General features: G+C 37.3%; 1 protein-coding gene across 3 annotated transcripts; it reads left to right on the top strand.

Annotated features, from left to right (window-relative positions):
• Positions 1–12,632: 12,632 nt before the first annotated feature.
• Positions 12,633–50,743, top strand: LOC105034576 (protein PHR1-LIKE 2). Of its 3 annotated transcripts, none has more exons than XM_010909788.4 (6): positions 12,633–13,089; positions 45,626–45,702; positions 46,443–46,497; positions 48,940–49,021; positions 49,096–49,159; positions 50,112–50,743. In XM_010909788.4, the coding sequence occupies exons 1-6, from the start codon at positions 12,762–12,764 to the stop codon at positions 50,550–50,552; spliced, it is 1,047 nt and encodes a 348-aa protein (XP_010908090.2). In that variant the 5' UTR covers positions 12,633–12,761; the 3' UTR covers positions 50,553–50,743. The 3 variants fall into 3 exon arrangements, with proteins under 3 accessions (XP_010908090.2, XP_010908088.2, XP_010908091.2); XM_010909786.4 differs by having other exon boundaries at positions 46,443–46,524; XM_010909789.4 differs by having other exon boundaries at positions 12,635–13,089; positions 46,443–46,494.
• Positions 50,744–72,089: the final 21,346 nt, after the last annotated feature.

Genomic DNA, 72,089 nt, shown 5'->3' with positions numbered 1-72,089 from the left:
ATTGATCAGGTGACACAATCCAACATTATGATTGGTCCAATATCTCAATTGGTGAAATCAACATGATCAAATCAAGTCATGGCTAGATCGAAATCATGGATAATCAAATCTAAAGATTCATGGTCTGATTAAGATGGGTGCCAATACGCTGTCTAACAATCATGGATCAGGGTTCTTCATTAGAATCAGATCAGGACTATTAAAAGAAATTTTTTCATTCACTAACCTTTTTAGAGAGATAATCAATCAAGAGAGAGAATATTTTAGAGAGAAAAAATTTTAGAGAGAGAAAATTCTAGAGAGAGAAAACTCATCTTGAATTCTTCAGACAATATGATTCAACAAATTCGATTGATCAGATCAAATCATGTTAATATTATCATGTGAATAATTCAATAAAATCATGAGAAATAAAATCTAAAAAAATACCTGATCTGATCAAAGTGGATGTCGGTGTACCGTCCAATGATCACAGATCAAAAATCCATCACTAGGATCATTTAAATTCATCATCATTCTTCTCAAAATTTTAAAAAATCTTAAGAGAGAGAAATAATCTAGAAAAAGAATTTTAGAGAGAGAAAGTAGAGAGAGAAAATCCAATTTTAGAGAGGAAAATACTAATTCAAGCTGAAGAGAGAGAGGAAAGAGAGAGAAACTCTCTTTCTCATATTTTATTATTTATATCATTATTTATTAATTAATTTAATATTTTTTTTCTTTTCTTTTCTTTTCTCTCTCTTTTTTTTTTTTCTTCTTTTTTCTTCATGGAAGAGAGGAGAGAAAATCTTATTATTATATTATTATTTTTTTTCTTCTTTTTCTTTTTTTTTCTTTTTCTTTTTTTTTCTTTTTTTTTTCTTTTCCTTCTTTTTCTTTTCTTTTTCTTTTCTTTTCCTTCTTCTTCTTCTTCTTTTCTTCTTTCCCGTGGGTTTCTTTTGGGCCAAAACAGGGGACCGTGAGGTCCCCTCGATGATGTTCCGACCGACGGTGCAACCAGCATGGGACGGCCATCGACAGGAGGAGAGGCGACCCGGCGGCAAGAGGAGGCCAAAATCGATGGTCGGCGGTGACCACCGACGATGGAAAAACGGCAAAAAGGAAGGTTCTTCCACATCAAAATTCGATGACTTCGATCGCCGACGAGTGTGCACATCGACACGGAAGGAAGGGGGAGAAGAGAGGAAGGGGAGGAAGCTTATCTCCGACGCCGACGAGGCTTTTTCGACGAAAAATTGGATGGCACAGGGACGGTCTTCCGCGGTGGATTTTCCGACGATTGCCGCCGTTTTGCCCCGGGATTCTTTGGTAGGAAGAAGGGAGAAGGGTCTCCCCTTTAAATAGAACTGGATGAGAGGAGTTTGACTCCTCTCCGGTGAGGTTTCCGACTCCGATTAGGAGCGGTCGGGAGAAGAAGACTCCCTGCGGGAGTCTTCTTCATTTTTTTTTTTGGGCTGGCTGGGCTATCATATTCTTCCCCTCTAAAAGAAATTTCGTCCTCAAAATTTTTCTTGCTTGAGTCTTCATATTTTCTTACTTGAATCTCATCCTCAAATATTTCAAAATTTTAATTCTTAATACAAATTCATTCTTAAATCATTTCATAAGAAAAAAGTCAATACATTAATATCGATCTGAAACGGAACCATTCATTTTCTTATTTATCAAGATCAACATCTCAAAGATTTTTAATATTTTAAGATTTTAAAATTATGATCTCATTTCCTGTAAAAATTATGTTCAATATCTCATGACTCAAATTAAAATCAAATCTATCTCTTGTGAATAGAAGAAGATCAATGTCTCTATTTTTGGATAAAAACTTTATTCATCATCATCATTCATTTTATTTCAAAATATTAACCACTCTTAATTTCAATCCATCATAAGATAGGAAATCATACTTCTATGAGTCATATGATGACATCCCAATCAATCAAAATTCAAAAATATTTTCTCTTATTCGTACTTTCAAAAGTTGAAGATTTATCATTTCAATCTCATTCTCGAATTTTTGATATTTTAATTCTCGATACAACTTCATCATTAAGTCATTTAATAAAGATCAATATCACCATTATTGATTGAATCAATATCACTATTTCTAGTCATCGAAATTTTTCTTACTCAAACCTTCAAACTCTTAAATATTCTAATTCTTGAAGCAAATTTTATCATTAAGTCATTTCATAATAAAAATTAATAACTCATAAATTGATCTAAATCAAAACTATATTTTTCTTATAATCAAAATCAATGTCTCTATTTCAAGTAAGTATATCAATTTTCTTTATCTAAATATTAACAACTCTTAATTAATCGATTCATTTTTATAAATAACTCAAATCCATCTTTTGTAGAACAATCATCAATATCAATAGATAACCTCAACCTTTTCCATTCAGTCAGAGAAATAATAATGATCAAAAGAGTCCAAACTTCAAATTTTATTATACCCTGAAACTAAATATTTGAGTATAATAATTTAAGATCAAAATCATCATTCAATAAATGATCTCAAATTCTTCCTAATAAATAGAGAATTATAAAATTCAATTTTAGGATAGAGAAAAGTTATCTATAAATATTCTAAATCTAAAATCAAAAATCAAGGGTCCACTCATTCTAGAATTAGGATGCTAAATATTTTTGTAGCATAGTAGGTGGAAGCACTACTTTTAAAAAAAATCACATTAGGGTATCTAAGATAATTCAAAATTTTAAAATATTATTCTTTCTAATATCAATAAATTTTTATTTTTTTTGTATCAAACCATATCATCTATCATAATTCTTTAACTCAAAGGGTCAACATTCCTGACTTACTCAAAGTAATCCAGATTACCATTCTTCCGCTGCGCACTCTGATCTAACAATCAAAATTTCTTAGGTTCACCAAACAATTTGATCAAATTATTTATTTATCTTATCAATAAAAAAGATCTAAAATTTTAAATTTCTATTGAAGTCAAAAATTAACTTTCGATTGTCATTCATACTTTTACTGGTGTACAATAATCTTGATTAACCCTTGAGTCAATATCATATTTAAACCATCATATAGATTTACTAAAATTAATATGAATCAAATATTAATTCTCATATCAATTCAATTCGATAATTTTCAAACCAAAAATCTTATAAGTCAAATTAATGAAAAAAAATTCTTCGATGCTCCATCAAATTTGGACATAATCAGAATAAGAATTTTAAATCATTATTTTTTTTCTAAAATTTCTATCATCAGGATCTACAATATCTATCAAATATCCTTTCATAACAATCATACAAGCTTCAAAAAAATCAAATTTCTATTTAATAGTAGATTCAATTAGGGACCTCGTTAACAAAAGCAAGGAACTCCATATCAATTTCTAAATCCAAAATTTTAAATTATAAATTTACATGGATCCCTTAATCTGAAATAAAATATAAATCAGATCTTTTATCTTAATCTAAAGATATCAATTTTTCATTAACAACCTCAACAATAATATCAGAAAATCTCTTGACAACTTAGATACGAAATCTTTGAATTGAAATTTCATACACATCATGTAGTCTCCAAGAGACATAATAAGATCCATTATTTAGATCTAAGGATGATGATTAAAGATTCCAGTATGATGAATATTCTACAACCTCATAATCGATTTCATCAAAAAGAAATAGGTTTCTTTGCAATATCCTCAAATATACATTCATCCTAATATGCCACTTTATATATAATCCACATACCAAATTCAATTTCGATAAATATTCCAATCAATCATCATAAAAGATTTTTCTTAGTCCATCCTGGAACAACATTTTATCATCAAATCTTTATCTTGCCAATAATAGTCAACTTCTCAACTAGAAGTAATATCATAGTATTATTCTCACATCGAATTTAAACTTACGATTCACTTGAATAACCAATGATCAAATTAATAACCATAATGTACAATAAAATTTTATGTCAATTCTTTTGTGATTACTTTCGATCCAAATCTAACTAATCATATCATAATCAATAGATCATCCATCATATTTCAAATTCTATATGTTATAATCTCTTGTGATCCTTTCATACATAATCATAATATTTAATCAAAATTTATAAATATTTCTCCCACTACAATCATCAAAGATCTACACTATAATATCCCTGGTGTCTATCCACTTACATCCATTCTATATCTGATTCTATGTTTCATAATTTATCTACTTATGCTCTGATACCACTATAATTGTCATGCCTCCGACCCGAGATTTTGAATTGAGGGTCATGGCAACCGCCGCATACTCATAGAAAACTCTTCCCATAAGCATGCAAGGCATCTTATCATACTATCCTAAAACAACAGCGGAATAATTAGTCAACAATTTAAATCTAAAATATAACGACCTAATTTTTTTTCTTTAATATCTCAATAAATTCAACATGATTCATAGGCCTTACATCAAATTCAATAAGACTTTCAACCGAAAATAAAAGTATAGAGATTCTGCTTCTGATCACTCTTCTATTCATATCTTGTATCATCTTAATTCCTCAACATCTGTAAAAATAGTAAAATAAGAGGTAATGAGCTAGACAGCCCAGTAAGCAATGATCACTTTTCAACAGATTTCATCAGGCATTTAAGTAAATAATTATTTATAGAAAATAAGCATATATATAGTTCATCAATTCGAAATTAATTTCAATTATGCAATATAATTCATGCCAAATTCATTTTTTTTTCGAAAATTCAAATTTCTTTTCAGATTTCAATTTCTTTCGTTCTTAAATTCTTTTTGTCAACCATGAGCTATGACCACATTTTTTCTGTGGCAGGGTCATAATACCGCGTATCTGCTTGCGATAGGCTGCGAATCATCTTGCAGCCATGTCCTTCGGAACCGCTGATCTCTCTGACGGTTTGTCGCTGGTCTCTCTGACGACATGTCGCTGGTCTCGCTGCGACATAAACCCTCAGGACAATCAATTGCCAACGTATATGCCCCCATTGGTGGGGTCCTTTACATAGTCAGGTTGTCAATTCTTAATATTTCTTATATCATAATTCTTCATAAATCATATTTTATATTCTAATTTTGATAATAAATCATATAATCATGTAGTATCAAAATCAATCAATATAATACATCATGAAATCAATATGTTCAATCATGCTTCATTATAACATTTCAAATAAGATATTTTCATAACAAAATACCATTCATTCAATTCATGCATCGTTTCACAAATCATATCAGAAAAATACATTATAATTTGCCGATAAATCTAAAAAAAGTGAAATATTACTTACCTCAAACATATTCCAATAAATCACATAATTCTATAAATTTTCTTCCAAAAATTCTGTTCGTAGATCTTATCGCGATATCTCATGATCAAACATCCACAATCTTATACAGAATCAATTTCAATAATTAGAAAGAATACGAATACCATATTTCAACGGTTTAGATTGGGTTCGATCATCTAATTTCATCTAATTAAAATTTAATTAGACCTAAACGATCCAAAGTTTGACTATCAGATCAAATTGGATAAGAAGTGATAGGATCGAGGTTTTTTCATCGATTTCATAAAATCAAGTGGAGAGAGAAAATCAAAGGAGAGAGAATTCATGAGGTACAATTTGAATTGATCAGATGATACAATCCAACATTACGATTGGTCCAATATCTCAATTGGTGAAATCAACATGATCAAATCAAGTCATGGCTAGATCGAAATCATGGATAATCAAATCTAAAGATTCATAGTCTGATTAAGGTGGATGCTAGTACGCTGTCTGACAATCATGGATCAGGGTTCTTCATTAGAATCAGATCAGGACTATTAAAAAAATTTTTTTATTTACTAACTTTTTAGAGAGAGAATCAATCAAGAGAGAGAATATTTTAGAGAGAGAAAATTCTAGAGAGAGAAAACTCATCTTGAATTCTTCAGACAATATGATTCAACAAATTGATTGATCAGATCAAATCATGTTAAGATTATCATGTGGATAATTCAATAAAATCATGAGAAATAAAATCTAAAAAAATACCTGATCTAATCAAAGTGGATGTCGGTGTACCGTCCGATGATCACAGATCAAAAATCCATCACTAGGATCATTTAAATTCATCATCATTCTTCTTAAAATTCTAAAAAATCTTAGGAGAGAGAAATAATCTAGAGAGAGAAAGTAGAGAGAGAAAGTCCAATTTTAGAGAGAGAAAATACTAATTCAAGCTGAAGAGAGAGAGGGAAGAGAGGAAACTCTCTTTCTCATATTTTATTATTTATATCATTATTTATTAATTAATTTAATAATTTTTTTCTTTTCTTTTCTTTTCTCTCTCTTTTTTTTTCTTTTTCTTCTTTTTTCTTCACGGAAGAGAGGAGAGAAAATCTTATTATTATTATTATATTATTATTATATTATTTTTCTTCTTTTTTTTTTTTTTTTTTTTTTTTTTTTTTTTTTCTTTTCTTTTCTTTTTCTTTTCTTTTCCTTCTTCTTCTTCTTCTTTTCTTCTTTCCCGTGGGTTTCTTTTGAGCCAAAATAGGGGACCGTGAGGTCCCCTCGATGATGTTTGACCGGCGGCGCAACCAGCATGGGATGGCCGTCGGCAGGAGGAGAGGCGACCCGGTGACAAGAGGAGGCCAAAATCGGTGGTCGGCGGTGACCACCGACGACGGAAAAATGGCAAAAAATAAGGTTCTTCCGCAACAAAATCCGACGACTTCGGTCACCGACGAGTGTGCACATCGACACGGAAGGAAGGGGGAGAAGAGAGGAAGGGGAGGAAGCTTACCTCCGATGCCAGCGAGGCTTTTCCGGTGAGAAATTGGACGGCACAGGGACGGTCTTTCGCGGTGGATTTTTCGACGATTGCCGTCGTTTTGCCCCGGGATTCTTTGGTAGAAAGAAGGGAGAAGGGTCTCTCCTTTAAATAGAACCGGAGGAGAGGAGTTTGACTCCTCTCCGGTGAGGTTTCCGACTCCGATTAGGAGCCGTCGGGAGAAGAAGACTCCCTGCGGGAGTCTTCTTCATTTTTTTTTTTGGACTGGCTGGGCTATTACACTTTATACTGTAAATTAGAGACTCGTCTATCTCGAAGAAAGTGATCCATGCACCGATCTAATTGGATCAGTCACCATCCTCCTATGATTCATCAATTGGAAGTAATTTAGGAATTAATTATATATCTCTAAGTCTTAACTTTTGAGAATATGTATCTTTAAATTATTAATTTTTAGGATAATTCTTAGACACATTTGATAAGAATCGATAGAAAAAAGCCCATTTTATTGATGAATCAATAGTTTAAGTACAAATATATATCCTAGAACTATTACAATGTATCTGCCATATTAGCTTTTAGGACATACATCTAACATCGAGATGCTCGATGAAAATTTTTTTGAGCTCATTGCATCCAGACATTGCCAGTCGGGATAGAGAATCCACTCGAGCATTTTCTGAGCTAGGAATGTGAAAAATCTTGAAATAATCGAAGTTTGACTTTAGAGATTGGAGCTTGTCTAAATATCTTGTCAGGACTGGGTCTCGTGCTTCATATTCTCCTCAGACCTGTCCGACCGCTAACTGTGAGTTGGTGAAGACTTTCAATCATTTTTCACTAAGCTCTTTGGTTACTTTCACACCTGCTATTAAGGCCTCATATTCACTTGATTGTTTGAAGCCTTAAAAGCAAATTGGAGAGCATATTCTATAACCACCTCTTTGACGTTGGTTAAGATGAGACCCGCCCGACAACCTTATGTGTTAGAAGCTCCATCCATATGCAGTATCCATGTCGATTCTGAAGTTTGTTCTTCGGGTTGCTTCCAAATTTTTTTGTGTTCTAGCACTATACATTTGACGATGAAGTCGGCCAATATTTGGACTTTCATTGTAGATCGAGGAAGATAAGAATGATCGAACTCACTGAGTTTAATAGCAAGATTTTTAAGGGAAGGTCGGTTAAAATTATCACTGAATGAGTTTGAAAATACGAGCGAAGTCATCGTATTGTGATGATGATTGTGTAAACGACTTTCTCGATTCGAGAGTACCTCATCTCTGCACTATGAAGAACTCTATTGACGTAGTAGATGGGTTTCTACACTCCATTATCTTTTTAGATCAAAATCGAACTCATGGCTTCAAATGTTGTTGCCAAATACATGAGCAGTTGGTCATTGATGTCTGGTTTTGTCAATAGAGGAGGAGAGCTCAAATATGCCTTCAAGTCTTCGAAAGCTCTCTAGCATTTATCTGACCAATTAAAATTCTTCATTTGTCTGAGTATTTTGAAGGATTGGAAGACATAGCTTCGTTGATCTAGAAATAAATCGATTTAGAGATGCAATGCCTTCGGTCAGCCTTTGAATATCCTACTTCAATGTTAGAGGTTTCATGTTGAGGATTGCTTTGATTTTCTTGGAATTAGCTTCTATGTCATGCCTTGTCACCATGAATTTGAAAAATTTTCTTAAGATTATTTCGAATGCACATTTAGTCGAATTTAACTTCATTTGATGTCTTCTCAAGGTGTTGAAAGCTTTCGCTAAGTTGTCAATATGTCGACAGGCTTTATTGCTTTTCATAAGCATGTTATCGATATAGACTTTCATATTGCGGTCAATTTGATCTTTGAAGACTTTATTGACTAATCGTTGGTATGTGTATTAACATTTTTGAGATCGAAGAGAATAACCTTGTTATAATACAGATCCCTTTCGATGATGAATGCTGTCTTCTCTTCATCTTTGGATGCCATTTAGATTTGATTGTAATAAAAAAAGACATTCATTAAGCTTAAAAATTGATGGTCCGATGTAGCATCAACTAGCTGGTCGATTCTTAATAGTGAAAAACTATCCTTTGAACAAGCTTTGTTTAACTTAATATAATCAATACATATTCTTCACTTGCTATTGACTTTTTTGACCATCAAATTTGCTAGCCAATCTGGATAGTTTACTTCTCGAATAAAGTCTGTGTCTAGCAGTTTGTCAACTTCTTCATTGATCACCTTCTATCTTTCAAAAGCAAAATTTCTCTTTTTCTAATGTACTGGCCTGCATTTGGAGTCAATATTTAATTCATAGACAATTACGTCAGAAGATATACCTGGCATATCCAAAGTCGATCAAGCAAAAATGTCGATATTTGTCCGTAGGAAGTCCACAAGCCTTTTCTGAAGATCTTGGCTTAGCATTGATCCAACTTGGACAGTCCTTGTCGGATCCTCTTCGCTTAGGAGGATCGAGACAAGTTGCTCAATAGGTTCTTCTCTGCTTTCTTTCTCTCAAAGGTCCAACCCATCAATAGGAAGAGCTTTCAAAGGTTTCTTTCCCTTGATCATTATCATGTAGCATTGTCAAGCTAATTGTTGATCCCCTCATATTTCATCGATTCCATTTGTAGTCAGAAAACAAATGAAGAGATGATATGTCGAGACAACAACTTAAAGCGTATTTAGCCCAGATCATCCTAGTATTATATTGTATGCTTAGGGGACTCAAACTATGAGGAAATTAAGTTGCATAGTTGGTTGTCAAAATCATCGTCCCATAGTAATTGAGAGTGCTAATTCTCCTTCTATTTTTATCGTGTCGCCTATAAATCTGATCAAGGGCATATTAACCAGTTTTAGTCAGTTAGTAGATATTTGCATTCGAAAAAAAGCATCATAGAATAATACGTTAACTGAGCTTCCATTATCAATAAGATAATATTTTACATCATAATTAGCTGTTGTTATAGAGACGACAATAGTATCATCATAAGGAGTTTGAACTCTCCGAAGATCTTCATAAAAAAAAATAATTAGGTTATCTCTTTTTCGATGCTTTGAGTTCTCTGAGCATTCTATCCTCCTAGGCATCATTCTTTCAGAGATCATGTCAATCACACTTGTCGTAGGTTGAGCATGAGTTTTTTTCTCGAGCTGTGGCTGAGGTTGTGGGTCTACTGGTAGTTGAGCCAAACGATCATGCAAATATTTTTCAAGATAATCCTGATAAATCAGGACTTCAATCTCATCTTTTAGTTGAATGCACTACTTTCTGTCATGGCCGTAATCACGATGAAATCAGCAATATCTCTTCTTGTTACGAGATATTGGAGGGTCTTCATCGGTTGAGGTTGTCAGAGGTAACTTTCTCCTTCAATTTCTATGAGAATCTGTGTATAAGGAACAGTGAGGGGGGTGTAGGAATCATACTTATAGCCAAAATTCTTCGACTTTGGGCTTTGTTGATGTGGTGGAGTCTCTTTGTCAGTTCGAGGCTTGCTGGGTCCTGCAGGGGCTTCATTCTTTCTTTATTTCTCCTGATCTTTTTCATCGGCTTGGTGCCGGTCAGTAACACCTTCTTCAGTATGAATATACTTCTACGCATGCTTGAGGAGTTCAACATCTTGTGGAAAAACATCTTATCTATATGAATCTAGAACTTTGAAGCCCCTTTTTCATGGTCGAGATGGCCGTTGACTCATTGAGGTCTCAGATTTTCAAGGTGGCGGTATTAAAATGCACCACATACTCTCTCAGTGACTCTCCCTCTTATTGCTTGATAGAGAAGAGGCCGTCAGAATTTAGTGGCATTCTTTTGCTAGTGTTGAAGTGAGCCACGAATAACTATTCAAACTGTTCAAAAGAGTGGATGCTTCCTGATTGAAGCCCACAATATCAGGCTCGAGTAGTTTGCTGAAGAGTAACCAAGAAAGCTACATAAAGGAGGGCATCAGATGCGTACTAGAGCAACATGAGAGCCTTATAGCTCTTCAGATGATCGAGTGGGTCGGTAGAGCCATTGTAGGACTCCATTTGTAGCATCTTGAACCGAGTTAGAATCGGCTCGTCCAAGATCCATCGAGAAAAGGAAGGACAAGCATTAATGTCGAGGATGTTGGCAGAACCTCGATTATCCACCTACAACTGTGAAAGTCAGTGGTTGATTTCCTATAGCTTACGGTCGTTGTTATTGAAACCATCGTTGTGATTTGTTAGGATGACAAAAATATCCAAATGTAGAATTTTTCCTAGAAGAACTGAAAGAGAATATGGTCACTTTCCCTTTTTGGATGTGCGTCGAGGAGAAAGAGACCGTTGTTCTTCAGAATTGGCACAACATGAATGTTGGATGTGTTGAGAATTGGCATGATGTGAATGCCATGGAGGTCGTGGATCGGCACGATGCGAATGTCGAGTGCATTAACGATGCAGAGAAGGGGCATATTGACTGTGCCTTGATGACATAGCTTACGGTGTCGACTCCTCCGATGTTGGTGCTGTTGTTGCCGTTCTATAGTCTGTTGAAGACTGTGAACAGCCTCTATCAAAGTTTTGATTTGCTGCACGAGAGTAGCTAACTGTTGTTGGTCTATTGTGACCATCGGTCACAAAGCACTAGGCTCTGTGTTGGGTGCTAGAGGTGCTTCACACCGCAATGAGCGCCTGATGGAGCTGGTAGATGCTTTTGTGCCTTGGTTTTCGCCATAACTCTTATTAGGGATAACTATGCTTCCGATCCTCCTATCTGGCGCGCCAAACTGTTGCCACTGAACTCCAGTAAGGTACTCGAGCCGTCATGAATTAGAATCACCTGATCGACGGGCGAAGATGGGACCTGAACAGGAGGTTCGCTTGTTAGAGATTATCAGATGCGAGACTCTTCGATGCCCAAGTCAGCCAAAAAAAAGGAATAGCAAAGGAATTATAGTGATGAAGGCACGGAATGAAGGCTAGAATTAGCTAAAAATCACTTACTTTGGTCCCCCATTTTATCTCCCCTTTATAGAAAGGAGGTACTAGTATCTAATAATAGTCGTGGATCATTATTCTAGAACATGAAAGTTATGGATGAATAATGGGCTATTAGTATACGGTTACTCTCGTTTACGGCCTGATAATTATGGACAGTTAATACCCACATTGAGTAAAACCATCTTTCGATACCTACTTTTTTGGGGTCGAGAATTACAGTTGCGGATATTCTATCATTTGCCAAGAAGATGTCCTAACTGAATACCGAGCAAGATAGTTGGTAGAGTGCCGAACTGTAGAATGGTCAAGCTGTATGAATTGTCTTTTGACTTAGTTGGCTATATTTCAAATAAAATCGTCGGTTGATATCCTTATCGGCATAGCTATCCTGATCGGTCATCTGAATATTTATCCCAACATAATCCATATTACATAACTAATTCTATATCACTTATCATGTAGGCACCTTTGGGGAGCTCTGATCTTAATTAGGAGATGAATGGGCTATATTACAACAACCCTAAAAAAATAAGATAGATAATACAGTAATTAGATATATTTATAAGTATTTATAAATTCATGCAAACTGAAAAAAAAAAAAAAATTAAAAAAGTTCTCAGCGGCGACTGCAGCAGCTAAGCGTGCAGATCGTTCTTAGCGACTTTCGTTAGAGCGAAAGGGCAACCGCGCGGCTGCAACAGCTAAGCGTGCATATCATTTTTTTGTTTTCCTTCTCGGTGATCGCGTGAGAGGGACTGTGTCTTGGTACTGTTTGTCCGTTTGCTTTTGTCTCTCACCGAGCCAGCCATTCCCAACCCTCTCCTTGCCTCCATTAAAAAAAAGGGGAGAGGGTATACCATCACTGCAGAGCCCCGGTGGTTACCGTACGCGCTAAAAACCACTCGCACCTTGTCTAAAATAGAATAAAGAAAAAAAAAAAGAAAAAATATTCACATGCCAGCCCAATTCTGCTTCCACCGTCCTCTGACCCTCACCTAATGCCAAACCCAAACCCAAACCAAACGACCTTTGTTTTCTCTATGCAAGCTCCAGACAAAGGGAAGGGAAGGAGAAGGAGAAGGAGAAGGTACAGCTCGGCTTCCCTTCTCCTCTTCTCCTCTTCTTCTAAAGTGAGTGAGAGAGAGAGGGAGAGAGGGGGGTACATGTATCCCAAGGGAGGAGAGTTCAATGGATCGCTGGACGGGGCTAGCCTCCTTCGAGATGCGTCCCATCTTCTCACGAACGACCCCAAGCCCCGGCTCCGGTGGACCGCTGAGCTTCACGACCGCTTCGTCGATGCCGTCAACCAGCTCGGTGGTCCTGACAGTGAGTTTTTCATGTTGATTCCGATCCTGTCATGGCATCATTCAATTTCTCATCTCATGTTGAAGATTATCCGCTGGTTTTACTTGGTGAATGTGTGAAGAGTGTGTGAGGATGGAGACAAATGCAGCTTATATGGTTGAAAGGTTTTTTGTTGGTTGGATACTAGTTTTCGTTCTTGAACTTGATAATTTAAATTGATCATAGTGCTTGGCCATTTGTAATTTATTTATTGCAGTGGTGAGGTCTGTTGATTCTAGTCTAAAATGAAAATTGTGGGGCTTTGGCTTTTCAATGATCATCATAGGGCGAAGTGTATTGGAAAATATTGAAACATGCCTGCCCGAGTAAATATGTACCATGTAAGTTCATCACTCGAAATGCACATGAATTGATTAAAGCAAAATCTGCTCTTGCTTGAACTTACTTAGCTTATACACATAAAACTCTCGTCTATGTTTTGTTTGAGAATAGGAAAAGGTGGATTAGGAATCGTTATGCCTACTAGATTTTCTTGATTGGCTTCTGCTTGATGATGTTTTTGTCCATAAGAAGAGGTGACAGGCATAAATGATGGCTTCATGAAAAGATTAGCATAAGATAGCTTTCTTTTGAATAGTTATGCCTGGCATAAGCATTCCTTTCTCCCTTTTTTTTTTTTTTCTAAAAGCTGTTTGATAGTTATTAAGCTTTCTAAATGTCATGCCAATTTTTAAGCACAAACCATATGCTGCCTTAATGTTTTTGACCTTATCTTTTAGAAATATAGTGTGTTCAAGCATTTTTGAGGTGGGTGGGTCGGTGGAGGTAGGGTTGGTGGTGTGAGCTTATCCTTCTTTAGATAAAGGGGAAGCTTGAATTTGAATTGGTTGATACCTTCTTGTATTTTTATTGACTCTTTACATTCTGTAGGTAATTTCAACTGGTCTTTTTTGGCACATGTTTTTTGATGGGTTCGGATGGCTCTAGGTTCTAGTTGCTCTATGGCTTTCTTTATTGGATATTGTTGAATCTTGGATTAACTTCCTTATATTCATTTATATATTTATGGTGGTGTTAAATGAGGATTGTAATGTTGTAATGCTATGTTAGAAGTTTATTGATTATGTGCTAACAATTATTTTATTTTTTGAGTACTATTTGACCTCATCTATTGAGTTCTCTTCTTCTTATTCATACTGAATCGAAACCAAGTTGGGGTCTTTCTATCCTTTACTTTTTCAAAAGAAGTTAATTATAATGGTCACCTATTTCCTCATATTTTTTAACTTTTTTTTACACTGAATTTGTTTTTAAAAGTTTGAATGTAGAAATGTTACTCATAGCTTAAATTTGGTGGGCCCTCTCTTTGTTCTTAATAGACTTGTACTTATTGTAAACCTTAGAATGATGCAAAACTATTTGTCAATCTTCATCCAATCCAGTTATATTCCCTTTTCATAAAGTGGGCAACGATCACGCACACTCCATAGACCAATAAAAGTCAGCAGAGCAATAAAAGTGAACTTGTGATGGTCTATGCTATCCAATCATCTAAGTGGTGGCTGATACTAGTTGATATATATCCAAAACTAGCTGATTAAACCTATGATAGGTGAGATTAGAACATAATTTCAAGTCTGAAACTGTGTATGGGGTTTGAATTTTTTTTTATTTCTATGCAGAAATTAGATATGGGAACAAGTCTACACTTCCAAAGAAAACCATTTCATGATTTGGAGTGATTTCTCAAAGCTAAATAGAGACAAAGAAGAGGGATAGATAGGATGAAAACAACAATAATATTGATTATTCATCACCGAAGCTGATTATGCTCTCTTCTTCTCCCAATATAGCTTAATACATAAGAATTAAGAAAATATAGGACTGCCTATTGGATTAGGATACCTCTTGACTTTCTTCCTAAAAGGTTATATGAAAATGAGCAAATAAATTTTCTAAAGACAGCAAAATTGTATATTCTAAATAAGTCATCCTAGAATGTTGTAATAATCTTTCTGAAAAACTTTCCTAACCACATAGGCTTAAAAATAAAATTAGTAGATATCTTTTGTAAATAAGGCTCCAAAATCTGCATGGAAACAACAATATACAAAGCTTACTTTAAAGCAGCAAAAATAATTGAAAATTAAATGACTTTAAATTATATCAGATGCCTCCATTGTGCACGTCTTGTTTGATAGATCTTTTGAATAATGTTGATGTGCCCAATCCATTGTTGGATCTTCATAATATGGTGGTGAAGCACTGCATATATGTTTCCTGTATATAAAGTAGCACTGGATTTGAAAAACATAGGAGGGATGGATTGTTGAAATGTGACATTAAATTAGACCAGTGAAGGAGTACTAATTTTTGCTGGTTGGATTATTATGGATCATTGACATCTTCTTCTGATGCTTCCTTCCCTAAGAATATATGGACATTTAACACTATCCTTGCATAATTATGTAGCAACGAATCATTGGGAAGTCATGATGAACATACTACTTTTTCAAGTTTTGAAATCATCATATTTCTATTGAATTTGATAGCAGACATGTAAAGGCTGTTTTCTCTATGCATCTTGCTGCCTACATTGGTGTTATCTTCTAATTTAGATGTAGTGGATAGGTGGGACATATCCTATGCTATGTTCTTCAGAAACTCCATAACATCGTCAAATGTCTTGTCCACATTATTCAAGCAGAATGTAGCTGATTTCAATGCTATTTAGCTGATTGCAAGATGAATTGGTCGAGGTCATGTTCTTTGTGGCATCAAAATCTCTCATCATGGTCCATGTTGGTCACCATTATTGTTTGATATTGAAGCTCCTTTGCATCATGATCTGGTGGTCTATTACTAACTGAACTGAAGTATATGTGATGTGACTAGGTCCATTGACTGGCCCAAACAAGCCAAAATGCCCTATGGCAGTGCCCTATTTGAGTTGGAGGAGACCTTCTCTGGCTTCTTCTCGAGCTTGCTGGAGGCTAGGAAAGCCTAGCCTCCCCCTCTAAAAATCTCCCCACCCTTGGTGAGCCACCACAATCTCTCTCTCGCTCTCCCCCCTCCCTCCCTCCAATTCCCTCTCCAACTTCTTGGATTTCATCATTACCTCCACCCTTATTCTGCCGAGATCATCACCAAATCTCACAAGAGCAAGACATCATCTCCTTCAGCCCTCCCAACTCTCCCTCATTACCTAATCTTAAGTAGGGCTGCCCCTATGTCCTGGTTTCCACTAGGAACCTATGGAATTCATTGCCTAAAAAAAAAAAAAAAAAAACTCTTCCTTATTCTGCCATTCATGGTGTTAGTCCTTTGTTTTCGGTGACAATAGTGCTTCTACCAGTCCTGGTTGAGCCATAGTAGGGGGCCTTGTGACAAGCACTAGAGCCCAGTTGCCGGAAAGCGGCTAAGGCTCGACTTGATGCCGAAATAACACCTATTTTTCTTTTTTATTTTGGTTTTTCCTTTGGCCAACCACCACCCACCACCTATTGTTGGATTTTTGGTTGTGATGCCACTGAACCACCACCTCCTCTTCCCTTCCTTTTCTTGATGCAATTGGAGAAGGAATAAGGGGCAATTTGATCGATGAGGCTATGTTTCAAAGATCAACATATAAATAGCCGAAGATGGGATTGAAGAATCCTTCATCTAGTGAAGAAATTCTCTTGAAAAGAATTTTTATTAATATATCAAAGGCTGCTTGTGATTGCCCAGCCAGCCCAAACAAACAAAAAAAAAAATGATGAAGACTCCCGCAGGGAGTCTTCTTCTCCCCACCGGCTCCTAATCGGAGTCGGAAACCTCATCGGAGAGGAGTCAAACTCCTCTCCTTCGGTTCTATTTAAAGGGGAGACCCTTCTCCCTTCTTCCTACCAAAGAATCCCGGGGCAAAACGGCGGCAATCGTCGGAAATTCCTCACGGAGACCCGTCCCTGTGCCGTCCAATTTCTCGTCGGAAAAAGCCTCGCCGGCGTCAGAGGTAAGCTTCCTCCCCTTTCTCTCCTCCCCTTCCTTCCCGTGCCGATGTGCACGCTCGTCGGCGACCGAAGTCGCTGGATTTTGTTGCGGAAGAATCTTCCTTTTTGCCGTTTTTTCCGTCGCCGGTGGTCACCGCCGACCACTGGTTTGGCCTCCTCTTATCGCCGGATCGTCTCCCTCCTGCCAACGGCCGCCCCACGCCGGCTGCGCCGCCGGCCGGCCAGCCAACGAGGGGACCTTAAGGTCCCCTGTTTCAGCCCAAAAGAAACCCACGGGAAAGAAGAAAAGAAGAAGAAGGAGAAGAAAAAGAAAAAGAAAAGAAGAAGGAAAAGAAAAGAAAAAGAAAAGAAAAAGAAGAAAAAGAAAAGGAAAAGGAAAAGGAAAAAAAAGAAAGAAGAAAAATAAAATAATAATAATATAATAATAATAATAAATAGGATTTTCTCTCCTCTCTCTTCTGTGAAAAAAAGAAAGAAAGAAAAGAAGAGAAAAGAAAAGAAAAATTATTAAATTAATTAATAAATAATGATACAAATAAAAAAATATGAGAAAGAGAGTTTCTCTCTCTTCCCTCTCTCTCTTCAGCTTGAATTAGTATTTTTTTCTCTAGAATTGAACTTTCTCTCTCTACTTTCTCTCTCTAGAATCCTCCCTTTAGATTATTTCTCTCCTAAGATTTTTAGAATTTTGAGAAGAATGATGATGAATTTAAATGATCCTCGTGATGGATTTTTGATCTGTGATCGTCGGACGGTACACCGACATCCACTTTGATCAGGTCAGGTATTTTTAGATTTTATTTCTCAGGATTTTATTGAATTGTCCATATGATAATTTCAGCATGATTTGATCCGATCGATCAGGATTTGTTGAATCATATTGTCTGAAGAATCCAAGATGGATTTTCTCTCTCTAAAATTTTTCTCTCTAGAATTTTCTTTCTCTAAAATATTCTCTCTCTTGATTGCTCTCTAAAAAGGTTAGTGAATGAAGAAATTTCTTTTAATAGTCTGATCTGATTCTAATGAAGAATCTTGATCCATGATTGTCAGACAGCGTACTGGCACCCACCTTAATCAGACCATGAATCTTTAGATTTGATCATCCATGATTTCGATCTAGCCATGATTTGATTTGATCACGTTGATTTCACCAATCGAGATATTGGACCCATCGTAATGTTGGATTGTGTCACCTGATCAATTCGAATTGTGCCTCATGAATTCTCTCTCTCTGATTTTCTCTCTCCACTGGATTTTATGAAATCGATGAAGAAACCTCGATCCTATCATTTCAAATCCGATTTGATCTGATAGTCAAATTTTGGATCGTTTAGGTCCTAATTAGATTTTGATTAGATGAAATTAGATGATCGGACCCAATCTAAACTGTTGAAATATGGTATTCGTATTCTTTCTAATTATTGGAATTAATTCTGTATAGGATTGTGGATGTTTGATCATGGGATATCGCAATATGATCTACGAACAGAATTTTTGGAAGAAAATTTATAGAATTATGTGAATTTATTGGAATGCGTTCGAGGTAAGTAATGTTTCACTTTTTCTAGATTTATCGGCAAATTATAATGTATTTTTCTGACATGATTTGTGAAACGATGCATGAATTGGATGAATGGTATTTTGTTATGAAAATATTTTATTTGAAATGTTATGATGAAGCATGATTGAACATATTGATTTCATGATGTATTATATTGATTGATTTCGATACTACATGATTATATGTTTTATTATCGAAATTAGAATATGAAATATGATTGATGAAGAATTATGATATAAGAAAATTATGAATTGATAACCTGACTATGTAAAGGACCCTGCCAATGGGGGCATATACGTTGGCAATTATTTGTCCTGAGGGTTTGTCGCCAGCGAGACCAGCGACATGTCGCCAGAGAGACCAGCGACAAACCACCAGAGAGACCAGCGGTTCCGAAGGACTTTGCTGCCAGATGATTCGCAGCCTACCGCAAGCAGATACGCGGTATTATGACCTTGCCATAGGGAAAATGTGGTCATAGCTCATGGTTGACGAAAATAATTGAAGAACAAAAGAAATTGAAATCTCGAAAGAAACTTGAATTTTCGAAAAAAAATAAATTTGGCATGAATTATGTTGCATAATTAAAATTGATTTCGAATTGATGAACTATATATGCTTATTTTTTATAAATGATTATTTACTTAAATGCCTGATGAAATCTGTTGAGAAGTGATCATTGCTTACTGGGCTGTCTAGCTCATTACCTCCTATTTACTGTTTTTACAGATGTTGAAGAATTAAGATGATACAAGATATGAATGGAAGAGTGATCAGAAGCAGAATCTTCATACTTTTATTTTAGGTTGAAAGGCTTATTGAATTTGATGCAAGGACTATGAATCATTATTGAATTTATTGAGACATTAAGGAAAAAAAATTTAGATCGTTATGTTTTGGATTTAAATTATTGACTAATTATTCCGCTGTTGGTTTAAGATAACATGATAAGATGCCTTGCATGCTTATAGGAAGAGTTTTCTATGAGTATGCGGCGATTGTCATGACTCTCGATTCACAATCTCGGGTCGGGGGCGTGACAATTATAGTGGTATCAGAGCATAAGTGGATGAATTATGAAACATAGAATCAGATATTGAATGGGTGTTAGTGGATAGACACCAGAGACATTATAGTGTAGATCTTTGATAATTATAGTGGAAAAAATATTTATAAATTTTGATTAAACATTGAGATTATGTATGAAAGGATCACAAGAGATTATGACATATGGAGTTTGAAATATGATGGATGATCTATTGATCATTATATGATTAGTTAGATTCTGATTGAAAGTAATTACAAAAGGATTGACATAAAATTTTATTGTACATTGTGGTTATTAATTTGATCATTGGTTATTCAAAGTGAATCATAAGTTCAAATTCGATGTGAGGATAATATTATGATATTACTTCTAGTTGAGAAGTTGACTATTATTGGCAAATAAAGATTTGATAATAAAATATTATTCCAGGATGGACTAAGAAAAGTTTTTTATGATGCTTGATTGGAATATTTATCGAAATTAAATTTGGTATGTGGATCATATATAAAGTGGCATATTAGGATGAATGCATATTTGAGGATATTGCAAAGAAACTTATTAATGAAAATCGATTATGAGGTTGTAGAATATTCATCGTACTAGAATCTTTAATCATTATCCTTAGATCTAAATAATGGATCTTATTATATCTCTTGGAGACTACATGATGTGCATGAAATTTCAATTTAAAGATTTTGTATCTAAGTTGATCAAGAGATTTTCTGATATTATTGTTGAGGTTGTTAATGAAAAATTGATATCTTTAGATTAAGATAAAAAATCTGATTTATATTTATCTCAGATTAAGAGATTCATGTGAATTTACAATTTAAAAATTTTGGATTTAGGAATTGATATGGAGTTCCTTTGCTTTTGTTAATGAGGTCCCTAATTGAATCTACTATTAAATGGAGATTTGATTTTTTTGAAGCTTGTATGATTGTTATGAAAGAATATTTGATAGATATTGAAGATCCTGATGATAGAAATTTTAGAAAAAAAATAATGATTTGAAGTTCTTATATATTAAGATTATGTCCAAATTTGGTGGAGCATCGAAGGATTTTTTTTCTTCATTAATTTGACTTATAAGGATTTTTGGTTTGAAAATTATCGAATTGAATTGATATGAGAATTGAGATTTGATTCATATTGATTATAGTAAATCTATATGATGGTTTAAATATGATATTGGACTCAAGGGTTAATCAAGATTATTGTATACCAGTAAAGGTATGAATGAGAATCGAAAGTTAATCTTTGATTTCAATTAAAATTTGAAATTTTAGGATAAAAAAATAATTTGATCCAATTTTTTTTGGTGAACCTAAGAAATTTTGATTGTTAGATCAGAGTGCGCAGCGGAAGCATGGTAATCTAGATTATTTTGAGTAAGTCAGGAATGATGACTCTTTGAGTTAAAGAATTATGATAGATAATATGATTTGATACAAGAAATTCATTGATGTTAGAAAGAATAATATTAAAAAAAAAATTTGGATATCCCTAATGTGATTTTCAAAAGTAGAGCTTCCACCTATTATGCTACAAAAAATAATTAGCATCCTAATCCTAGGATGAGTGGACCTTTGATTTTAGATTTAGAATATTTAGAGATAAATTTTCTCTATCCTAGAATTAAATTTTATAATTCTCTATTTATTAGAAAGAATTTGAGATTGTTTATCGAATGATGATTTCGATCTTAGATTATTATACTCAAATATTTATCTTCAGGGTATAATGAAATTTGAAGTTAGAACTCTTTTGATCATTATTATTTCTTGACTAAATGAAAAAGATTGAGGTTATCTATTGATATTGACGATTGTTGTACAAAAGATGGATTGGAGTTATTTATAATTTAATTTGATAATGAATCGATTAATTAAGAGTTGTTAATGTTTAGATAAAGAAAATTGATATACTTACTTAGAATAGAGATATTGATTTTGATTATAAGAAAAATATAGTTTTGATTTAGATCAATTTTTGAGTTATTGATTTTTATTATGGAATGACTTAATGATAAAATTTGCTTCAAGAATTAGAATATTTAAGAGTTTGAAGGTTTGAGTAAGAAAATTTCGATGACTAGAAATAGTGATATTGATTCAATCAATAATGGTGATATTGATCTTTATGAAATGACTTAATGATGAAGTTGCATCGAGAAAATAAAATATCAAAAGTTCGAAAATGAGATTGAAATAATAAATCTTCAACCTTTGAAAGTACGAATAAGAGAAAATATTTTTGAATTTTAATTGATTTGGATGTCATCATATAATTCATAGAAGTATGTTTTCCTACTTTATGATGAGTTGAAATTAAGAGTGGTTAATATTTTGAAATAAATAAATAAATAAATAAATGATGATGAATGAAGTTCTTATGCAAGAATAGAGATATTGACCTTCTTCTATTCACAAGAAATAGATTTGATTTTAATTTGAGTCATGAGATATTGAACATTAATTTTTACAAGGAATGAGATCATAATTTTAAAATCTTGAAATATTGAAAATCTTTGAGATGTTGATCTTGATAAATAAGAAAATGAATGGTTCCATTTCAGATAGATATTTGATGTACCGATTTTTTTTTCTTATGAAATGATTTAAGAATGAATTTATATCAAGAATTAGAATATTGAAATATTTGTGAATGAGATTCAAGTAAGAAACTATGAAGACTCAAGTAAAAAAAAAAATTTTCGAGGACGAAATTTCTTTTAGAGAGGAAGAATGTGATAGCCAGCCAGTCCAAACAAACAAAAAAAAAATGATGAAGACTCCCGCAGGGAGTCTTCTTCTCCCGATCGGCTCCTAATCGGAGTCGGAAACCTCACCGGAGAGGAGTCAAACTCCTCTCCTTCGGTTCTATTTAAAGGGGAGACCCTTCTCCCTTCTTCCTACCAAAGAATCCGGGGCAAAACGGCGGCAATCGTCAGAAATTCCTCACGGAGACCCATCCCTGTGCCGTCCAATTTCTCGTCGGAAAGCCTCGCCGGCGTCGGAGGCAAGCTTCCTCCCCTTCCTCTTTCCTCCCCCTTCCTGTGCCGATGTGCACGCTCGCCGGCGACCAAAGTCGCTGGATTTTGTTGCGGAAGAATCTTCCTTTTTGCCATTTTTCCGTCGCCGGTGGTCACCGCCGACCACCGGTTTGGCCTCTTGCTGCCGGATCGTCTCCCTCCTGCCGACGGCCGCCCCACGCCGGCTGCGCCGTCGGCCGGCCGGCCAACGAGGGGACCTTGAGGTCCCCTGTTTCAGCCCAAAAGAAATCCACGGGAAAGAAGAAAAGAAGAAGAAGAAGGAAAAGAAAAAGAAAAGAAAAGAAAAGAAAAGAAAAGAAAAGAAAAGAAAAGGAAAAGAAAAAGAAGAAAAAGAAAAGAAAAAGGAAAAGGAAAAGGAAAAAAAAAAGAAAGAAGAAAAATAAAATAATAATAAATAATAATAATAATAAATAGGATTTTCTCTCTTCTCTCTTCTGTGAAAAAAAAAGAAAAAAAGAAAAGAAGAGAAAAGAAAAGAAAAATTATTAAATTAATTAATAAATAATGATATAAATAATAAAATATGAGAAAGAGAGTTTCTCTCTTTTCCTCTCTCTTCAGCTTGAATTAGTATTTTCTCTCTCTAGAATTGGACTTTCTCTCTCTAGAATCTTCCCTCTAGATTATTTCTCTCTCCTAAGATTTTTAGAATTTTGAGAAGAATGATGATGAATTTAAATGATCCTCGTGATGGATTTTTGATCTGTGATCGTCGGACGGTACACCGACATCCACTTTGATCAGGTCAGGTATTTTTAGATATTATTTCTCATGATTTTATTGAATTATCCACATGATAATTTCAGCATGATTTGATCCGATCGATCAGGATTTGTTGAATCATATTGTCTGAAGAATCCAAGATAGATTTTCTCTCTCTAGAATTTTCTCTCTAAAATATTCTCTCTTGATTGATTCTCTCTAAAAAGGTTAGTGAATGAAGAATTTTTTTTTAATAGTCCTGATCTGATTCTAATGAAGAATCCTGATCCATGATTGTCAGACAGCGTACTGGCATCCACCTTAATCAGACCATGAATCTTTAGATTTGATCATCCATGATTCCGATCTAGCCATGACTTGATTTGATCACGTTGATTTCACCAATCGAGATATTGGACCCATCATAATGTTGGATTGTGTCACCTGATCAATTCGAATTGTACCTCATGAATTCTCTCTCCTCTGATTTTCTCTCTCCACTTGATTTTTTGAAATCGATGAAGAAACCTCGGTCCTATCACTTCGAATTCGATTTGATCTGATAGTCAAACTTTGGATCGTTTAGGTCCTAATTAGATTTTGATTAGATGAAATTAGATGATCGGACCCAATCTAAACCGTTGAAATATGGTATTCGTATTCTTTCTAATTATTGAAATTGATTCTGTATAGGATTGTGGATGTTTGATCATGGGATATCGCAATATGATCTACGAACAAATTTTTGGAAGAAAATTTATAGAATTATGTGGATTTATTGGAATGCGTTCGAGGTAAGTAATGTTTCACTTTTTCTAGATTTATCGAAATTATAATGTATTTTTCTGACATGATTTGTGAAACGATGCATGAATTGGATGAATGGTATTTTGTTATGAAAATATTTTATTTGAAATGTTATGATGAAGCATGATTGAACATATTGATTTCATGATGCATTATATTGATTGATTTCGATACTACATGATTATATGTTTTATTATCGAAATTAGAATATGAAATATGATTTATGAAGAATTATGATATAAGAAATATTATGAATTGACAACCTGACTATGTAAAGGACCCTGCCAATGGGGACATATACGTTGGCAATTGTTTGTCCTGACGGTTTATGTCGCCAGCGAGACCAGCGACATGTCGCCAGAGAGACCAGCGACAAACCGTCAGAGAGACCAGCGGTTCCGAAGGACTTTGCTGCCAGATGATTCGCAGCCTACCGCAAGCAGATACGCAGTATTATGACCCTGCCACAGGGAAAATGTGGTCATAGCTCATGGTTGACAAAAAAAATTGAAGAATAAAAGAAATTGAAATCTTGAAAGAAACTTGAATTTTCGAAAAAGAAATAAATTTGGCATGAATTATGTTGCATAATTGAAATTGATTTCGAATTGATGAACTCTATATGCTTATTTTCTATAAATGATTATTTACTTAAATGCCTGATGAAATCTGTTGAGAAATGATCATTGCTTACTGGGCTGTCTAGCTCATTACCTCCTATTTACTGTTTTTACAAATGTTGAAGAATTAAGATGATACAAGATATGAATGGAAGAGTGATCAGAAGCAAAATCTTCATACTTTTATTTTAGATTGAAAGGCTTATTGAATTTGATGCAAGGACTATGAATCATTGTTGAATTTATTGAGACATTAAGGAAAAAAATTTAGGTCGTTATATTTTGGATTTAAATTATTGACTAATTATTCCGCTGTTGGTTTAAGATAACATGATAAGATGCCTTGCATGCTTATAGGAAGAGTTTTCTATGAGTATGCGGCGATTGCCATGATCCTCGATTCACAATCACGAGTCGAGGGCGTGACACTGCTCTTACAATGTATGTGCATATTTATAGGACATAATACCCTAACCCTAATTCGAGTGTTGGCCTAGTATATAATTATACCTGAAAAAGGGCTCGACAATAAGAATATATACTAGAATTATTTTATTATAAATATAGAAACCTAGCTGAAACTTGATATTGTCATTAATGGAAATTTATAAAAAAATGTGTCGAAAACTTTTGAAGCCCGTTTGCTTGCACACTCGCTTGTGAGATGGAAATAAATCAAAATTTGCTTACCGCAGTCTTCGCTTGCGAATCTGCTAGCTCCTTTAATGCTTGGCATGATCTAGCAAGAGTCATTATGTCGGTATTAGAGTCCGGATTGGTCAGCCAATGGTACGGTTCGATACATCCCATGCTGTTCCATATTGGACCTGAACTGACATAGAGAGAGGGTGAGGGAGAATGGGAGAGGAAGATAGAGGGGGATAGGAAAGAGATGGAGAGGGACAGGGGGCCTTTGAAAGCCGTTGGATGGCAGTCAGGCTTGTTGCATCGCTGTTGAATTCGGTGGAAGCTGGAGAAGGGCGATGGGAGGAAAGAAGAGGGAGAGGAAGAGTAGGTGCTTGGAGGTTTCTGCAGAGCCAGTGAGGCTACTGTAGGGGTTCTGGCAACGATGTGGTGGCCTCGCCGGTCTTTTGGAGGCCTCCGGGGGCCTCCTCTCTCTCTCCTTCTTTCTCTCTACCCTCACTGAGCTTGGTAATGAGCAGCCTCTAGCAGCCTCCGAAGTCTCCCTCTCCCTCTCCTTCCTTCTCCCATCTCTCTCTCTTCCTCTCTTTCCTTTTCTCTCTCCCCTTCTTCGTCGGTTTCTCATTTTGAACATCGGAACTATCTCGATTAGCCATCAGTACGGTTCAGCATGCCCAGCGAACCATCTAGTCTAGTTGGTCATAGTTTGTGTCAAGGTTTTAAGTCCTAGTAGGATAGGGGGCGCCTCGGCCATCCTATCTTATTCTTATGAGAAAATGGGCTTTGGATGGGGTCAGGACTTTGAAACCCATCCAAGCAGGGAGAGAAGAAGAAAGAGGAAAGCTGAAGAAAAGAAAAAATGAAAGAAAAGAAGAAGAAGAAAAAGAAAACAAAGAAAGGAAGAGAGAAGAAAAGAAAGAAGAAAGCAAAGAGAAAGAAGAAGAAAAAGGAAACAAGAAATAAAGGAAGGGATAAGGGGAAAAAGGAAAGAAAAGAAAAGATGGAAGAAAAAGAAAGAGAAGGAAAGAAAGAAGAAAAAGGAAAGCAAAGAAAAAAGGGGGGAGAAAGATAGAGGATATCTACTGGGATGCATAATTGAGACTTTCACTAGGATGGGGTGGGACAGCAGGGTGTCCTATTCCGTGAAAAAACTGGAACATCCCCATTCCATAGGATTTAAAATCTTGATTCTTGTTGTGCAAACTGGGACATTCCTATTCCATAGAATTAAAAATCTTGGTTCCTGTTGTGCTGCACCATATGTTGCATCACTTTCCCTCAAGGAGATTGGAAAGGAGCTCTCTGTCTCCTTTATTTTGACACAAAACAAAAGAAGAAAATAGATCCCCATCCCCTTTTGTCTTTCCTTTCTCATTTCTCTTTCTACATAGTTCCATGGAATCCAATGGAGTGTCCCATACTCTTTCGCTGCAGACCTTAGGTTGATCCTAGTAGAGGGTCCCAGAATGGCCTGGCAACTGTCCATTGTGTCAGCCTCCACCTTGACCTTAATCGGACATCATTGAACCCCACCATTAATTGCTTTGTTGCATTGCTTTTGCTTTGATTGGTCTCTTATTTTGCAATTTGGTTGGTCATCACCCATAATTAGACCTATTCGAGCCATCAAATGTGTCCCCTTGGGATGCATTGTTTGGACAAGGAGTTTAGCGTGGGATTTTATTTCATTTTAATTCATTCATTGAAATCATCTACGATCTTGTTGAGAAAAATTTCTGGATCCTGTCAATCTAGATCTGTAAGTACCTCTACCCTCACGTAAATACTTGAAATTCATGATATGAATATTATTTATGCATATTTATATCTGTATTTAAATAAAACATCATATGTGATTTGCTTAGACAATTGAATTTTAAATATTGGATCGAGCATAAAATAACTTACTTGGGGATGAACTAAATTTTAATGCATCAAAACACATGTTGATTTAATTAAATATGATGTTTGCTCTCTAGTTTGACTATGATCATGCAAGTTTACTATCTAGTTTTATTTCAGTCTAAGCTAGTGTGGCGATCACTAGCACATGTTGATCGATGGCATGCTTTGTATTGGTTCCTTTTGGGTCTGGCTAGATGGAGCGATCACCCACACATGTTGTCAGCTGGCATGTTTTCTATGTAATTCAGATATAGCATCTGTTTAGGCCAAGCTAGTAGGGAAATCATTAGCACATGCTGTTTGATGGCATATTTAATATTTAGGAGCTTGTCTCTTTTGAACCTTGCTATGGGGTGATCGTGGCCATAGTCACAATAAGAGAGAATGGATGGTTTATATATTTTAATTTGGAATTTATTTCTTGATTCGATGCATTATATACTTTAAAAGTTATGTTGGTAAACATTATTTGTGGAAATCTATCCTATGTCTATCAAAATACTTCTATTCATAATTGAAAATCTTGTACTTTGAGAATTGGTATTTTATTTTGTATATAATATGCTTGATCCACAAGAGGTAAAGGTTACTTTTCGAGCTGCTAGCTCACTATTCAATCTTGTCCTTTTCTAGATGCCGAGAAATAGCACAAACTAGATTTGTGGATGTGAGTTGGAGAATTAGGAATTGTTTGATGTTCGTTTTAATTAGACAATTAGTTGGCAAAGTGATTATGTAAATTTTTGGAATACTTTTAGATGAAGTGACTTTAGTATGTTTTCTTTTAAATTCATATTATGAAACTTTGAATCTTTTCTTAGAATTATTGCTCTATGTTGTGGTACTGGCTGATTATTACTTTATGGTGGATTTATTCATGAATTATTGAAAGTTTTCAGGTAGGCCTGGCATGTTCTTTAGGGTCAAACTTTATGGGATGTGCGGTTGTCTGTTGCATGCTAGCTTGAGCTAATAGGTCGGGGCAGTAAAATGAAATTACAACAGGTGGGATCCAAAACAAATTGAAAATCTGAAAGTTTATAGGAAGCCTAACATTATCATAAAGAAAATAAGTGCAGAAAAAAGAGTTAGTTACAAATGAAAGAGATAGGTAGGAAGAAATAAACGCAAGGATGATTATTTGCATTATTTGCCACTGAAGCTGAATGCTCCTTTTCTTTCATCATCTTCTTTTAGCATAATAGATAATAAGATTTGCTAACTAGGACTCCTTATATCAGTAGGAGACATCTTTAGACTTTCTCAGTAAAATAGGAATAAGGGACAAGGCAAATAAGACACTCACAAACATTTTTCAACAAAATGAAATAGAAGAATTCATAATAAAACTCTTTATCTATCAAGCTCAATACTGAAACCAAGCAACTTTTTTTTAAAAAAAAAAATATGTATATGCAGTTCTAATAACTTTAAACATTCTTATTTCACCTAGAAGTAAAGTAGGTGTCATAGATACCAATTTACTAAAATGAAATTTTAAAACTTTTTAAAAAATTTCGCAAAAGTTCAGTTCTCATTTGTTATATTTTCTTGCAATTGTAAAAGTGAAAGAGAAGAATTGAAAATAAACAAGGTGACTGAGCTTATGCTATATGACTAGTCCACAAGGATCCCTTTGGTAGGCAACAAGCAAAGAGCACCATGTCAAGAGAAAACTAGCTTTGCTCAGTGTGATTTCGGTCAGATGTTCTCTCAAATTAGCCAATAATGTGTAATCAGACATCCTAGTGTTGCAGTCAAGTTGTTAATCATGAAGTCTAGTTCCCATCTAGTGGGTATCAAACATGATTTGGAAGCTATATGAATGAACCACCCAAACTCTTCTTAGTGGTGACTAGTTTATGCAATATGGGATTGGAACCTCATTTCTCGGTTGTCCATAGAAGTTGACTAAATTACCAGCAATATCTTGTAGGTCTTAGTTCTTGTATGCCAAATATCTTAAGGAAATAAATATAATACCTCTTGTGCATTGAAAAAAGAAGATGCCTTCTTACAAATGCCTTGTAGGGTATCTTGTGTGTGTGTTTATACCACAAAAATAAACATAGATATCAACCAACTATAATAAATGAGTGATAACATTCTATCAACCAATCATTTAATTAACCATTTATTTATTGACACTTGGAGGGATCATGATGGTTAGTTATTGCTGGTATTAATTATATGTTGGAAGTTCTTTGGACAAGAGTAAAGTTATCCATATAAGGAACTGCCAACAACCTCCAAGAGGAAGTTATGAAGACAAGAAGCCATCCAAATAAGGGAGTTATTGATGGAAATATCTATCAATATGCATTATTAGAAGAAAAAGAAGACTTCATTCAAGATCTCTCATACTTTACACACACTCATGGATGATTGATGTTACCATCAACAAGGAAAAGGCTTCTAAACCTCTCCAGTGTACCTTTTTCTGTTCTTTTTCTCTCTAGAATAGATGTTTGACATACTCTAGAGTTAATCCGACAGTTAGTAACTTTATCTTGGTGTTCTTTATTCAATTTGTATTTTTGCCTTTCCTTTTAATCAATGAATCCTCCTATGTATCCCTTCTTGTTGTGATAAGGATCACTCTTATTCACATGACAACTATTAATACGATGATAATTATTGCTATGAAGATGACATTTGTCATGATATATTAGATGAGGTTCAAGAGACACTAGAGAAGCATCATGGTGATTTTGAAGTATGAAATGATTAGAAAAGCCAACAAGAGGAGGAGCAACATCAGCGCTCATGCATGCATTCTTTGATGCTCTATGGTGATAGGTTTTTTGATGTTGTAGTTCAACTTTTAGGTTGCATGCATATGATAAGTTCCTGTTGCTGGCACCTCCCTGTTGCATGCATTCTTTGATGCACTATAACACCCACTTTCTCTGTTTTTGATCATCGCACACTGGAGATCATCCAAACCATAAAGTTTTAAAACAACACGAAATAATGGCTTTGGTAGCATGGCACCTCCAACATTTCGAGAGTGCATGGTTTTGTGATGCTTTCTTTTACCTAGTCATTGGTGTAACCTGTAAGGTTTTGTTATGGGAAAGTTAAAGCTTGAATCTTGCATGAGTTAAACTTTATTGGGGGCATTTTGGCCATATTTTTGGCACCTTAGGTTTATTGTGGATGCACTTTTGATGGATGCATTACTTATAGATTAAAAGAAACAAGTGCGGTTACTTTTGGAGTATTATTCTTTACCCAGCTTGTGTGTTACTTAGCTAATGTAAATGGATTGTTTGTATTATTTGGTGTACCAATTGGTGCCTTTTGTTTGTCTTGCTAGATTAGAAAGTGAATTTCTTGGTTTACAGTGAGCTGATAAATGCAAAGGATATAGCAACCATTAAAGCGACAACATCTTTGATTATTCACCTTAATGAGTTGTATGCTTGTTCAAAATATCTTGGCAATCTATGTATGGTTGTTGAGAAGTCATGCAATAATTGAGAGCTATCTCCATAGCTTGGAGCATAGACTGATTGTGTCTGCCTAAAGTGAGTCTCATGCTTGAGATAGGTCAGCATGTGTTACCATGAGGTTCACTGTTTTCTCTTATGTAACACCTCCGTATCTGGTTGGGTGGGCATTGGCATCAAGTCCAATCACATGATAATTTGAGTATAAGCCCGTCAAGGCAAAACCTAGTCATTTCTTTCTACCCTTTTTCGTCACAGCTAGTAGTTCAAAAGATTCCATTTTCATACTAGATGTAAGTCATCTTTGCTAATTGGAAATGGAACAGTTTATTGAATAGTTCCCAAGGAACAAAGGTGTTTCATGTGCTATTTCATTTGAAGCAATAAAATGTCCATATATTCTTTTCTTCTAAAAGAATTATGAAATGCTCACTATCTATTACTTTAATGACAAACCATTCCTCCTCTCTTGCTCTCCAGAATATGATCGAGGTTGGCAACATTCAACCATTCTATGAAAAATAGTTTTTAACTCCTTTTCATATTTTGATTGTGTATTTAATATGGTTGTCTTTTTATCTCCTACTTAATAACACCATGATCCAAGGTTTTAAATCCCATGGGACGGGAGTATCCCGATTTTCTTCCGGAACGGAATGCCCCGCATCTCGGTGCCCGTCGCGGTGCCCGTCCCGATCAGGTGTCCCGGTATGCACTTGGGACACCTTTTTATATATACAGTATTTTTTTTAATTTATCTTGAAGTTTTACTGGTCTATTTATTGTTTAAATATATTTGAATTTTAAAAGTGATATATTTATAATAGATCGGTTCTATCTAATACTAACGTTCTTATGTATTATGATCTTCTAGGTTATTGAAGATCGTTTGTTGATTACGAAGCAAAGATTTCTCATACTTGATGCATCCACGAGTATTTGATAAAGTAAAAATGTCGAAGTTTGATGAAAAAGCTGTAATCCATACAATTTGAGCTTAGTCACTTGTATATAAAAATATAAATGTGCTAATAATTTTAATTTTCAATGTTACACAAAATAGATTCATCAGTTTTAGATAAACATATCAAATTTACTACTAATTTCAAGTGGAATGCCTATGATGCTCTTAAATATTTGGATCTTGCTCATAATCTGGGCCTTGAATATGATGCTAATTTTGATACTGAGCCCATCTTTGTTCATCTTGTATTTGATGTTGTCCAGGATAACCCTCTTGATAGTACATTGGGTAAGAGACTGGCCATCCTCGATTAAGATAATGAGAGATAATACCCTACTGTGGTCTGAAAAAGTATCCATATAAAGATGGATACTGCATATAAGAGTACTCCTCAGGATATAACCATTGGGAGGATACATCTGTATCATTCTTAGAAAAAGAAGGGTCATGATATGCACTTTGGCTATTTGATGCTCCAACAGATCCTATTCTGGTTGATAATGATGACGATCTAGCTTGCTCAGATTCTAGTTTACTTCTCAAAGCTTCTTAGTCCATTCATGCCATAAACTCTGGATATGCTCGATGTCGACGTTCTTCAGTTATTCTTAACTTTTCATGAAAACGATTCAAAATATCTGCAGCTTGTGGGCCACGTCCTGCAATAATTCTTTTTTCCCTCCTATAGGCCAGCAACTCCTCATCCTGATATTTAGATCTGGATCTAGCTCCATAGTCCTGATCCTGTGTAGCATGGGTGAAATATGCTTCTTCAGTGAAAGGACTGATCCCATATGCTTCACCATCTCCTCCATCCTGACCATCATGATCATCAGATCCATCATTACTTTTGCTATCATTATCATCATCACTATTATCACGAGATGATCTAGGCAATGTGGAATTTGAAGGCTTGGATGTTTCAGTATGACCATCTCGAACCTGCATTATTGGGCACATTTTTGTATCAGATTATCAGCTTATTTACTAAAAATAAGAAAAAAATTATTTGATAATAAGCATAAAATATAAAAATAATGGATGGGAGTAGAAATACCACTAGCGAGTCCTTTCTCGTCCGCTGTATGAAATGCAGAATCTCCCTTCCTCTCCTTTCTCAGATGAGGTTCCGAAATGCTAAAAAAAATACATTCGTTTGTAAGAATTCACTGAATGTTGTGGATATGAAGACTGAGAGCTGGATGTAAGAATTTATAGGAATTAAATTCTACCGTTGTGAAGACCATTGGATGCTATGAAGACTGTTGGATGTTGTAAAGATTGTTGGATGTGTATAATCAAAAAGTCACGTGTGAAGGACAGGTAAATATTCCATCGAGTGCTCTGGGAGTCATGTGGGCAGGGGCAGAATCAGTCACGTGTAGTTGTCAGTCGAATCATGTGCAGGCGTGCGCGGAGAGCAATCATGTGCTCATGGATTCATGGGCGCATACTCGACTCACGCACTCGCAGAGCCAATATGTGCACATGCGCAAGGGAAAGCACATGCCGTTTGATGCTTTGAGATTCGGGTGGGCCTTATAATTGGCATCAGGCCAAAAGAGGTGAAAACAGCGAGAGGGTTTCGACGGATCAGCCATTCCTTCCCTCCGCTCCCTCCTCTTTCCTTGTTTCCTCGTCGGAGATTCGAACACTCCTTTTTCCTTTCTCGTCTCTCTCCTCCCTTCTTCTCTTTGAGCGGCTACTCCTTCCCGTCCGTGCTTCTCCTGGCTCCTCCCTCTTAGCTGTGCTCCTCCCTTTCGGTGACGATGACGACGACAATAGGCGAAAAGGGTCAGTACCGCTCCCTTCCTCTCGTTCTCCTCCAGTCCTCCCTCCTGATTCGTCAATCGAAATAGGAAAACAGTATCTGTCCTGATCGGGACGGCTGTACCGGCACGTGATCCAATTGGGAACAAAGCAGGATGGCCGGATGCTCGTTTCAGGGTCCCGCACCCGTCTCAGGTGCCGGAATCGTAGAGGAACGGGATGGGACAGCTGGGACGGCCCCTGTCCCGGTGGGACTTAAATCCTTGCCATGGTCCACGATTCACTGAATTGGTTTGGTATGGTACATGTCCATATTGTGCCACTTAAAGGCTTACAAAAAATAGGAAGAGGGAAGGGGAGAGGGACAATAGGAGAGAGGAAGAGAGATGGATTAATAAAGAGGGAGGAAAGGGGGAGAGCCAAGGGTTATACCCGAGCCCTAACACTAATGAAGTGAGGGAGGGAGGAAGGAATGGGGAGGGCTGAGGGAAATCTTAACTATAATCCTAGTGGAGTGAGAGAGACAGGGATAGGGAGAGCCTCTCGAACCAGGCTTCTTTTCTTCTCTTGGCCTATTTACTGAGTCGACAAGGTGAACCATCTCGGCTTTTCATCAGTTCGATTTGGTTGCCTCAAATTAGGTAGTTCGGTGCGATGCAGCCAATTGTGTATAATCATATCAAAGTAGCATGTTTTCATTATTAATAGTAGCCAGTGCCATGAAACATAAACCTTGATCTACTAGGTGACTGCCTAGGCTTTTTCACTAGTTTTGCTCCTTAGTTGCTTAATTGCTTCCCTTTATATATTATTCTTGTGCATAGCTTCAATATATGAACTTCTTAATGTGGCATTTGATTTTAGTGCATCTATAGATGTTGACTTAATTTAATGCTCTAATCGATATAGCATCGATTTTAAACTTGTACTAAATTCGCTCTGTAGAGAGGTAAAAAAAGAGGGCGTGAATCATTTCCCATAACCATTAGCAGCTTATAAATAGACCTTACAAAGGATCTATTGTACAGCAGGTATAACATAAGGATGGCGCAGTCTATTTGGCCTAAAACATGGACCTGCCCATATAAAGAAAGAAGAAAAAAAGATATAACCAATAGTAAACACTTATTCTAACACCCCTCAAGTTAACGCATATATATCGTGCATGCCCAGCTTGTTGCAGAGATAGAAAAGTCATGTAGAATCCAAGGCCTTCATGAAGAGATCAGCAATTTGAGCCCTAGTAGATGTAAATATAGTGGCAAGAAGATATAGTGGCAATCTTCTTGGACATCACAGCATCATGAATAAAATGGCAGTCAACCTCAATATATTTCATCCTCTCATGAAACACTGGATTATTCACGATGTAGATAGCAGCTTGATTATCACACCTCATCTTCATAGGCTCTGAATGAATAAATCTCAAATTAGCTAACAGAGATTTTATCCACATAATTTCATAAGCTGTGTGGGCCATTGCCCTGTATTCAGCCTCAGCACTAGACCATGCTACAACACTTTATTTCTTTCTTCTCCAGGTGATCAAGTTTCCACCTACATATGTACAATATCCATAGGTAGATCTTCTGTCAAAAATAGAACCAGCATAGTCTGCATCAGAATAAGCCTCAATCTGCAAATGTTTATTCTTTTTGTACAACAATCCTTTCTCTGAAAAAGCTTTGATGTATCTCAACAGCCTCAAAACTACTTCCCAATGACACTGCTTTGGCTTTTGCATAAATTGACTCAACAACCCAATAGCAATGGAGATATCTAGTTTGGTAATAGTAAGATAGATCAGTTTACTCACAAGCCTGCGATAGCGTGTCACATCTGGGAAATCCTCAGCCTTCTGATCCCAAAAAACATGTTGTGCAACCATCGGAGTGTCTGTTGGTTTACAGCCAAGGAAGTTTGTTTCCTGCAGTAAATCAAGCACATATTTTCTTTGAGAAAGATAAATACCCTCCTTGCTGTAGGCTATCTTGATTCTTAAGAAGTACTTGAGTCGTCCAAGGTCTTTCATCACAAAATGCTGTTGTAGAAAGATTTTTACAGCAGACAAACCAGTCAAGTCACTTCCAGTGAGAAGAATATCATCAACATAAACAACCAACACTACCAAGCTAGCTGGACTCCGACGAACAAACACAAAGTGGTCTGCATGACTCCTTTTCAGCCCGACAGCAGCAACAATCCGACTGAATTTTTCAAACTATGTCTATGGACTCTGTTTGAGTCCATATATAGCTTTTCGAAGCCTACACATTTTCTTCTCTCTCTGAGCAACATATCCAGGAGGTTGCTCCATGTAAACTTCCTCATTAAGATCACCATATAGGAAAGCATTCTTCACATCCATCTGAAATATTTTTCCGCCCAAATTTACGATCAGAGAAAAGAGAACATGAACTGAATTCAGTCGAGCCACTGGTGAGGTCTCAAAATAGTCAATTCCATAGGTCTGAGTGAACCCTTTCGCAACAAGTCAAGCCTTATACTTGTCAAGAGAGCCATTTGGATGGAATTTCATAGTGAAGACCCATCTGCAACCAACTGGTTTGATCCTAGCAGGTGGAGAGACTAGATCCCCCATTTTGTGGGAAAGCAGAGCTGACATTTCTTCATCCATAGCAGCCTTCCATTTGGGATCAGATAGTGCCTCTTGGTAATTCTTTGGAATGGAAACAGAAGAAAGAGACAAAGTAAGGGAACGATGAGAGGAAGATGGATGATCATAAGAAATATGGTTAGTAATAGGGTGTAAGGGAACACTTCGTTTTTCTTTTCGGAGAGCAATAGATAAATCCAAACTTGATGGAGCGTAATCCTGCTAAGGTGGATCTTCTTCCAAAGATGACAAAGGTGGTGGCAGTGTACGTTCGTGATGTTTATTCCTGCGTGTGTACACCTTCAATGGCAGCTTATTATCCATACCTGAAACACAATCGCCTCGAGCAACAAGAGGTGGAAGAGGAATAGGTGGAATGCTAGATGTCATTGACTGTTTATGATAGTAAGGAGTCATTTCAAAAAAGATGACATCAGCGGACACAAAAAATCACTTTGAGACAAGATCATAACACTGATACCCTTTTTGAGTACGAGAGTATCTAAGAAAGATGCACCGAATAGATATGGGAGAGAGTTTGTTAGAGCCTGGTCCCAAAGCATGAACAAACTACAAAGACCCAAAGATACGAGGAGAAAGAGGAAAAGGGTTGTGAGAAGGGTACGAGCAGGAGAAGGGAGTTGCCCCAGACAGAATTGATAAGGAAACTTGGTTAATTAGATAACAACTAGTCAAAACAGCATCTCCCCATAAGGTTTTAGGAACACACATCTGATGCATGGGTGTCCGAGCCACATCAAGAAGGTGACGGTTTTTACGTTCAGCAACTCCATTTTGCTGGGACTTATAGCTATAAGAAGTCTGATGAAGAATGCCATGACCAGCATAAAAAAATGCAAAAAGAAAAGATTTCATATACTCCAAAGCATTATTAGTGCATAGAATTTTAATAGAAGTAGAGAACTGATTTTTGATTTCATTATAAAACTGTTTGAATACATCAGATACTTATGACAGACTCTTTAACAAGTACAATCAGGTCATCCGAGAGTGATCATCTATAAAAGTAACAAAATACTGAAAATCAAGGGTAGTGGTAATAGGGCTTGGACCTCAGACATCTGAATGGACTAAATCAAAGGGAGAAGGACTTTGCTTATGCACTCTATAAGGGAAAGATACTCTATGATGCTTGCCTAACTCGCAAGCCTCACACTCAAAGACTCTAAGAGATGTGGAAATATTAATAAAGGACTTCAACTTAGGCGGGGTAGGATGGCCTGGGTGATAGTGCCGAAGATATGGATCAGCAACCAAACATGCTTGTGGTGGTGAAGGTGTGCTAATGTCATAATAATAGAGACCGCCATGCTCATGCTTGCCACCAATCGTCCTCTTCGTCCGGAGATCTTGCATAACATAGTATGAAGGAAAGAAGGTTACAGAACAATTGTAGGCTTATGTAAGATGACTGATAGAAAGAAGATTAATAGAAAACTTTGGGGCATAGAGAACATCAGAAAGAGTAAGTGAAGGAGACGGATTAATAATACAAATCTTAAAAATCGGGGAGTGTGAGTCATCAGCAATAGACGGGTGCAATGGATGAGGACAAGGAAAAAGAAGAAAACAAAGATTGAGTATCTAACATATGACTCGAGGCACCAGAGTCAATGATCTAGGAGTTGTGGGAGACATTAGAGGCACTACTTGAGGTCGAAGGAACAACATGGAATGAAGAAGCAGTTTGCTGAATAAGCCGCTCCAAATTTGCCGTGGATAAAGTGACGTTGCTGTCCGCAGAACTAGCAAGAGTACTAGCTATAGTAGAATCTGATATGTATGAATCTGGAGTGGTTGCAACTCTGGCGGTGTTATTCCGGATGTAGTCCGGAGCATCAAACTTCTGCCAACATTTGTTATATGGATGATTGGTCCGACTACAATGAACACAAGGCAGAAAAGTGGGTCGAGGGAAAGTGGATCGACCATGACCTCGTCCTCGACTAGCAAAGGTCTGTCCGTTGTGAGTTCTATCGTGGCTAGCAGCATATGCACCATAGTTATAAAGACTACTTGCAGCATTAGCAGAACTTTCACTAGATTCAGTAGAATTTTCAGACCCCGAGGGTGAGGAGCTTGCTCGCAGAACTCGAGACATAGCCTCATTTAGTGTAGGAACAGTTGGATCGGATAAGATATGTGCGCGAACATGACTTAGAGACTGATTTAGCTTGGATAGAAAGATGGCAACATAAAACTCACGTGAAGCCTTGATGACCTAGGGATCAGTGGAGATGGGCTGGTACATTTGAAGCTCATTTAACTTCCCAAATAATTCAGCAAAGTAGTCATGTATGGAATGATCTCCTTGCTTTAATGCAAATAGTTCTTCGTACAAGGAGAAGACATGAGAAATATTTTTTTTCATCCGAATAGATCTGCTGAAGAGTAAGCTACATCTCTTTTGCTGAATTAAGATAGAGAACGTTTGTACTCACATGATTCTCCATACTGTTTACCATCCAGCTTATGACTTGGTAATCATTTGCTTGCCAAGAGGAGAATTTTTCATTAGTATCAGCCGGAGGTGCCCCATCAAGGTGATGTAGTTTCCGCTGTCGCCAACGAATAGACGAAAGGCTCTTGCCCACTGAAGATAGTTGGATCCGTTCAATTTGATGGTAGCTGTAATAGTTGCGGTAGATTGCTTTATCTCCATAGAAGAAGTGAGAATTGTTGGCCATGGCAGCAAGAAGATGAGAAATATCAGCAGAGAGTAATCAGCGCATAAAGGAGAAGAGAAAAGACTGAGAGATCTCCTTTATGCGCTGTCCATAAGGCAGCAGATGAACTCCAGCAGATCGATGATGCTTGAAGGAGGCTAAAGTGCTAGTGGAAACCCTAGAAGAGGGGGAGCCCTACCAGAAAGCTCAGAACTACAGGCTAGAACCCTAGTAGGGTGGGTCTAGTAGCCTGTAGAAGCTAGAAAGAAGAAAAAGGGGGGGCGGGGGAAGGAGGAAAAGCAGCAGGAGAGCAGGGGAGGGGCAGGGAGAAGTTAGGGATTTTTTTTTTTTAACCCTATGGGAGCGGGTGCTCTGATACCATGTAGAGAGGTAAAAAAAAAAAGAGGGTTTGAATCATTTCCCATAACCATTGGCAGCCTATAAATAGGCCTTACAAGGGATCTATTGTACTGTAGGTACAACATAAAGATGGCGTAGGCTATTTGGCCTAAAACATGGACCGGCCATATAAAGAAAGAAGAAAAAAAGAAATAATCAATAATAAACACTTATTCTAACATCATCGACATTTATTATTTTATTCTTCACTTTGACATGCAAAATAACTTGTCTATTTGTGCTTTGTGAGTGAGTACTTTTTTTGCAATTGTGCTAGACAAGTTTGTAGTTATCATATTTTGTCATCTTAAAAGATGAATTTAACTAAACAAATATCAATAGAGTCATACATATCATATGCAAAATTATATATTCATATTACTAATCAAGTATAGGCCTTGATATGTTCCATACAAGTATCTAATAAAAGACCAAGAGACATTTGATGTATGCTGGAGACTACGAGGACTAGAGATTCACTTACGAGAGGTCATGGTTTGCAGGTGGAAGCAAAAGGATTATCCTAATTGGGGTTGTGGAAGCGATAGGTTAGGGATGGCTAAGAGACAACTAGGCATACTAACTGCGAGAATAAATTGAGCGAGACCCGATCCATTCCTCTCCTACCTTGGAAGATGGGAGCTTTTTAATTTTAGCAAGATAAGAAAATAAATGGAAATGAATACAAACTAGGAAGCTTGACATAACAAATAACTAGAAATCTAAATATAAACTAGGGTAACTGATTGGAGTCTTATTGACAAAATCCCTTGGATCTGACCAAAGTTGCACCAATACTTACTCAGGCATCTTATGACTCCATCAATGTCACACCGGCTTGGGCCTTGCAAAGTCACACCAAAATAAGAAAGGCCTTCGAGTCGCACGAAGGATACTATCAACTATCAAGTCACACCATGATGAGATAAAGTCACGGCCTAAGAACACGTGGGAGCTTAAGAACTTCAATTTACATTCATTATATTGCAAAAGAGAAAGGAACATGGACTATTTATAGTGGAGGTTTTGTAAGGCCTGTGGGTTTCCTATTAGTCATAGGATACAATAAATTTAGAGAAAACAAAGTGAATAAAAATAGTTTCCTAAATCCAGTAGAACTTCTAACATATCTAACAAGTGTTTCTAGAAGATAGAAATATGAAAAGCTAACTAAAAAAGAAGAAAAATCATTGTTAATTAAAATGATCATGTAATAGTATTTTTATAAATAATTGAATTCAGGATCGCCAACTCGGAATCGGATCCTGTGTCGGTTGGTCGGTAGTACGAGATGGTATGCCCCCATATTGGACCCAAATGACACGAAAAAGGGGTGCACTGGGGAGGAAGAGAGAGATTGGGAGGGAGGGAGAGGGAGGGAAGGAAACGGAGGTCGGTGGAACACCGGCGGTGGCCACCGGAAGGCCATGAAGACTGAGGGGCATTGGGGACTCCTGGGCTTCATGGTCTATGAGAGAGAATACGAAAAGGGAGAGAGAGGGGAAGGGAGAGAAGAGAAGGGAGCGGAAGGTAGTAGGGAGGCCGCTTGATAGCCCAACATTATCACTTAGCCGCTGCGGGTTTGAAATAGGGGTTCACCCCTGTTTCACATATTTTTTAAAAAACATAATACACAGTGAAGCTGGTAATGGGTTTGTCGTGTATTGTATTTTTAAAAAAAAAATGACAAAATAACAGCAAATCCTTGTTTCGAACTCACAGTAGCCATGGGGCATTGTTGGGCCATCCGACGGTCCTCTGATGGCCTCGCTATACCTTCTGCTCCCTCCTCTTCTCTCCCTTTCCCTCTCTCTCTATCTTCCTCTCTTCTCGCATCTTGCAGAGGCTTGGGAGCCTTGGTGGTGGCCTTGACGGGCCACCACCGGCCTTTCCCCTTCTTTCTCTTCCCTCCTCTCTTTCTCTCTGCTCCTTTCCTTCTACCTCACTCTATCTTTGCTGGCGTTCTGAGTCGAATGCTCGAACCGCACCGGTTAGCCATTTGTACGGTTCGGCATGCTTTGAACTGGGTGGTTTGGCAAACCCTGAATTGAATTTTCACTAACAATGTTAGGTCTTCAATAAATTGGCCATAACTTATTTGGTTTTTGATTTAAGTAATTCTAGTTTTACTGGTAAGTTTACTTGAGAACGGACGTGATGTAGTAGTTTCCTCCTGAAATTTTATGTTTTTTATTTTTGGTACTTTTTAAAGTTTCTGGTACCCAAGACATACCCTAACATTGCAAATATTTAAGTTCTTCAGACACATAGTGCATCAAGTACCACCACATGGTCATGCTTGACCATCAATTATGGCATCTCGGAGGTTGTACATGGTGCTTTTGTATTGTTTTCTTTCTCCTAGCATGAATCTCAGGATAGAGGTATTTCCAGCCTTTGTCAACACTAATTGATCTACAACAATAACTATCAATTGAACAGAAGAGATACATAGTTAACCTAGAAGAAGTATCTCTTCGAAGACTGAGGTTAAAATTTTTGCTAAATCGATTTGTTTTGATCAAAATGGATTAGTTTTGTTAAAAAATGATTTAAAAAATGAAGACCTACTCTTGGTTTCATGCAGTTTAATGGTTTTAGACTGTGTCATTAAAGTTCACCAGAACTAGCCATTGGATTTTGTTCATTATATTAGTATAGAAACAGCGCAATTTTGAAGCCATATCAATTTTATAGTTTGATTTTTCTAATAGGCAATTTTGGATCATTTTTTGAAAATACTTGCCCAGATGATAATTTGGCATCTAAGAAACATTTTCTGATGATAAATATATTAAAGTTTTTGGAAGAATTTGTGTGCATGGCTATAGGCAATTTAAGAGAAAACTACCTTTCGTAGATATAATATAACATTCCCTTTGGGTGTCTGGGAGATATTTCAAGAAAAAAGAGAAGAGGCATCTATGTTTTATGCCAAACCCCTTTAAATAATGAATTTGCAATATTTAAACTTGGATTTTCTAGATCTGAGCTTAAACCTTAGTAAGGATTTAGATGGAATTGAGGATCTAAGTATATGAGATTGGGACTATATCATTCCCTATTCAATATAGCAGCTGCATCCCATATGCTATACTGGTAAAGTGTAATGGCTGGCAAGGGCCAAGTTCGAATGAGCACCAAGAAATTGAGAGGGCATATTTAGGGATGAGAGACAGTGTTGGTTTGGTACAGGGTCAATGTGGCGCAGTTTGTGGTGATACTAGTCAAATTTTCTTTTTGTTTTTTTTTCATTTGTATGGTAATCATTATAAAAACTACAAACCATTTATAATTTTATGTTAGAAAGTTTTGCTTTTTATAGATGTTTATGCTGCCAGTCGTTTAGGAGTAGGATTGTTATGTAACAGCGGAATGTAATATGATTACTTAACAATTTCACTGGATTTTAAAAGCTTTTATAACTTATCATACTTTCAAGCTTCTGATCCAATATGCTGAAACCACAAATTCAGAGACTTACAAACTTTATAGTATATTTAAGATTATATGATAAATGTTTTCTTGGTTTTAATTGTTTAAATTATCTAATTTTCATCTATATGTACATACTTTTGGCTGAAACTCCAGAATTTGTACCAGAATTGTCCAAACCTCCAAAACCAAAACTTAATGTGTCTCACCAAAACTGAAACAAAATCAAGTTTCTGAACCTTGCTACAGACATTTGATCCACCAAAATACAAAATGAAATGGACCTTATTTCGAGGCATGTTAACAAATCTCAAAGCACATTTCTTAAGTACTTTGAGTAACTTATTGGTGCTAGACTGCAAAATGTAATGTTTAATTCGATGAATTTTTTTCTGTAGGATGTCATGATTCTTTTGTTTGCATATAGGATATTCATTTATCAAAACCTAAATGAGTCTTAGAATGTGTTGATGTGGTTTCTTATCTAAACTATAAAAAACCTTGAAAATGTAACATAAGATATCATTATCAGATTGTGTCAATCTGTTGCATTCAGTCTATCATTTCCATAACTTTTTAGGGCATCAGTGCTTTGGTAGCCACTGTGAATGTGACACCTAAATTGTCGTGTGTCAAAACTGGTACATTGACTTGCAACATGCGCTAATGATCTTTTTTATGAGCTGTGTTGGATGAGCTATCTAAAATTAATGGAAGGATCATGTTACTCTAAAAAACAACTACTAAGATCACAAGCTTGAGTCTGGTGGAATTTGACGGATCATTTAAGCTGTTGTTTGTTTCTTCTCAATTAAACAATGGATCAAGATTCACCTTTTAGAGTTGTTGAGGAGTGGAATTAATCAACATGAACATCCCCGTGCCTGGAGAGATCTGTCTTCAATTTAGATGAATGACCATGTGAGGATATGAGGACCATAATATAGAAGAAATATGGACACTTGCATTAGTCATTACACGCATGCACACATGTTTGTCCTCACGCATGCATGCGCATGCAGACACACACAGAGATAGAGAGATAGATAGATATGTAGAGAGATAGAGAGAGAGAGAGGGGGGGGGGGCAGTGGAAGGAGGTACTGATTCTTCTCTACCACCCTTAGCACCACTGTTTCCATTGGAACACATTGGGTGTTATGAGGTAGCAGATCTGCTGAGACTCTAAACCTATGTACAGCACAAATGTAAGGCAGACTTTATTTCATGGTTAAGATTCAGTAGGTGGCTACTACCTTCCTCTGGGACACATTGCTTTTTACACCTGTGGAAATATTGGCTGAGATATGTGGCATGTGCTTATTTTATTTCAAGGTGAAGGATTATTAGCTGGTTGCCTGCTTCTATTTGGACATCCACTATATTCAAGCCTTTGGTTAGGTATATGTTTTGCAGATTTGGCTGGGCTGACAGCATGATGTTGATTTTGTTATATGCATTGTGGAACTAGTTTAGTGTGACTGCATGATGTCATTAAATTAACCAACTGTATTTCTTCAATTTTATAAAGATTTGAGCTTGGATGTCCATCAGCAATAGGTCAGATAACTAGAGTGCCCTTACAAAGTGTGGCAGATCAATTAATTTTATTGCATGTCATGAAATGGGAGTGAAGCTTACATTCTGAGACATGACCTATAACCACTATGAAAAGTTAAAACATGGTATGCAAATTGATAGCAAACAGGAATTTTAATAATCTATCTGTTTTTGTATTTTGTGGAACTTTTATTTTGGTAATATTTTAAGTTGTTTCTAAAGTCCTGCTTTAAATAGGATTGGTGTGAAAAAATCCTACTTTGGGTATATGTTGGTTGTTGGTTGAATAGGTTATGAAATAATTATAAATCTAAGGTGTGTTTTTTGTCTTGTGGTATTCCAAGTTTTCCTTTTTGGAGATTAGTTATTTGATTATTAATAATTGTCCTAGTTTACTTACAAGTCAAGTCACTTAAAATCTGTAGAAAATTCTTATGTGTATCTACAAGAAACATGCTATGTGATCTATTTGAAAGAAAGAAAAAACTTCTGTTGGCCAGGTTCAGCTCCCAACCCCCTCCACCCCCCAAACCCAACCAAAAAAAAAAAAAAAGAAAAAAAAAACTGACACCACTTCATTGTCTTTTTCTCTGCCTATATCATCTTTATTCTGCATACATGGCTTTTTGATTTCAATTGTGCTTCGACCATAGAATCTCTTGTTTATCGTGGAAACCTTCTAAACTCCTTTGGTCCACTCTTTCCCTAACACCAAAACCATAGAGCAGGTTTATTTGGCCTTTTACTTGCCTTAAATTTGTTATTGCTGGACCCTATATTGGTACCATCCTATTACAGTGTCAACATGTGGTTCGGTGTGGTATAGCTTGGTGTACCAAGTTTTGGTATGGTATGGTACAATATACCAGTTAGGTACCGGTATGGTACAGCAAACCTTGCCATGCATTTTGGCCCCATGTTAGGTTTCTTGACTCATTATGATGATGTTTTATACGATACATGCCATGATGTTGTATATATTGTTGTTGATATTTATTTATTGATTTTCTTTTTTTGTGCACATGTGTATGTGTGTTTGCTGTGTATTATTTTTAGCATGACAAATGAACTCAGATTATTCTCCCAGATTATGCATTTGTTGATTCAAAAATATTTGAATGTATTACATTTTATCTACTGCTGGTCTGAGCAGTGAAATATTTTGGTTGATATACATTGATCAACATATTTTAACATTTTAACTGAACTGAAATTTCATGAATAAATGCCCAATTTCCCTACACATTTTAGGTGAAAATAATTTGAAGTTAGATGCTTTTCTCTTCACTTGATTGTAATTTCTAAATCTGTTCATTATAACTGTGGCTTCTTTTGCAGAAGCAACACCAAAAACCATTATGAAAACCATGGGTGTTAAAGGTCTCACTCTTTATCATTTGAAGAGTCATCTTCAGGTCTGTTTCTTAACCAAGCACAATAAGAAAAAGTATGTAGTCTGTTTATTTGTATATCATTTTGATGGCTCAAATCTTATGTATTCTCTTATTAACCAGCTATCTACACAGAATGTCATTGCCTACTACAAATTGCACCTGAAAATATAACTCATTTCAAATCGTGAGAAACATTTACTTTGACCATAGGTTAAAAGACTGACCCTGGCTAATAGATTGCAAATACAAAGCCAAAAATTCTTTCCAAGTACAACTGGATATATTTTATAAAATGTTAAGGCTTGTGCTGTATTTGGATCCTTAATTCCTAATTCCCTCCTGCATATATGTGTTGCATGCTATGATTGCAAGTTTATTATTTGCCTTTCAACAATAAAAAAAAATTTAATTATGACCCAATCAAAATCAGTGAAAAGAACTGCAAGGCAATGACAATTCCAATACACACACACACACACATATACATGTACATACATACATACATATACATATACATTATACATATACATATACATTTACGTATATGTATATATATATATATGTATATATATATATGTATAAATATGTATATATATATATGTATAAATATGTATATATATATATGTATAAATATGTATATATATCTATATATATATATATATATGTATATATATATATATATATATATATATATATATATATATATAGATATAGATATAGATAAACATGATTCATTATCAGTTTCTTGGCTCATCCTGCAGAAATACAGATTGGGGAAGCAGTCAAGCAAAGAGTCCTCTGAGAACTCCAAAGGTGGTACCTCTCTCTCCCGATCCCTCTTATGTGAGTTGTCTCTCAAAAGTATGTTGATCTAATTAGGTGCGTGGCCTCAGTTCAATTCCAATCTACCTTGTTGCATGTTTTTGCACAAAGGTAGATTTGCTTGGATAATCCACAAAAGACTGTGACACATAAGCTTATATATTTCATTGGAGTAAGTGATTAAAGTACTAGCTAGGGAGATAATCCTTATTCTAATATTAGAATAAGTTTGTTAGGCATGATACTTAACCTAATTAGATATTTCTGGCTGTTCTAAGCATGAGCATATATACTTGGTTGGACTAGAAGTTGTGTGAAATAAACTAGAAGTAATCGATGTAGAAAATAATAATCAGCTCAAAATATCATGTATGAGAGCACAGTGGCTGCCCTAGGATTGAGGCATATACTTACTGCCCTAAAGTTGCTAAGACCATCTTACATGTGGGTACTGCTAGTGCTAGCAATTCCAAGATACAATGACCTTGTAATTTCTTAGTTATCTCCTCTATGTGAATGCCAACAAGGAGAGAACTTGATACACCTCAGATTTGAACTACATAACATGGCACTGCCGATCAATTGGAGCCTGACATGGACTAGCCACGAGCCCTTCATCTCGGCCAATCAGTTCTCGCCATATGGCCATCTCGAGGGCACCCAAAAAAACTCAAATCTCGCTTCCTCCACAGCCCGATGGAACCACCTCTTGAATCATGAGATTCGCATCTCACTAAATCATAACAAACTTTTGAACATGCTAGCGGTTATTCCCAACCTCCCTTGCACGTCCCTAGCACGATGGGCTCAGTCCTCACCTGTATATACTCTTCCCTGGGGATCGCTCTAGATAAGTCTCTCGAAGTCTTTTCGAAGTCTTCCAAAGTCTATACAAAGTCTAAGTCCTACTAAGTACCCGCAAGTCCTCGAAGCTTTTCGAAGTCCAACTGAGTCTCTAAAGAAACCTCCAAGCCATCCAATCTGCAGCTTGAATGTTCGGAGAACCCCTATCCAGATTGAGTAATGTCTCAGAGGGACTAAACCTCTTCTGAACTCATAGAGCTCTCCTCCCACATAGACTCTGACTTCGCACTCCCTTCCACTATCCTCTTGATCTCCCTCTTCTTCTTCTACTACCTCTTTTAAAACCTCCTTCGTTTAACCAAGGTAGACCGACTTAGGCATTGGAGGGTCTCCTGCCAAACAATCCCTAGCAAGCAGACTTTTTTGATCTGTGGTATTTTAGGGTGCTCACGGAGGTTGTAGTGTGGATCTGGTTCTTTTGGACTGCCCCAAGATCTCCGGCCAGCTTCTGGAGTCCTTGGGTCATATCCCTCTGCCTCTGTCGTCAGCTCTAGCTCATCAACCTAAGCCAAATCGACCCTCAATGGCAATAGAACTAATCCTTCTTTATGCTTTATAAGTAGCAGTAACATATGTATGATTAAGGTCTTGATCTGGTTATATGTAGGTATTGCACCTGAGGCACTATCTAAATGCATTAAGCTGCATTTAGAAGAGGAATAAAAATCCAGAGTAATGGGGTTAAATGGAGTGTTGGAATTAATCCATCTTTTTGTTAAGTTATTTTTGTGGTTAGGTAGGGTAAATAGGTAAGAAGAGCAAAAGTAAACCATTTATGATGTAACATTTTTATGAAGTACCTATTCTGCCTTTCTAGAAGGTGGTTTATTTCATGTGCACTAATGACAGTTTGGCTGAAAAGAGGTGAATATGTGGGTTCAGAGATTTTTATTCCTTCTTATTTTGCTTCCATGGACAGCCTTAAGGTACAACTTGACACTGGAAGATTGTCATGAGACTCGGGTGGAAGATAGCAGATCAACTGTTCACATTAACAAAACAAGTTCCTTTCTCCCCACTATACTAGTCATAATTTGCTTTGATAAGAGCAGCATGGAGATCCTTGATTGTGGTTAGGCAGTCATTTGTAGTGCTTGCAGAGATCCAGTTAGGTGGAAGCTCAGGAAAGTCACCAAAAGACATTGTGATAAGGGATAACACTCCCAACTATCTGGATCCCTTGCTGCCTGGCATTGTGTATTCCATCCTTGTGCAAAAAGCTCTCTGCATTCAAGCATGGTGGCAATGTAATGAAGGAACCATGTCAAAAATTAAAATGATACATTAGTTAGGAGCTTCGTCATATGAAGCGAAGCAGGTGATTCAAGAAAAAGTTGCTGATTATGGGCTTTTTCATGGGAAAAATGTACTTCACCATGTTTAGGCTGATAAAGCTGTTTTTTTTGTCAGTCACATCTTCCAACATAAGAATGTTTAGCTTTCCATGATATATCTGGCAGATGCCTATTTCAGTTCCAAATTCAGAATAAGTGCAAGTTAACTGTTCTTTATTCCATTATCTTTTTATGATCTTCTCTCAATGATCACAGCTTTTATTTCATCACACTGCAGCTGCTGGTGTCGTGGAAAACCAGGGAACTGGATCATCATCATCATCACCATCATCAAGATTAATGGCCCAAGACTTAAATGAGTTAGACACCTCAAGTTCTCTTCTATATGATCCTTTGTTCATCTGACTGGTCTCATATTTTAGTTTCTGTGCAGTGGATGTAATGAAGCAATGAGAGTACAGATGGAACTTCAAAGGCAGCTGCATGAACAACTTGAGGTTGGTTGTTTCCACTTTAGTTCATGAAGAATTCCATTTTAGTTTTTGAACCTTAATGTCATTCTCTTTCTTTGAAGTAGTGTTAAGGTGATTTTGCTTGAGGTTTTAACTTACCAGTCTCAGGTATTCATGTAACAGAACGTGAAGGAATGTATCTTCTAGAATTATTTCCATTTAGAGATCACTAATATTTATACTTAAAATATAATCATGTTAATATCTAAGAACCACTATGATTTCCAACAATGTAGGTCTATTCAAGTTTGCCTAGGTTCATATGTCTAATGATTAGGGCTGGAGATAGGCTGTGCCAAGGCAAGAAAGTCCAAAGTTAACTTGCCTAGCCAAAGAGCCCCCGACCTGAATGAATATAGCATTAGTTGGCAATATCTCAAGCACTGGAAGAGCTTCTTGAGAAGCCGCACAATTTCATCTCCTAAAAGTGCTTGGCACATTAGAAATGCTAGAAAGAGTTGGAACTATTTGCATTTGTTGGAAAGAGTTCAGGTAGCACCACTTATCATGACATAATTATTACCTTCACAAATGCAGGTAGAAAATTTATCTTGTATTATCCTTATAATGTTGATATTTTCTTTTTTTAAAAAAAAAGATTCTTTCTTGTTTGGAAGTATAAAGTCTCTCCATGAAGTTTCTGGAGAACAATTTCTAGGTTTTCTCAGGCTCTCTAGAAGCTTCATAGGTTCTTCGTCACACCTTTTTCAACATTTCTTCCCACTTCTTCCTACTTCTCTTCCTACATCAAGTTAACTGTCACTAATATCCAGTTATGAGAAATTTGAGCTACAGGGATCCTTCTGCCCAGAGAAAAGTCCTTGATGTATGGTTTAGATTATTTATTTAGAAGTTTAGTTGCGTTGTGGTGGGGATTCCTCATGTTCTGCTGTCATTATCATCATTCTTGGTTGTAAGTCCTCTGTTTGCTGGTCAGGTTCAGCGGCATCTTCAGATCCGGATTGAGGCACAAGGAAAATACCTTCACTCAATGCTGGAAAGAGCTTGCAATGCTCTCATCAACCCAAATCTTGCACTAGTAGGACTTGCATCGATCAGATGTGACCTCTCTGAGTTGCCGAATGTTGAAACAGATGACTGCCTAGGTCACCCACATGTATCTCTGAAACTGCCATCTTTATCTGAGATTGCAGCTGCATGCATGGAAGAGAAATCCTTGAACAGAGCAATAGCACAGATTGCTGAATGCTCGGTTGATAGCTGTCTGACATCAACAGAAAGCCCAGGAAGAGCACCAGTCTTGGGTTCACAGGAAGCTGCTTTGAGAAAAGGATTGTGCCCCTTGCTTGGAACTGACGAAGCACATGCCTGGGATGGAGATGTCCATGAAGATGGACAATGGGTTTCTAGCATTTGAAACTGAAGTGGATAGATGTGAACTCTTTAATTTTTAATTATGTATTTAAATTTCAGTGATCCAGTGTTTTAAGTGTCATTTTTTTCATAAGAACGGTTGCCTGTTGGGCTCTTGTTTCTGGAGCTACAAAAAGCTTTCAAGTTAATCATTAAAACGATTATCACAAGCTTATTTTCTGTGCCTCAAGTCCATTTAGTTTGCATGTTATTTTCCCGCGCTTATTGGTGTGGTAATTGTAGAAGTTTTATCAAGCATGAGGCAGTTCTGATAGAAATGTTTTTTCTGCTGGGTAACATATGAATGATTATTTTTACAAGACGGTAGAAGCTATAATTGTATAAAAATTACATGCATTATACATATAATATATATACATATATTATATATTATATGCATATATTATATCTTATATATATGTAAGTTATATATACACGCGTATATTATAACCATATACGCACACGAATGCATGCATGTACACTTGTAACTAGGCTGCACGTTGGAGGAAGAAAATGAAAAAAAATATTATATTGTTTAAATTAAGAAATATTATTTCTTTATTCAGTCCATTTTTAATTCCTAAACACAGTAGTTTTTGTTCTAATTCTTAGGATCAATTTCATGGAATACTTTTTTCCTTATCTTGATCCCGAGTTCCAGATTTCCTTATATCACTAATTTGTGCAAATTTACAATCAGTTCATATTCACTATTTTTCTAATTTCCAAATAGATCGGCTATGCATTTTGATTTATAAATAGATCAATAGTAAGGTTAAGGGTCTAATTGTTTTTCTAAAATCTTCCCTTATTTCTGAAAGTTTAAAATCCTTTCTAAAAATCATTCCTCAGTAGATCAGAAACGTTTTATTTAATTCTTAAAATCAATGCCTGATTTGAAATCTTTTCAAAAATCAATGGTGTCCGGAATCTCTAAGATTTGAGTGGCTAAAATTTGAAATTGTTGCGGAAGAAATTCGTCGATCGGGATCAATCCTCCATCAAGGTGCACCCAAGGTGATATGATGAGGTTACATCAGTTATGGATCTAGGACCATCAATTCAGCCAGCTACATAGGTGAAGTCGGTGCCTGACATTCATGACTAACAATTTTAATTTACAAAAAATAAGATAAATTTTTCTCTCAATAAAGGGCCAGAATATGATCTAATGGTCTGTAGAGATAGGTCTAACAAATTTATAGATTCCAGCTAACGGCTTATGGGTTCAATCTCTATACAAAAAGAGGTAAGGAGGGAACCCTCAGGTAATAAACAATAAGCAAGAGAAAGCAAACTCAAGCACTAGAAAGAAGGCCATGCCCTAAAGGAGGAGGAAGGAGAACTCTCTCCACTTCCGACTTTCACTTTCTTTTCTCCCTACTATTCTCAAAGCTCTGGCTAACTTGAGCATCGAAGGGTCCCCCACTGAAATACCCCTAGCGAGTGTGGACTTTCTTTGTAGGTACCCTTTGGCATCATGGATCTCAAGCAACATTTAGCTCCAGCCATATCAGCACCCCCTAGAGCCTTGTGGCAATAAATTGACGCTAGAGGAAGCGCCTATTTTGTTTTTGAGAGAATAGAAAGCATGGTGTGGACGAGAGCATAAAATTTTGTTGCCTCCCATCAGCAATCTATCCATTGAGCTAGAGTAATGCTGCCTGTGGGTCCGTTGCAGTGCAACCTTTGGCCATGATAGATCCACCTCCACTCGATGCCCTGACTTATCAAATCCAGGTATTGACCAGTGCTGTGCAGCAACTACAACAAGTGATGGAGCAACAATAACAGCTTGTGAAGCCGAACCCTTAGGTGGCTCCCCTCCCATCTTAGTTGGCAATCTTACTCTCGGAGTCCGAGATCTGCCCCTCGGCAGTACTCTCATCTCTCCCCCACTATGGCAGCCCATTCCTCCTCCTGTCGGAGTCCGAAGGAGGAGGCACATTTGAGAAGCTCTTCCTCCACTAATGATTTGGTCCCAGCATGCTTCCTTAGGCCCGAAAAATCTCGATGGGAGGAAGAACTCGAGGAGAGTTCAAAATATCGAGCATTGCCTCGATGAAGTCTAGAATGGGCCTCACTAGCACAATGATGGCCTCAACTTCAATTCTCAACCATCATTCTCCCAAGCCATCCTGGATAAATTAATCCCAAATCAGTTCAAAGTATCCCAACTAGAGCCATATGACAGTTCTACAGATCCTCTTGATCACCTGTAGGGTTATAGAACCCTCATGATACTTCAGGGTACCCTAGATGCCCTCCTTTGCCTCATCTTTTCGGCTACCCTTAGAAGGTCCGCATGGATGTGGTTTGGTATTCCAAACTCCAATCAGGATCCATTCATTTATTCTAGTAGCTCGGTAGGCTGCTCGTTACTTATTTTAGCAGCTGTCGACCCCAACCAAGAAACTTTGATAATCTCTTCTCTCTCCAGCAAAAAGAGGGTGAGTCACTGTATGACTACATCGTGCATTTCAACATCACCACACTTGAGTGTGGAGCCTCAATCAGTCAGTGGCGATGTCAGCACTCAAGCAAGGGCTACGAAATGGGCATCTTATTTTTTTCTTTAACAAGAAGTTTCTAAGGGATTATGCTGACCTATTGGCCCAAGCTTGGAGGTACGCCCAAGTAGAAGAGACCTGAAGCTATGCAAGTATATGGAAGGAAAGAAGATCCTTGGCGAGAAGAGAACTGGAAAGATCCCTAAGTAGCCCAGACCAAAAGGGAATCATTCCGACTATAAAAGAGTTACTGATCGATGAGTCCTCTCGATGGTTTGACAACTACACTCCTCTATCCGCCTTTTGATCCGATATTCTGATGGAGATCGAAGGTCATTGATATTTGCAGCAACCTAAGCCAATGAAGTCTCCTCTAAAGAAAAGGAGCAAGAGGAAGTATTGTCGCTTTCACCATGACCACAGCCATGACATTAAGAAATGCTACCAGCTCAAGGATGAGATCGAGGCTTTGATCCAAAGAGGCTATCTTGGCAAGTACATTCAGGGGTGGCAAAATCAAATGCCTAATGAGGAGAACAACAATAATCAAGTGACGGCAAGCATCATCAATATCATCTCCACCCCAGCTGGCAGCATGGAGGGTAGGAGCCCCATTTAAGGAGGAGAAGGGGATGGTGCTTGGGAGGCATCATTTTCCTTTCTAATCCTAAAGAAAAGTTAATGTCGCCATCATTGCATTACTGATGATAGCCAGCCATAATGTAAATATAATTTTTATTCATAATGAAAACTTAACTGATGTTTTATTTTATAATATTTTTTGAAGGATAAAATTGTCAGCCAATCCAAAGGAGGTGCAGTTAGAGCCGAGGCAATGTTGAATAAGGCCTGGCCCCAATGACAGTGTCTTCAAGACTACCTCGGAAAGCTCATACGGCTCATGATAATCCAACCAGGGTAATTGGTTCCTCAGTTGGGCCCCATGTGTGGACGAAGCCTCGAGCCTCCTGAGACTCGAAGACTGAAGGTGGCTTGTGAAAGAATAGTGCCCTACAAGCCAATCGCATATGTGATGCGATAGAAACTTTCTTATATTATCTTCCTGCTCAGTTGTATGACATTAGTTATTTTATTCACGAGGTATTGTGTTTTATCATTTGCTGCATCATATTTTATAATTATGATAAGCCTTATAGATTAGGATAATATTTTAGGACCATGATGAGATCATGTTAGTAAGATCTGAAATCTTGATAGCCCCAATCTAAACTATTTTCAGTCGTTGGATCATCGAGTCGAAAATCAATGATACCGATAAGACTGATACATCCTATATATGCTTGATGGAGAGGGTGATTGATCACATAATCACTTGTGTGGTGATACTAATACAAAGATGTAGGTGCTTATTAGAGAATGAGTTCACTGAACTGATCCACAGAGCCTTACAATATGTTGATGGATGGTTCTCCAGTGAGAGTGGTGTAAGTGATCTTTTGACTTGAAATCACCATGGTACCTTATGTATATGAATCCATACTTTGATTTATTCCCTAGCATGCCACTTTGAGATATGTGTGGATATTCTGGATTAGGTGAAGTGTGCATGAAGGTTGTGAGTGATCAATATAGAATAGGTTACTCCTTGTAGAAGGAGAGAACATCTTATGTGATCTCATAAGATGATGACTTTGAGAGTTTTGGCCAGAACATGGATGAATAGAAGAAAAAATTTTTACTAATTCATCAACCAAGTCATCATTATTAGATTGAGATATATATGGATAGATATTTAGACTTGACATGATTCCATATCCATGGCCTGTCTGGGATATTGTGTAATCGAAGGATTGAATTGTACGGTAACTCACCATGGAAGGATAATTCTGGTATTTCTATCAAATTTTATATTTTCTGGATAGTCATGACATGTTGCTAGATGTCAATCTTGACTTGTGGAATTTTAAGAATTAAAGGAGTTTAATTTAAAAATTAATTAGAAGGTGTTCTGATTAATTTATACCTTTGGGCTGACCTAATCAGATTATGTCATGAGTTTGAGTCTACTGTTGGCTAGATATAGAACCCAATGGGTCATACACAATAAGAATTTAATCTTGGTCTAATCTATTTAGATTTATTATAAATTATATAGGTTAATTAAATTTCTAGCATATGAATTAACCCAAGTTCCCAATTGGATTCAGTGTAAAGGTGTTGGTGCTAACCCTAAAGCTTAATGTCTTAACTTAATGGGATTAGATTTGAACCTATAAATTATTAGGTGGCTTATCTAATTTTATGGATGTGTTCCATGAGAAGTCAACTCCCTCCACATCAAACCACATGTCAAAATAAATTGGCGCCCCATTTATTTTTTGCATTAAGATGGAGGAGTACTTCTGGATTACTCCTCTTAATTTTCTTCTTATCCTTCTATGCGTTCTTTTGTTTCTTGCACCATCAGATAGCACCTTAGGATATGTGGGTGCAGAAGAGAAGGAAGAGTCCTTCCCTGTGAAGGAACTCACACACCAAAAATAAATTGGGACGCCCACTTGTGTGCGATGAGAAAAAGAAGAGTCCATTTCTCATCAAACTCTTAACAACCTTTCATTTTCCATATTATTCCATGCTAATTCATAAATGGTGGTGGCAATAGATGGCATCTTTGGAGGTGTGCATAGAGGAGAGTCCTTCTGCTGATTAAAAACCCAACAAAGTCCCTTAATTGGAATTAATTCATCGGTGAAATCAATGGGATGCCAATTGTTGGCGTCCCTTAGAGGCGCCCTTTCTTTCTTATTTTAAAGGGATGTCCCTTATGTGATAAACATGAAATTTCTCTAGTGGTTAGGCATAAAAATGAAGAGAGAAAAGATAAAAAAAATTCAAAAAAAATATTAAAAAAAGAGAGAAAGAAAAATGGCAAGGAAGGCAAGAGGAAATTGGAACGCATGTGATGCTTATCCTAAAATTCAGATTATTCAAGTGTTGAACATTTAAATTTGATTTTTATGTGGTGAGTTCTTATAAAGAATGGTTCCTAGTGTGGTTCTAATAGAGATTTCGAAGGTATATAGATAGTGGTCAACTCATTCTTGAGAAGGACGATCAGCAGTAAACTTGCGAAGATGACTGCAGTGCTATATTAAATTGAGAAAGATCCTAATCTATCATGTGTGGATCACCATTGGAGGATTTCTACTTTGGAGCCTTATGAAGATTTTTCTATTATCAGATCCTCATCTTCATGTTTGGTATATGATTTCTGATCCTTCGTTAATTTGCATGCTAGAATTGTTTAATTGTAATTATCAAGGAGTTCCTAGGATTTGTATTTCGATAGTCATATTTAATTGTTAAAGTTATTTTCAATAGTTGAATGTATGTAAAAAATTTTGAAAATCATATTTCGCTATATTATCAGATCCCAACAGTGGTATCAGAGCCACCTTTGATTGATTCAATGAAATATCATGTTATTATTATTATATGGATTAGATCCAGTTCATATTATGTCTAAATCCGATTTTTTGAATGATGTTTAATTGATGTTTTTGATACATCCTTTGTTAAGAATAAATGTTATTAGTCCATGATCGTACTTGGATATGAGATTCTGTGGTCTTTAGACTTGTGAGACAAGTTTAGGTTAGATCCTATGATCTGATTTTCTATGAAATTATATATCCAGTGCATGTGATGTGTGAAGCCTTGAAATGATACATTGGATGTACATTGTCAAGACTTAGGGTTCTTGTATATAATGCATTCACCTAAGATCCAAAGGCTGACCACCATATAATTGAGCATTCATCATTATGGATTTTCCATTATGATTATTGCCTTATGCATGTGTGGAGCCAGAAAAATTTGATCATGAAAAGGATGCTTCAAGACATGGATTAGGATTTTTGCCGATGGATTTATTTTTATTATAATTCATTGATCTAATGTGATTAAAATTTATGATTATAAATTAAATCAAATTCATAGTCCTAATTTGATTAGAAATTATGTTTGATTAAGATTGATCAAATTGTCATTGATGTAATTTGATTAGGGCTTGAGTTATGGTTGATCGAATCTTTATTTACCTAATTGGATTAGGGTCAATCTAAGAATTGATCAACTTAACTCAAAAGGATGATAAATGATTGACTTAAAATTGGATTAAGAGTTAAACCCGAATCAAAAATTCTAGATGGATCTTATGCTCATATATTTAAATATCTCCATTGACATATTTATGAATGATATCATAATTAGAATAACATGAGATATTATCATATTTTATAATTATTATAAAATACATGATGAGTGGTTATGGACTTGGATATATCCATTTGATGGATGTATGCATGAATGTTTTCTTATTGGCTGATTATATAGATGTATCTGCAATAGTTGTAATAGGGTTTGGGTGCTCTTGATGCATTATATTTTCAGCTATACTTTTTTTTTATATATTTTTAACTGTTGATTCAGACTTTTACATATTCATGTAAAATTATAGAAAAGAAAATTATTTAAAATAGATAAAATTATTTCTTTCTATTTTTAGATAAAGATGAAGCTTTTGTGAAAGTCTTCATGAAGATGAAGACTGGACTACTAGGCATTTGGAGAGCAGAGACACATTAAGATTGACCATGAGATGATTCAATATATGATGCATCTAGAGTTTAACCCATTTACCATCCTATAGCTCGGATGAATTTTTATTCTATAACCATCTGATTTCTTTTATATACTGTTACATGCTGGTAGTTAGAATTAAAATTGTATATGATGCATTTATATATATTTTGGATGTGCATGAGACCTAAGTCCCTCATTTAAATTATATTAAGTCATAATAGTGAAGTATTAAGAACACTATCCATGTCTTCATGCCAAACCAGTGCTATGTCAAAAATCATAATAGGTTTGTTGTGCTATCCACAAGGCTTGCTATGGAGATTGATGTGATACTGTCTTAGTGCATAACGATGCTAATGGTATTTAGCTCATACTAAATCAATAGAGTATGTCAAAAACTATAGTGAGTTTATTGTGCTATCCACAAAGCTTGCTATAGGAATTGACATGATGTTGATTTAGTGATACTTATGGTATATTTTGATAGTAATGTCTCTTGTTGTGCTATCCACAAGAGTAGTATTATTCAAATATGACCATATAAGATTAAAGGGTATGACTTAAATAAAATACTATAGTTTGTTATGCTATCCATAAGGTTACAAGTATTTTAGAGGTAAAAGTTATGTTGAAAATTGTATTAGATGCAATTGGTAAAAAGTTACCTATCCTTGAATTCATAAGAGCTTGTTGTGCTATCCATAAGATTTTTATGAGAAATTGGGATTTCAACCCCATTAAGAAACTTGATGATAAATTTTTTCATTTTTCATACTTGAGGGTTGTGAAATTCACTAAAATAGTGAGAGATACAATTAGATAAAAGACCTCGTCTAATTTGTGCATGTCATCATGAGTAGTCCTTTTATATTCTTATATATTCATCTATATCTTCACTATCACTGTATAGTATATTTGATACTTTTTTGATCGAACTTCATAGACTGGTTGAGGAACCTAAAAATAGTTTTCACTTAGGAGATAATCTCCTATTCTCCTAATTTTGATTTGATTGGAGATGATACTATAAAGAAAGAAAAATCGCATATGAGTTATGGTGGGGATGATAGTATGATTGTCAAGTGTATCTTGATTAATTTAATTATGCGATTAAATCAATATCATAGATGGTGAGTTAATCCAAGATTTGATCCTACTAACTCTCCTGAATTCTTTCTTTAGCATATCATAGGAGAAAAAAGGTGAAGAATGTCTTCACCAAGGGTATTAATTTTTATTACAGCAATGATGAGCATTGGAAAGAAATTATAAGAGTTGCTTGCAAGTGTGAAGCAGTAACAGGATGCAAAAGTTGCATCTGCTAATGGTTTGTATATAATACAAACTAATTTATCATTGAGTACTTCAGCTTTAAATTTTTGGATATGTGATACCTTATATAGGTTCTACTTATGCAAAGCATTGCTGGACCTATAAAGCTAAAAAGAGGTGACTACATACTTTTTGGCACTGATGGATAGTTCATTCAAGCCAAAGCTGTAGAAATTTACTTATATATGTAACCTTTTAGTAAGATTTAGAAACTAATAGACTACTATTATCTGCCTAAATTTATCAAAACTATTATTTCAATTTCTTTGTTATTATAGCATAGTTTTGAAATTAATGTATAGAGCAAAAGTTACTCTCCTTCTAGTAAATTTAATGGTTGTGGATTTATGATAGTGGTCTTGTATTTTTGTCACTCAATGATGTTGTTCTTCATATTGATGAGAACAAGAAAAGAATATGTGATGGTTACATATCTCTGTACTGCCAACTTGATTATTTTTGTGAGTCAAAGATAAACAAGTAATACAGAGACAAGTTCTTTATTCTATATGATTTTGAATCATATAGAATTTGTAAATCTTATCTTATGGGTAAAATGACTAAGATCTCATTTATTGGACATGAAAAAAGGTGAGTGAACTATTAAGCCTTGTACATATGGATGCTCGAAGGCTAATAATATCTCAATCTAGAGATGGACACCCCATATGAGATATGGTGAGTTCGTTAATTTGCTTCACAGATCTTGTTATTTCTTTCTAGGAATATGTCTTAAAAATTACTGTATGTGTTCTGAATTAGATACTGTCAAAATCTGTTACTAGCACTCCATATGAGATATGAAAAGGAAAGATGCAGGTTGTCCTGCTTATATGAAAATAGTTGACGTACATAAGCTTTTTGCTAGTTCAGATTTATATAAGTTTATAGGTTATTCTAAATAAGTAGTATATGATACTAGTTCTACCATATTACTAGACAAAAGGTGTTTTGTCAGTAGTTATATCACTTTTTGAAAAAAAAAATTTATCTAAAAAGAGGATAGTGAGAGGATAATTGAACTTGAGAAGTTCAAGACCTATGAACTATCTCATTATAACCTGTAGTGTGTCCATAAGTTGATCCTCGACCTGATGTGTCCATTGATGAGGCACAATCATTACACACATCTCCTTATCGAAGATCAATCTGAGTGTATAATGTACCACTTAGATATGGATTTGTCATTGAGAATGACAATACACCATACATCATTGAGAATGATGTTTTCTGACCTATTCGAAAACAGTCATGAGTAGAGACTCTGATAGATAGTTTGAAGCCATGAAATCTAAAATGGACTTCTTGTACATCAACCCAAGTATGGAGTTTGGTTGAAGCACTTATGGGCATGACCCAATAGATTGCCAATAGGAATGTCTATCCAAATATTGCATGCTATAGCTGAACACCATCTAGAGAGTTTGTCTCTAGTGGGAGAGCAAATCTATTTATAGATTAAAATAGGCATCGAGAAGTTGGTACTTTTATTTTTGATGAGGTAGTCAAAATATTTGATTTTATTAAAATATGAATGAACCATATGTATGCAAGAAGATAAGTGAGAGTCCCACTAACTTCTTAGTTTTGTGTGTGGATGACATACAGCATATTGAGAATGTTATCCTGATATTGTACTCGATCAATGACATGCTTATAACAAAAGTTTTCTTTGAAAAGACTTGGGTGAAGCATCCAATATATTTGACATCTATAGAGATAGATGTAAGTGGATGCTAGACTTATCCCAGTCTAGGTACATAGATTTTATGTTGAAGGGGTTCAACATAAATGGATGTGAAAGAGTTACTTACCCATATATTCAATGTACCAAGCCTAATATGATTTATACCTTATGCATAATCCTTGATTTCAAGCAGATCCATGATAGGATCATTGAAAAAAAATTATGAAAAGCATCCTCAAAATACTTGAGATGTACTAGAGGAATAGTGAATTGAAAGAGTTTCAAACAGCAAACTGTAGAGTTTCAGGATGGACATGCACAGTGGAAGCCTAACGGATTTCAAAAGTTAAAATTAAAAAATTTTAAATATTTAAATCTTTAAACCAACACCTCTTGATAATTAATAATCATATAATATATATACATAATAAAATTTAAGCTATAGAAGAATACTTGCAGCACTTAATCCAAATTTCGACAGAACTTCCACCAGGCACCCAAGTGTTCGCTCTCCAACGATGATCCACACAGGACTATGATCAAGATCCCAACTCCTTGAGTTGATTTCTCCTCCAAAATTTTTACTCTAAGAATTTTTTTGAACACCAGGACCTCAAACCTTTTTCCTCTCCTCCTAGCCTTCCTATCCCTACCTTTTTTCTCTCCTTGTCTTCTTTAATTCTCTTCTAGGCTCTTGTCCTAAAATTAAACTTGTTCTTACTATTTTTGGACTTATCCTAACAAGATAAGGAAGAGACTAATTAGACAATAGGAAGAGGATGTTAGAAAGAAATAAAGAATTAAAAATTTGAATGAATTAAATCCCTCCGGCACACCCCCTTTAAATACTTAGCGATAGGTTGCCTTCAGGAATGATTCGTGCCCCCTTCACGTGCCATCTCACGCCCCAAAAAATTTCTCACACCCCCAGCCAATTTTTCATGCCCATCAAGAGCCTCATGACACATGAAAAGCATCTGGAAAAAATATGAGAGATGCTTCGTGCAGAAGGACTCTTTAGACCATTTTTCTCGATGTTTCTCCAATGCGTCCCGCAGCTTTCCATGGCATAATTTTTCTCCACCACCCATCAGTGACTTTTATCCATCCAATGGCTCAAAATTGAGGCATTAACTTGCTGATGGCATGAAAAAAACTTGAAAATAAGATGAGGCATGACACATAGATTAGAGTCCTTCACAAGTTGGACTCTTGGTTAGGTGCATGGATCAGATAGGCAGGTGTTGGTGTAGAATTTCACCGACGTCGGAGAAGCTGGAGTCAAAGAGATTGCGTCTGCCATCGGGACTTACAAAGAAAGTCTAAACTGGAGTTGGGGGTGCTCCAGCAAGATCCTTCGATACTCAAGTCAGTACTCTGCCTCAACAAAAATGGAGCACTTGAATGAGATTTTAGCAGAGTTTCGAGATAGAGTTTAGAGCTTAAAGAAGAATATATCTGGAGGTCCCTTTTTATAGACTGAGAGCGTAACTAATTGACAGCGACATCTGTAACTGCCTGATAGTGGGCCGTTCGGGGCCACACGGAGTTTGTTACGAAGAGTAGTGGTGTCAGGGGGCCTTTCAGGGCCACATGGAGTTTGTTATGGAGAGTAGAGTGGTGTCCGTTGTCGTGACTTGCCAGAGAGTGGTGGAGCCACGTGGAATCCATTACAGAGAGTGGAGTAGGGTAGTGGCCATTATCGTGACTTATCAAAGAGTTCGGGCCTGACGGCTAAAGCTTGGCTGGGACGTCTGATGGAGCAGAATGGCTTTCTATCTCAGCAATCCAGGAGAAGCTCGGATGTTTTCGAGGTTATTGATGAGTCTACTATTGTCGGATTCCTTGGGCGCTGATGCTACAGACGGGAGTCATCTGCTGTAGAAGCTCGAACGGGGACCTTCTGTTGGTGAAGTTCGATAGAAATTCGATTGCCAGAGAAGTCCATCTGAAATTTTCCTGATGTGGAAGCTCGTCTGAAGATTGTCCGTCAGAGAGGTCCAGTTTCATGAGTAATTCAATAGGGGGTCATCCGACAGTGGAGTTTGGATGGCGTTGTGGAGGTTTGTCCTCTGACGGAGTCTTGAGGACACTGTGAAAGGTCGAATGTTGGAGGAGTCTGGGATTCAATTATGCTATAGAAGTTAGGGCGGAGTTCGGCTTTTGCAGGAGTCTGAAAGGAGTCCGCTTATTGTAGAAGCTCGAACGAAGATCAGTTGCTGTGGAAGCTCGGATGGAGACTTCTTATTGTAGCAGTCCCGCTACTGGAGATGCTTAGTCATTGACTAAGTTTGGAAGAAGTTTGGAGTAGAGACCCGATAGGTGGAGCCTGTCTGTTGTAGGAGTTCGTCTGTGATCCATCTACCATAGAAGTTCAGATGGAGTCCGCTTGCAATAGAAGTTCGGGGTAGAGATCCGACTCTTGTAGGAGCTCGATGAAATCTGGAAGGCGGTCAACCATTGTAGAAACTTGGATGGAGTCTGGTTGCTGTAGAAGTCCTGCTGTTGGAGAAGCTCGGATATTGATGAAGTTCGAAAGAAGTTCGGAGTAAAGTCGTTCATGGTCGGAAGAAGTCTGGAAGAGATTCGAAGAATGGTCGATCAGTGTAGAAAATTGACTGATAGTGAAGCTCGAAAATCGTTTGGAGCAGCCCGATATATGAATGGAGGAGCTTATTATCGGAGAAGTCTGGATAGTATTATGGAAGCTCGGACGGTCGAGGGAGTTTAGAAAGACGCCACACAAAGTCGGAAGCCAGAAGAGCCCTGAAAGGGTCGGCCTTTTACAAACTTCGGCTGGAGGTATTTTATACCCAACCATTGCAACGGCACTTATGTGCCCCCATAGTCATGTTAGGAACAGGAGGAGAACCTCATCCTAACATGAGCAAAGTCGAAGGTCTGGTTATTTAAAGATCGGACGGGGGGAGAGGCCCTTGCAATGGCCCTTATGTGCCCCCACAGCCATGTTAGGAACAGGAAGAGAACCTCATCCTAACATGAGTAAAGTCAAAGGCTCGATTATTTAGAGATCGGATGGAGGGAGAGGTCCTTACAACAGCCCTTACGTGCCCCCACAGTCATGTTAGGAACAGGAGGAGAACCTTGTCCTAACATAAGCAAGATCGAAGGCCCGATTATTTAGAGACCAGATGGTAGGAGAGGCCCTTGCAATGGCCCTTACATACCCCCACAGTCCTGTTAGGAACAGGAGCAGAACCTTATCCTAACATGAGTTGAAATTGACTGTGTTGGAAACAGGAGGAGAATCTCATCCTGACATAAATGAAGACCCGATCGTTCAAGATCGGACGAGGAGGAAAGCCTCTTCAATGGCTCCTCTACATTCCTACGACCCCTTTAAGAGCAGAGGGAAAACCCTCACTCGAACAAAAAAAAAAAGAGAAGAGAAAAAGAGAAAGCGACGAGCCACGCCAGTGATAAAGAAAAAACAGACTACATCAAAGACACAAGGAACCTCGTCTCAACGAGGAAGGAGACTCTTGTCAAAAACCCTCAGTCTCCAAGAGAAAACCCAACACTGGTAGGAGAAAATCGACTTCCTCAAGGTAACGAGAAGTTCGGGCCCCCAAGCTCGAGCATCGGGAGGAAGCGTCAAACTCGAGTGGCCTCGAAAAGACCTTCGATCATGAACAAAAGGGGCAAATCAACACGACGACGATTAGGAACCTTCAAACGACATCGACATCGAACAAGACAAAAGATAAAAGAAGTTCAGTAAATGACAACTTAATGCAAGAATGGACAAGGTAATGGATTTTTTTTTCATTTCATTAGTGAAGTGTGCATTACAAAGTCTTTGAAGGCCAAAAAAAGAAAAACAACAAGAAAAAGAAAGAATACATAGAATAAATGGTAAAGAAGCTCTAAGGAAGTTTGGCTTCTTCAGACTTCGAACTCTCGGTTCCAGCCATTATCGAGGATTGATTTAAGTTTTTGACTTCTTCTTCTAGTTCTTTCTTTCTTAACAGCATCTCCCGATACATTTGGTGAAACCGCCGACTCTCGCCCTCCGACTCCCAAAGCTTCTTCCTCAGAACTTCGGACTCCGTCTCGACATCCTTGACCGCCTGCTGCTCGTAGGCCAGCTGAATCTTCAGCCACTGTAGTTCGGCCTTCTCTTGCCCAAGGGCCACGGACAGTTCTTCCATGGTCCCCCTCAAGGAGCGAAGCTCATTGGAGTCTTGTGCAGAGACGGCCTGGACTCTTTCAGACAACTACCTCTGAAGGCGGGCAACCTCATCAGTCACCGTCTTGAGCTTCCTTCGGTAGTCGTCTACTTGCCCACACCAGCCGACTCAGTAGGCGTTGTAGTTTGCCTCGGCATCCTATAGCTACTTCTGAAGGTTAGAAAATTTCTTCGACCAGTCTCGATCGTGGTCGGTCTGAGTTGTGAGCCAGGATGAGGTCCCTTCCAACTGATCGATCTTCTCCCGTGCAACCGCCAGCTCGACCTCAAGGGAGCTGATCTTGGAAGCCTGGGTCCAAGATCGATCACTAGCACATTTTTGGAGTTCCTCAAGCTCCTTCACGAAGTCAGCCTTCCTCCAGGTGTAGTCCATGAAGCCCTTTTTGTGGAGGTCCCGAAAGCGAGCAGCCTCCGTAGTGACTTTCAAATGGCTCTTCCTCAGCTGGTGAAGTTCGTCATCTAGCTTCTTCGATTTCTTCATCAGGTGATGAACTTCCCTTCTGAGGTCTCGGACCATCGACTTCAGAGAAATCCCCTATGGTAGGGGGAGAGCTTTGGTGGGGCACTGTCATTGGAAGACAAGAGCGTCATAACACAAATCAGTGCCGGAAAACAAAAGAGAAGAAAAAAAATGCAGAGTAAAAAGAGGAGCCCTCTGTAAAGAAGAGCTCAATTTCATTGATTAAATAGTTCTTAAGTACAAGAGAACGAGGAAAAGTTGCAACAAAAAAAAAGAGAAGAGAATATAAAATTAGAGGTTTCGGACCTCTGGAGCAGAAGTGGGGGAGCTCGATTCCCCCGAAAGGTCGACCACGGTAGTCGAAGAAGTCTCGACTAGAGGAAGACCGACAACAGCTTCAGAAGGCCAGGCTTCATCATCGGATGCCTCATTCAGGAAGCCGAGGTCCAGCTCGAAAAACTTTCGGACCACCTTCTCTTGATAGAGCTCGAAGCCCTTAATGAAGGTGGCCTGGTCGAACTCGACCTTCAGATCCCTCATCTCAGAGGAGGTTTTGAACTCCTCCACTGCCCGTACCATTGCCTCTGAGATCAAGGTCGGGATCTGCTCCTTCAACTCAGAGACCTCGACCTCTGCTTTCTTTTTTTCCTCCTCCAAGGTGGCCCTCAAGTCTGCCGAGGTCTGCCCCTCCTTCTGCAGTGCCTCTTGGAGACTCACGACTTCGGCGAACTTCTCCTTGAGGCAGGCGGCCTTGGCCAGGTGACCTTCCTCCACCTGGGCGACCTCCTTCCTAGCATTGTTCATCACCTCGATGTTGGCAATGAGCTGGTGTCCAATCTACAAGAGAGGCCAGGGAGTCAATATAAAAATTGAAGAATAAGCTAAGCAAAGAGGCGAGAAGAAGAAAGGAGTAAATTGACCTACCTCGAGAAAGGACCCCAGAGAGTCCCAGACCCGCTGCTTAGGATCGACGTGAACGGTCATATAGACAATCTCGGACAGGATGCACCCGTCGACCAATCTCTTTATTAGATCCCTATTGTTGAAGAAATTTTCCTCTGGATCTTCTTCAGAGCTATCGACCTCCTCGATGGCAGCCCTGCTGCTGCTGCTCTTGCGGGCCAATGTTTTCTTTCTCCTTCTCCGTTCGGCCCCCGGTGCCTCCTCGAGCTGGGCCTCTAGAGCGGGAACCTCGGCTGGGGGGCTCCTTGAAGAGGCCCGAGGGACTGTGAGCTCGACATCGGAGAGAGAGTCAACGGCAATGGCCGCCTGGGCAGGCACGGCCGAGCTGGTCTCTTCTGCCCTTGCCCTCTTCGCCGCCCCCGAGGATGCTGCACCTTTCCTTTTGTGGGTCTTGAGACCCTGGGCTAGCATTCGAGCTGCATTAACATCCATATCTGCAGCGAATGAGGATCGACACAGCTTAACAAAGGAACAAGAAAAAAGGAGAAGCCAAAAAAAAAAAAAAAAAATATATATATATATATATATATATATACCAACAAGGTTGAGAGGACTTAGGCCGACGTTAAACAAGAGTTATTTCTTCAGGAGGTTGGAGAGAAGAGGAGCTGGATAAGCCTCGAGTTTATTGGAGGCTTCAAGGTCGTCCTGTCCCAGGCTAGAAGCCCGACGGATGGAATCCCTCAGGGAGCCCCAGGGGGGCAACCCCAGCTCCAAGGTTGGGCATCGAACGTAGAAGTACCTCTCCTTCCAGTTGTGGAGAGAAGAGGGGGCACCTTTCAGCAACTCCTTTCTACTAAACTGAGGGGAGAAATACCACCAGTCCTTTGCCGAGGGATGATGCTTGAAGGTGTAAAAATTCTTAAACAAAGAAAGAGTCGGCCGAACTTCAGCTAAACTACAGAGGGAAAGAAATCCTATCAGAAACCTAAAGGAGTTCGGTGCTACAGAAACTAAAGAAATGTTTAAGAAGCGGAAGAGAGTAATAACAAAAGGTGGAAGCGAAAGTCGAAGCCCGGTGTGGAAAGCTTCTTGGTATAAGCAGAAGCAGCCGGGGGGAGGAGCGCTAGCCCGACCAGTTGGCACAAGAAGCTCCAGCTCGTACTCCGGAGGAACCCCATACTGAATCCTAATCTGTGAGAGTTCCTTCAGAGTTAGAGAGCTGGGATGGTGTCTGGTAGAAAGATCGAACGAGGTTCATCTATAGAACTAAGATTTTGAAGGACTGAAATGGACGAACTCCTAGAACTGCTAGAGGAGAAAGTACTGGAGGACATTTTGAATCGAGTGAAAACCTTCAAAATCTTAAAAAATTGGGAAAGATAAGAAACGGGATGTTCGTGGAAAACTGAATAGGTGGAATGTAAAGGAAGAAAAATGAAAGAAGAACAGCAAGAGAAAAAAAAAGAGAGAAGTTCTGGAACTAACCTAGGCTGGTCCGAAGGATGCAGAGATGCAGAGATGGGGACGACTCGAAGAATGCCTAAGGCTGAAAAGGATGCTGGGGAAGAATAGAACTCTCAAGAAGGAGGCACCGAAAAAGCTTTCAGGCAAAGTGAAACCCCTGAAGGAGGGAGGTGGGTTTAAATAGGCGATGAGGTCCGACGGAATAATGATTGCAGATCTCCTTTGGCCGATCTACAACCGCCACGTGTCCCACTCATCATGACAGGCGGCTGAAAGTGGCTGACAACTAATAGAACCATTATTGCACCATACCTATTGCAACGCTCCAGAGAAAATTTCAAAAAAATCTTTTCGGATCATCTCGATTCGAAAAGGCTCCAGCACCAGCACGCCAAACGCCAAAATATCTAGAAACAATCGAGTACGAAAATTGAGGGAGGTAACTTCGGCTGTAAAAATTTTTTTGTACTTCCTTCATTCAGAATCCAAACTTGAAAGTAGGGGGACTGGTATTGGGTATAAAATATCCCCAGTCGAAGTTTGTAAAAGGCTGACCCTTCCAGGGCTCTTCCAGCTTCTGACTTTATGTGGCATCTTTCTGAACTCCCTCGACCGTCCGAGCTTCCATAATACCATCTGGACTTTTTCGATAATGAGCTCCTCCATTCATATACCTGGCTACTCCAAACGGTTTCCGAGCTTCACTATCAGTCGATTTTCTATAGTGATCGACCATTCTTCGAATCTCTTCCAGACTTCTTCCGGCCATGAACGACTTTACTCCGAACTTCTTTCAGACTTTGTCAATGTCCGAGCTTCTTCAACAGCAGGACTTCTATAGCAACCAGACTCCATCCAAATTTTTACGACGGTCGACTGCCTTCCGAATTTTATCCGAGCTCCTACAAGAGTCGGATCTCTACCCCGAACTTCTATTGCAAGCAGACTCCATCTGAACTTCTATGGTGGATAGATCACAGACGAACTCCTACAACAGACAGGCTCCACCTGTCAGGTCTCTACTCCGAACTTCTTTCGAACTTCATCAATGATCGAGCTTCTCCAGCAGTGGGACTGCTACAATAAGAAGTCTCCATCCGAGCTTCCACAGCAACTGGTCTTCGTTTGAGCTTCTACAATAAGCGGACTCCTTTCAGACTCCTACAAAAGTCGGACTTCGTTCGAACTTCTACAGCAGAATTGAATCCCGGACTCCTCTAATGTTCGACCTTCCACAATGTCCTCAAGACTCCTCCAGAGGATAAACTTCTACAACGCCATCCAAACTCCACTGTCGGACGACCCCCTGCCGGATTACTCATGAAACTGGATCTCTCCGACGGACAATCTTCAGACGAGCTTCCATATCAGGCAAATCCCAGACGGACTTCTCTGGCAATCGAATTTCTACCGAACTTCACCAATAGAAAGTCCTCATCCGAGCTTCTACAGCAGATGACTCCTGCCTGTAGCATCAGCACCCAGGCATCCGACAACAGTAGACTCGTCAGCAACCTTGAAAACATCAGAGCTTCTCCTAGATTGCTGAGATAGAGAGCCATTCCGCTCCATCAGACGTCCCAGTCGAGCTTCAGCCGTCAGGCCCGAACTCTCTGGTAAGTCATGATAATGGCCACTACCCTACTCCACTCTCTATAATAGATTCATGTGGCTCCACCACTCTCTGGCAAGTTGCGACAACGGACACCACTCCACTCTCCATAACAAACTCCACGTGGCCCTAAATGGCCCCCTGACACCACTACTCTCCGTAACAAACTCCGTGTGACCCCGAACGGCCCACTACCAGGCAGTTACAGACGTCACTGTCAATCAGTTATGCTCTCCATCTATAAAAAGAGACCCCCAGATACGTTCTTCTCTAAGCTCTAAATTTTATCTCAAAACTCTGCTAAAATCTCATTCGAGTGCTCCATTTCTGTTGAGACAGAGTACTGACTTGAGCATCGGAGGGTCTTGCTGGAGCACCCCCAACTTTGGTTTAGACTTTCTTTGTAGGTCCCGACGGCGGATGCGATCCCCTCGACTCCAGCTTCTCCGACGTCGGCAGAATTTGGCACCAACTGCAGGATTTCAAACTTCAACTAATTTTCATGATTAAACCAGAAGGTGATTAATCTAAAGAAGGACTCCCTAGTGCTCAAAATTAAGTTAGGAATCATCAAGAATTTTTTTTCATCATGGAACATTTGATAAACCTAAGGAAGGGGTGTCCCATCTCATGGGACGTGAAACCTATTTCTGAGCACAAAGACTGCATCCCACATACAAAAAAAGTTCTTGATGCATGGGCACCAAGTTTCTTGGCTCCAAATTTCTTGTACATATAGCCAAGGGCTGATCCAACTCAAACATAAAATTAGTTTGAATTAATTTAGCTTTAATTAGCCCAATTTGAAATCAATTTCAAATCTGATTCGAAATAGGAGCTAGTTTTTGCAACATGTGCTAGCATGTCTATTTTGCAAACATAATTTAATCCAATTAGATCCTTGATCTATTTTTTTTTATATATGACCCATTGAATTTCATATCTAGCTAGCAATGGGTCTGAGTATAAGTTGATTTGATTTGATTAGAATTTAATCTAACCGATCTAGATCCAATCGAGCTAATCTGATTTCAGCAATTAAAACTCTTTCTAATTGGTAATCGAATTAAACTTTTTAATTTGATCAAATCTACAAGATAATATTAATGCTTAAAAATGTATCATGTCTACCTGAAAGATATAAAATTTTGATGAAAATATCAAAAATATCCTTCAATGAAAAGTTACCATGCAATTCGATCCTGCGATCTCCCTGCACCCCGAATATGACTCTGGCTATGGAATGATGTCAAATCTAATATCATACTCATATTTTTCTCCATCTTAAATGATGATTTGATTAATAAAATATTATAAATTCTTTCTAATTTTTATTCTACTTTGATCAAAGGCTTCCTGAATCATCAATCGATCGGAGCAAGTAGGATGCGATCTTCTCTTACCACGAGTGATCGATTCCATGTTGACCTACTCACAATCTCTATACATATTCTACCATATTTAGAATATCCCATACATGACTAAGTCATGAATGAGTATGAACCAAAATATGGATTCATGTATACAAGGTTCTATGGTAGTCTCAGGTCAAAAGATTATATGCACAATTCTCACTATAAGAAAATATCTTTTGACGGATAAGTAGATTTTATAAGATGTTTCTTAAGTTGGATCAATTCAGTGAACTCATTTTCTAATGAGCACCCACTTCTTTGTATTAGTGTCTCACATAAGTGGCTTATGAGATCAACCACCCTCTCCATCGAGCATACGTAGGAAGTGCTAGTCTATTCAAAATATTGATTCCTACTCAATACTCCTATGACTAAAAATATTCTAAATCAGAATCTTTAGGATTTTAGGTCTCATAGGTATGATCTCATCATAATCTTAAAATTATTGTCCTGATTTATGGAGTTTATCATAATCATTACTAAAGTAAGATGCAGCATATGATGAAAAATATTTTTTATTTATAAAATATCAATTACATGAGTTTAGAAGATTACAAAAAAAAATCTATCAAAATATAAATTTTAATTGGCTTGTAGCGTATATTTTTTTCATAAATTATGTTTGACTCAGTTAATTGCTATTAGTAAAGATTGCAAAAAAAAATCATCTGATAAAAGGTTCATCATTAAGTTGGATGAGGTCTCACTTGAAATCCACGCACATCCTATGGCACTTTCACCTCATTCATGATTAGATCATAAAATGAGTTGATATACAGAATAGCATAATGGATCAGTTCACTAAGCCTTAACATAGCAACAATGTGTTTGCCACCTTGATTGCATAAGCATCAGATATAGGAGTGATTGGCTTTAGTGCAAGTGAGAGATTGAAAGAATAGTGCCCTACAAGTCAATCACATGGGTGATGCGACAGAAACTTTCTTATATTATCTTTCTACTCATTTACATGATATTGGTTATTTTATTCATGAGGTATTATGTTTTATCATTTGCTGTATCATATTTTATGATTATGATAAATCCCATAGATTAGGGCAATAATTTTAGGATCATGATGAGATCATACTAGTGAGATCTAAAATCTTGATAGCTCCATTCTAAAATATTTTCAGTCATTGGATCATTGAGTCGAGGATCGATGATGCCAGTATGATCGATACATCCCATGTATGCTCGAGGAGAGGGTGATTGATCTCACAATCACTTATGTGGTGATACTCATACAAGGATGTAGGTGCTCATTAGAGAATAAGTTCACTAAACTAATTTACAAGAAGAACATCTAATGGAGTCTTATAGCATGTCGATAGATGGTT

The sequence above is a fragment of the Elaeis guineensis genome, chromosome 9 (assembly GCF_000442705.2).
Source record: "Elaeis guineensis isolate ETL-2024a chromosome 9, EG11, whole genome shotgun sequence".
In the NCBI taxonomy this organism is placed as follows: domain Eukaryota; kingdom Viridiplantae; phylum Streptophyta; class Magnoliopsida; order Arecales; family Arecaceae; genus Elaeis; species Elaeis guineensis.
Note: the sequence above shows the minus strand (reverse complement) of the source record. Positions and strands in the feature narration are given on the sequence as shown.

Excerpts from the sequence above, each read along its gene's own strand:
- LOC105034576 (XM_010909786.4), top strand. The coding sequence starts at position 12,762 with ATGCCAAACCCAAACCCAAACCAAACGACCTTTGTTTTCTCTATGCAA. Across the intron at positions 46,525-48,939 it reads TCTCTCCCGATCCCTCTTAT|CTGCTGGTGTCGTGGAAAAC; the intron begins GTGAGTTGTCTC and ends ATCACACTGCAG. Across the intron at positions 49,160-50,111 it reads AGCTGCATGAACAACTTGAG|GTTCAGCGGCATCTTCAGAT; the intron begins GTTGGTTGTTTC and ends TTTGCTGGTCAG.